Source organism: Bufo gargarizans, chromosome 3 (genome assembly GCF_014858855.1).
Source record: "Bufo gargarizans isolate SCDJY-AF-19 chromosome 3, ASM1485885v1, whole genome shotgun sequence".
NCBI classification, from domain to species: Eukaryota; Metazoa; Chordata; class Amphibia; order Anura; family Bufonidae; genus Bufo; species Bufo gargarizans.
The window spans coordinates 218,860,432-218,932,520 of NC_058082.1; the positions used below are offsets into that span (position 1 = coordinate 218,860,432).

Consider the following 72,089-nt stretch of genomic DNA (forward strand, 5'->3'; position numbering starts at 1 on the left):
AAACATGGGGGTTGGGTAAGATGGAGAGGGGGTAAAAAGAATTTCCCTGTCCTTGATCATCAGATATTTCAGTGATTAGACATGGAAATAAGAATTTAATACTTTACATATTCCACCATTGGGAATGGCATAGTTCATGAGCACATTAATCTGATGTTACACTTCTTCAATTCATTTAGAACAAGACTATATGGACCAGTTATTTACCTTTCCAGCACAACTGCTTGCAATAGTATAATACACCTATGTTTTGTATGAAACATATATGCCGGTATGTGATTGACAAATAATATTTAAAAGTAAAATAAATTCTGAGGGCACAATTATTCTGCATATGATCCCTAATGCATGTATACAGTATAGACCCCAAAAGGTATACCAGACCAACAGATATGGAGGCATATTAAAGGGGTTCTGCAGTTTTTTAAACGGATGATCTATCCTCTGGATAGATCATCAGCATCTGATTGGGCGAGGGTCCGACACCTGGGACCCCTGCCGATCAGCTGTTTGAGAAGGCAGCGGCGCTGGCAGTAGCGCCACGGCCTTCTCGCTGTTTACCACCCAGTGACGTTATGACTAGTATCACTGGCCTGGGCGCGGCTAAGCTCCATTCAAGTGAACAGAGCTCAGCCGTGCCCAGGCCATTGATACTAGTTGTGACGTCACTAGGTAAACAGTGAGAAGGCTGCGGCGCTACTGCCAGCGTCGCTGCCTTCTCAAACAGCTGATCGGCAGGGGGTCCCGGGTGTTGGACCCCCGCCGATCAGATGCTGATGATCTATCCAGAGGATAGATCATCGGTTTAAAAAAACTGCAGAATCCCTTTAACCCTACCCTCATAAATGTAATTGGGAGAAAGTGATATTATAATTGTTTGGAAAAGAGAAGGAAAATATGAGAAGGCGCTATCATTACAATATGCATACATCGGTTGAGAAATGTTCCTGAAAGCACAATCTATATTTCCTCAGCAATACAGATTAATAATAATATGGAACGTCATCATAATCAACCATGCTATTTTATTATTACATGGGCAAGTGTAATTTTGGAGGAAATAAAGACATGATCCCCATCAAGTAATTTATGCTGATTAAAATTTAGAAGACAAGAACCAATTAACAAAAGTGTAAAACACAAGACAAATGTCAAATATAAATCATGTAGTATATGGAATTTGTCTGCAAATGAATTGTCGAAGCTTTAGATATTGGTGACCTATAAATTACTGACTGGTGGGGTCCAGCACCTTGCACCATTGCTGATCAGCTGGTCTCAGCAGCCGCTGGCACTGGAGATAACACAGTGTACAGCACCAGAAGCAGACAGCTCTATCCACAGTGTAGTGACAGTGCTGGGTTTCCTCAGGTCAGTTCCCCTTCACTTGATAGGATATTACCATCTAAAGCCAGGACAACCCTTTTAATAACTTGTCTTGATTTGAATTTTATAGGCAAAAAAGGTGATATAAGACATATGTTCTACTGATGGACACACAAAGGCCTCATGGTACAGCAGACAGCCTCCTGTGGAATGTTCTGAGCAATCATGGTATCATCTGGTGGAAGATAAGCGGTACAATACAAAATGACATCCATAATGGAGCATGTCAATAAATCATCCTCCACCATTGTTGCTTATGCCTACATAGGTCATTTTCCACACATGAATGAACCTATGGTGGACTTGAAAGGGTTATATATCCCATCACAGCATATGCAAAATATCTTCAGTGCAAATACCTTTAAAAATGCAAAAAGCTTCATATAAGTTCACAATAATGATTCTGATGAGGTTCACTATTGTTCAAAGAACTGTGTTACATATGCCATACAATCTCCCTGCACCCCACATCCTTCCAGGTCAGATGATATTGACAGACTTCTGCCTTCACGATTATTCATAAATCGTTTTCATTACTTCACATGGATGCTTCACAGTTCACCTTTCAGGAGATCTTGTCATCAGAAGTTAGAGCAAGTACCTCCAACTCAATGATTTTATCTCAAGTTCGTTTACTAGGCTTGGACATATGGCCGTCAATGCTGCTGTTAACACGCTGGCTTGCAGCACAGTGGGTATGGACAATATGCCCATTGGGGCTTCTGACAAACACCGGTTCTTGGAATGGCTTCCGGCACACGTGGCAAAATTTCTTTTCTGAAAGAATTACTGGCTTATCCCTCATATTGAGCTGGAAAAAAGGTAAGAGAATGTAATTGTGTTAATCTACAAAATGTAATTGAACATCTTAAAGGGGTAATTCAGATTAGGATGGCCTATCATCAGGAAAGGCCACCATTATCATGTCGGCACCCAATGTCAAATAGCTGTTTGCACAGGAAAATGCTGCAATACCCTTCACCGCCACTACTAAACAGACTGTATCCATATAGACAGACCAATATTAAAAAGGGGACACTTGCCTACAGAGGTTTAGTATGTCACATCCTCCTTTCTGCCATTTCTATCACCTCTAAATGGAAATCTATACATTCCCCTAAGATACTTAATGTAATTCAAAGGGTTAATAAAACGTGCCTCTATGAACAAATCATGGCCTTCGCCATGGCGGGTATGGAAGGCATCACGATATATGTCCCCCTCCTAATCCCGATACCTGATTGGACAGAAGTCCTTGCAATATGTTCCCTGTCTCCCTGGTACTTTCCGAGGAACTGTTGGTTGTTCTGTAATACCTATTTAATAGCGCTAATCATTTGTGATGCCCTATGTGTTATCTCCCTTGTCTGGGAGACATGTTATACACTTATGCCTGCACATGAGCTTTCTCACCTGCGTGTGAGTATTAACCGTGCTTGTTTGAAAATATCTCAATAAAAAACTTATTGATTCTAAAAAGGGGACACCGTGCTTGCATGTCTAATGACCCAGAGTGGGCATTACCACCTCCTTTGTACTCCCACTATCTTGGTTGGTGCAGCCTGCGTCATTTCTGATATTTAATGTCATTTCCTGCAATGTGTGTATTCATATTTCCTTTTAAACTACTGTTTAAATGTAATGTGCCTGGTTTACCAGCAGGTGGCGGCAATCTGTGCAGAGCTATGTTAGATAGAATGGAACCCTTCTTCCATTCTATTCCCCTCTCCAGAGAGGGAGGAGTTAGTTAGTTAGAAGTCAGTGTCTAGCCTATCCTCCTAAGGGTGAGGTTGTGTGTCGGCCAGTAGAACTCTTCCTGCTATGCTGTACCCAGAGGCCCTGCCTCTGAAGTCTTCATGGTTGCTTGTCCCCTCCTGGGCTTGCATTGCCTAATATCCAAGCTGAAGCTAGAGCTTGAGGTACTCAAAGCCAGGACAAGAAGTTCCTAGGATTGCAGATAAAGTAAGAGACAGACTACAGCTAAACTAAGTTCCAGGAGAAATGAAGAAGTTCCTATTTACTCCAGCTAGCATAGCAGAGTTGAGATTGTTGCAGAGAAGCATTTGCCTGCCATTTAAGCCAATACCTGCTGATGACCAAGATAAAGTTTGGAAACTGGATTACCGTTTTATGCCAAGTAAAGCTGTGTTCTACGTTCATAAAAGTCTAGACTCAGTTTATTCTACTTATTCGTCATCCATGCTCAACTACCCTTTTTGCACTGCTTTGGACCACTTCACATCTGGCATCCAAGAATATCCAGGTAGGAGCACTGTGACACGTGTATACAACATCTGCAGAGACATTGTAGGCCACTCTACACCACTCTGGCAATTCTACCCTGGGTACCAACACTACCATCTACAAAGGGGACTCCATGTCCTCATTGCTTAACTACAACTGGCATCACATTTACTTGCTCTATAAGAGGGACATATTTCGTAGAAACCTCTTAAGGGTCAAGGGATACCCCGGAGGCTGGCATTGGGCTGTTGCACATGAATACTATGGTCCCTCCAATAGGTGACTGGAGGTCAAAGAGTCAGACCCACATCAATCTGATATTGATGCTCTATCCTAAGGATAGGCCATCAATATTCTGGAATATCCCAGAAACCAAAGAGAATATTTATTAATAGCATGTGAATTGCATTTAGAATAAAAAACATAAGTAATTGAAAAATACTACCTACCTTCTCTTTCTTATAAATTATATTCTCCGCTTTTGCCAGTCCTAATGCTATCTGGGACGTTCTTAATGCATGAACATGCTCCCTCATGGCCCCAGCTAGAAATGGGGAAAGAAGCTGCACTGACCAGTTTTCTGGTAATAGACGCAACACACTGGATGCATCAAACTCTGTAGGGTGGTTATTTAACAAGTCTACGGCGGCCACGGTCAGTGAATTGTCAGGCGTGGATGGTGTGAGGTAGGAGGAAAGGAGGAGCTGGAAGAGTCTTTTGCGATAAGAAGCATCCCTGTCTTGTGAGTTCCACATACAATAGCTCTCCGCTGCAGCAAAGTCTTTCAAATGATGAACTAAGATATTTAAAGCCTGGTCGTGTTCCTCCAGCTTCCCATGTAATATTGCCCGCTCCATGTGCATATCCGTGCCTTTGATTTTATCTGAAAGATAAAACAATTCAAATAAATATGTACAAGTACAGATCTAAGTTGGCCACGTACTAGTTGTTGGCTGTATACATATATCTTTTCAGTGTTAGGGAGATAGGCCACTACCATACGCCATATATTTTTGGAGGAAGAAAGTACCAAGTATGTTACAATACATCTCCATGCTCCTTTCATATAGTATACGTCAAAAGATAGTAATGCTGCCCTTATACACAGCAGACTGAAAAGTCGTATGTGTATGGCCAGCCTTTCTATAATGTCAAAATGCTACATGATTGTTTAAAGGGACAGTCTATCTTATATTATACCTTATATAGTGCTCCTAGCGAAAAAATATTTCAGGCCATGATCACTATTCTGTGTCACATATCAAGTTCTCAACACCTTCAGCAACATTAACATAAATCACTTATGCATGTAATTAGGATCTCCACAATGTCAGCTGATGACTTGAATTAAGGACCACTTGCTATAAATTTCTGGAAGGTGGTCCTGCTCCTTCAACTGACATTCTTGTATATTTATGACTCTGGCTTAAATGGGTCATCTGGCCTAGGAGCAGACAACCTGTACCCCATAAAACAAAACAACTGTCAGTGGTCCTGTCATGCCATTCCCAGTTGTTTCCTGTCCCAATATGGCAGATCATATCATTGATGTGTCGTTCAAGCAGCTGTGACCACTGAGGCCTGTTATGGGAGCTAGACACTTCACATGAGGACACGAAGGAGCTGGGAACGGGATAATGGTGTGGGCACAGTGGGACCACGCACAGGTGAGTGTATTTTTTATTTTATGGGGCACAGGTTAGGACCATTGGGGTTGTCTGCTCCTAGGCCGGATGACCCCTTTAAGCCCTCTACCAAATCAATCAGGCAGCCGAATGTCAAGTGCCTGGATTGCCAGAAACTGTCGTGCACCCAGGAAAGAAGACAGGGGCCACAGCTATAACAGTGACAAGTGGTACTATAAAATGGATTGAAGTTGTAGAAGTCAGATACAAATAAAAACAAAAGCATATAAAATAAACACCAACCACCACCAATCATTGTCTTAACACTAACCCTGTGACCCAAGTTAGATATGTCTAAAAAGCAACACATATTTGCATGAAAATAAAAGAAAAAAGCTGTTTTGTTCATAGAAACATGCTACAGAAATCAAGTCCAACAAGTTAAGAGCAAAGTTATACACACTGAACCACGACATGCTAAAAATGGCTAAATGAGCTGCCCGGATCCGGAATTGCGGACCTGCACTTCCGGGTCCGCAATTCCGTTCCCGAAAAAAAAATAGAACATTTGTAATTGCAGACAAGATTAGGCATTTTCTATTAAGTGCTGGCGATGTGCGGTCCGCACATGCCCGTGTGTGTTTTGCGGATCCGCAAAACACACACGGGCATAGGAATGGACCCTAAAGGGGTTTTCAGCTCTCAGCAGATTAATGCACTAATGCAGTGCAATCTGAAGGCAGCATGCTGTAGAGCAGGAGGAGATGAGCAGATGAATGTAAAGGTTTGAGGGAAGAGACTTAATAAGCTTGTAATTTTATACATTTAATGGGAATCTGTCATCAGAAACCTTGATATAAACCCATCTGCCATGGGAGATGTGCACTGGTCATCACACTCTACTGCTGGTCCCATCCTTACCTGTGCTTCCAATGTAGAGAAATCAGCCTTTTATTTTTATGCAAATTATCTCCTGGGTGCAATAGAGGCATTGTCTTTGCACCCAGAGGTTCTGCCCATTTTCTTTTCGGCTACACCTGCAACTCTTTGACAGGGCCAGACAGTGAAGACGTACTCACGCTTGGCCCATCCATGTACTGTGTGTGTGCCGAACGTGCTGCCGCGAGACTTCAGGGCCAAGCGTGAGTACGTCTTCACTGCCTGGCCCTGAGGATAGGTTATCAATACCATAAAACCTCCCTGCCTTCTAGGGGTGTAACTTTTACTTTTATTAACAGTTTGAGGGCTTATTTTTTGTGTGACTTGCTGTATTTCTCATTGCGGCATTTTAATTACCATATCTTATTGAAAAACAGGAAAAAAATTGTTGTGTAGTGAAACTGAAAAATAAGAAATGCGATCCCACCACTGATATTTGGGTTATGTTTTTACAACATTAGCCATCCCCTAAAATGATGACAACCTCATTCTGCATGTCAGTCCCATAACAGACACCAAATGTATATTGTTTTTATGCTTTACTACTACTACTACTACTACTTTAAAAACTAACACCCATAACTGCTACACAGCTGTGCGAAGGCCTGTTTTTTGTAGGACGAGCTGTAGTTTCTATTGGTAACATCTAGGAGTACATAAGACTTTCCCCTCACTTTTTATTCTATTTTTTTTTATTTTTGGGGGGTAGATAAATTGATCAAAAAACTGTTATTCAGGCATTTTGATCTTTTTCTCTTCTGGCATTTACTATGTGTGACAATTTTATATTTTAACAGCGGACATTTGTGTACACTGCAGTACTATTTACGTTTTTTTTTATGTGTACAATTGGATGATTTGAATGAATTCTATTTTTTTTTGATTTTTTTTTTTTTTTTTACTTTTACTTTCCTTTAAGTGACTTGACCATGGGCTCATTTGATTGTTTGTACCACTGCAGTCTATGGGGATTGTGCTGGCTTCCTATTATGCCCAGCCACAGACAGGCAGTTTACTATGCCAGGCCTGGGGACCGTCACAAGGCCCCAGGCTGCCACAGCAACCAATCGGAACCCCATGATTTCACAGCATTGGGCAGATTGGAGGACAGAGGGAGCCCTTTCCGTTTGTCTAACTACTCAGAAGCCGCAATTGCTACGGACTGGAAAATGAGTTATTATACAGCCAACAGTCACCGTGTATGTAGTGTGCTCAATCTGTGAACCTGCTCCATACATACCTGGCATGCAAATGACGTACATGTACCTCATTTTGCATTAAGGGTTAACCCCTTCCTGACACAGCAGGATGCAGCAGGAAACTGTCACTGCATGTAATAACACAGTGACAGGGTAAAGATGGCAGCAGGCCATCTTTACAAATCTATTGGCCTTACAGCAGGCCATCATTACCAGTCACCCAGCAGGGTTTTTTTTATTCCCCCCCCCCATCCCAACATTGGTGATCACTGCCACTGGACAGTTATTTAGCAGTTTATTGTAAAATCATTCTAAATTGCTTGAAAACTGGAGCTTGCTACTATACGGTAGACTTGACACAGTTAGTACACAGGGGATCTACATCCAGCTTGGTGGAAAGGGCAATGCCCACTACTCTGACATGCTGTGCAATGCCTCCTGACAATGCGTCACGCACTCACCGATCAGCAAGAGAACCCGATACAAATCTGACTGCTGTAACAGTTTCTGAAACCTTTGACGCAGATCTTCCAGCTCAGTCGGGTCTGAAGACTCCACAGACTTCAGACGCAGGATTTCTTCAAGATACAGCACAGCTAGGTGTGTGTGGTATTTTTCTTTCTGTGCAGAGAAACAGCAGCATAATGACAGACTATTAAACATATAAGCCACAGCAAACGGTATGTGACTCAGGGAACAATAGTACTGACCTTTCCAGAACTTCAGTATGGAGAAATGTGAATGGACTGGGCAGGGAACGCTGGTGACATCACACACCAGCACCTGACCGCCTGCTCCGTTTTTTGTATTTTCTAGCTCCTACAGATGGTTAATAAACCAGTATTTGTCTCCTGTGTGCAGTATACATTTTTTTTGCCTTAACTGTATGGTGACAACATGGTGTAAGCCTAGCTTTATGCTATGCTCACACTCACTGTGGAGGCCTCTATTGCAAATGTCAAATTTGAAAGAATCAGCTGTACATGCCTGCTCCCACCAGTCCCCATTATAATCCGTTGGATGGATTCAGGAACACATGGTAGCTTCCGATATAAATGACAGCCACAAGTAAAATGTGAACAGAAACTTAGAGGGGCTGTCCATCGAAAAATATTCTACATTTTTCAAACCAGCATCTTGTTCAGAATAGTGTTGTAGTCATTTAAAATCTTGTAGACCTACTGAGTTATTCAATAAAATCGATCTGCATAACGCCTCCTGCTGTTGGCCCTTCTCCTTATTTCTCTGTCCACCTCACTAATACTGCTGAAGTGGTTGTACACGCTCAGCTGCCACCAGCCAAATCTACTGTTACAGGTATAGGGCGAGAGCTGCATCGGAAAGGACATGACCCCTGAGCAGAGTAATTGGAGTAGTGAATGTGGAGGTCTCTGGATCCATGTGAGGTACATGACTGGTTCTAGCTTTTTTTAGATTGCCGTGTACTATATGATGTCTGATTTTAATTTGTTTAAATTAATCATGGTGTAACCACTTTATTAGGAAGAACGTAACACTGACTGCAAGCTGTACAATACTAGAGATTTCGGAATGGTAGTAGAGGTACACAAGGATCGTAGATAAAGCTTGTGTCACAGTATTTGCGGCTTGCGGGTATTTCATGAGGTCCTTACCTGAATGTTCTTTTCTTTGACTAAATGTTCCAGGTAGATAAGTAAAGCCTTGCGGTACTTGCAGAGATGATCGACAATCTTATCTGGACAGAAGCCATTTTGTAACTGTTCTTCTAATGACCGTTTTGTAAAGATCTGAACTCCAACCTTAAAGATGGAAAATTAAGATGTAATGAAGAGTAAGGCTACTTTCACACTAGCGTTCTGAACGGATCCGCTCATATTAATGCAGACGATGGCTCCGTTCAGAACGGATCCGTCTGCATTAATAACTTAGAAAAATTTCTAAGTGTGAAAGTAGCCTGAGTGGATCCGTTCAGACTTTACATTGAAAGTCAATGGGGGACGGATCCGCTTGAAGATTGAGCCATACGGTGTCATCTTCAAGCGGATCCGTCCCCATTGACTTCCATTATAAGTCTGGACGGATCTGCTTGCCTCCGCACGGCCAGGCGGACACCCGAACGCTGCTTGCAGCGCTCAAGTGTCCGCCTGCTGAGCGGAGGCTGAGCGCTGCCAGACTGATGCATTCTCAGTGGATCCGCCTCCACTGAGAATGCATTAGGGCCAGACGGCTGCGTTCAGGGCCGCTTGTGAGCCCCTTCAAACGGAGCTCACGAGCGGACACCTGAACGCAGGTGTGAAAGTAGGATACGGCACACAGGAAATCAAAACTGTCGAAATCATGAATAATATTTATATAAAAGGGTTTTCCAAGATTCTTTTTTATACTGATGACCTATCCTCTGTATAGGTCATCCGTATCTGATCGGTGGGATCCAACCTTGAGAAGGCAATTTTTCCCTGCTAACCAAGCACAGTGCTTTCCATTAGCGGCTGTGGTTGGTATCACAACTCAGCCTTATTGACTTCAATAGTGCTGAGCTGCACCTAAGCCGTGTGACAAATGAACATGACGTCACATGGCCGAAGATAAGCTGCGAGAAGGCTGTGGCGCTACTGTGAGTACCAGTGCTTTCTCAAACTGATGGGGGGGATGGGGGGGCTCCTCGGTGTCGGAACCCCACTGATCAGATACTGATGACCAGTAAAAATATCTCAGAAAACTGCTTTTCTATTTCTAATAAGTATAAAGATACTGTTAGGATAAGACACTGTTGGAGTCTATTTTTTTCGGTAAATAAAACATATCCATTTTGTGTACAAAACAGGAAGACATGTTACTTTATTATGGATTTCATAGTTCCTTTTCGGTCATGATTTTACCAGTCTGAAACTTTAGTGAATGCAGATTATGTGTTCAGCTCTAAGTGAGGAGATTTTTGTGGATTTTCATAATCGCAACAAAACTGCCATTTATTTTACAAAAATGTGACAGTTTTGCCTTGATTATCCAAAAAACTCAAAAAATGTCAATCAACCCATAGGTGACAAGAAGCTATGGAGCCACAGTGCTCTTATCATTACAGCTAGACCACAGATAGTATTATGTGCTAGCAATGCGAGAAGTTCATGCCCATACAGAAAAAGCTGCCTTAATCCAAGCCAAGAACCACAAACCTGCTCACTTTTCTGCAAAACCCAGTCTGCATATTGCCACACCAGTAGCTGGTCTTTGGAGAACGTCAGGAAGTCCACTATATACTCAAAGAGGTCTGGCCGAGTGTTGTCTTCAACCTCACCATCCACAATTCTTACCCAAACCTGAAAGAAGGGGAAAAACAAAGATTTCTTATCCCAAACTCTTTGTAAAGACTGTGTGTCAAATAATCGAATATGTTAAATTAGAGTCAATCACAGATACGTGGGAATGGCAGTTAAAGAGGACCTTTCACCAGAATAAAACTTCTAAACTAAATATACAGGCATGTAGAGCGGCGCCCAGGGACCCCCCTGCACTTACTGTTATACCTGGGCGCCGCTCCGTTCTCCTGTTATTGCTTCCGGTATCTTCATAGTTAGGCTCCACCCAGGGGAACCTGCCGGCGTCTCATTCTCCCATGCTGTAGCGCTGGCCAATCACAGCGCTCAGCTCATAGCCTAAGAGAGAAAAAAGCCTCTCAGGCTATGAGCTGAGCGCTGTGATTGGCCAGCGCTGCAGCATGGGAGAAGGAGGCGCCGGCAGGTTCCCCTGGGTGGAGCCTAACTATGAAGATACCGGAGGCAATAACGGGAGAACGGAGCGGCGCCCAGGTATAACAGTAAGTGCAGGGGGGTCCCTGGGCGCCGCTCTACATGCCTGTATAGTTAGTTTAGAAGTTTTATTCTGGTGAAAGGTCCTCTTTAAGGCCTAATGCACATGACAGCAAAATGCGGCTCTGCAAAATATAGATGACATCAGTGTTGCATCTATTTTTTGTGGACCCACTGATTTCAACGGGTCCATGGTCCGCATTTTGCGGTCAAGTATAGGATATCTTATTTTTGCAGAACGGAAATACAGATGCAAAAAGCACAAGGATGATTTGCTTTCCGCAGGTGTATGTCGGTTTGGAGAAGTTTAGAAGATGTCCTAATCTTGGTGGCAAAATGCTGACAAAAAAAAAAAAAAAGATACAACATGGAGGTCATACATATTTGGCTGATCCCTATTTTGCTAAATACATATGGTCATGTGCATGAGGCCTAATCCATGTCCAATTCTCCACTATGGTCAGCAAATTTTGTTGCTGTTAGGGTTGAGCGAATTGGGTTCGGATTGCTGTATTCAAACCCGATTCTTTTAAACACTTTGTTAAGAATATGGGCTCCGTCCTACTGTAAAATGTATGGCCTTCGCGGAGGTCGTTCCGAAGTTTTAGCAAATATTGCGAGGCTTTGTTTATTCCCATAAATTACTGTATCAAAATACTAAGCCGAGTTCAGCTTTGTCTCATAACTGCCAACTTCAACTAGTATATACTATATAGGAATCAAGTAAAATCAAGTCATTGAGGGTGAGCTTGAAAATGGTCAGTCATGCTTCTGAACGCATATACTGCACAATTTATACTGTAGTACACGGTGTTCTAAAAAAGGAAATTTGGGTAAATCAACCCAATTAATGATTACCTGATTGGGTTAATCCTGCTCAGTAGATACCTAATTTATGTTCCGCTGTTGTGCCTTTTCTGAGAAAGATAACCTTTTATTAATATGTAAATGAGGTCTTTAGACCTCTCCCCCATCTAATGATTGACAGGACCAGGCATCTCGCTAGGACACAGGTGCAAGATTACAGAGCCAGGCAAAATACCTGGCCCTGTCAATCAAGGGGACAGGGGGAGTGGCTCTTAGTGCAGAGCATAGGAGCTCTGGTGCTTTGAAGGGCTTGGATCCACACCAAAGACTTAATTTACATATTCATGATCAGCACAATAAAGAAACATAAATAAGGTATTGTTTCATTCAGCAGGGTCAACCCTAACAATTACTAGTGTTTAATAGGGCTGATCCTGCTGGTGGATGCTCTTTCATTCAAATGCAAAATATAAAAGGTGGCCAGCGAATTACCTGCACGGCAGCAGCATCTTGCTTGTTGTAGTGATACAGTAAACCAAGTGCAAAATATCTAAAGCAAAGAAAAACACATTCTGTTAGATGCATTTTTTTTAAAGGCATTAAACCTGCCAACAAACTTTTTCAAAGCAACCATACAATACTGATTACAGAGGACAGCGTCTAGGGCAGTGATGGTGAACCTTTTAGAGGCCGAGTGCCCACACTGCAGCCCAAAACCCACTTATTTATCACAAAGTGCCAACACAGCAATGTAACCTGAATACTGCAGTCCACCATAGTATATCTTCCTTGTACTTTATCATTTAGTTATAATAACCTGCCTAGATTCAGTGCGCTGCCTGTGCCGTTCATAGTGCATCCTGCGCTGAAGAATGGCAGGAAAAGTCTAAGGTATATTGGTACAGACTTTTTCCAGGGTGCGGGTGCCCACAGAGAGGGCTCCGAGTACCGCCTCTGGCACCATTGCCATAGGTTCGCCACCACTGGTCTAGGGCATAAAAGACAGAGCTATAAGTAGAGAAGTTCTCATCTCACATCATAATAGCTGTCAAACAAGACCTGGTTAGATGCATATCGTTGATCCTGCTGGTTCAAAGCAAAGCAAATACGTCATCTACATTATTGCTTGTGTGTACAGAGTAGGGATCGACCGATATTGATTTTTTAGAGCCAATACCGATAACATGTGAACTTTCAGGCCGATAATCGATACCGATATTCTGTGCATTTTCCTTTTTTGAAAAAACAAAAAATTCCTACACAAATCTGCTGAAAATGAATATTTTGGTGTTTGTAAAAAAACAAAAAAAAAACACACAAACTTTTAGCCCCCTTAGGGGCTAGAACCCTTGTCCTATTCACCCTGATAGATCTCTATCAGGGTGAATAGGACCTCACACTCTCCCTGCTGCCCTGTGCTTTGTGCACACAGCAGCATGCAGCTGACTATGGCAGCCAGGGCTTCAGTAGTTGCTGCCATGGTAACTGATCGGAGCCCCAGGATTACACAGCTGGGGCTCCGATTAGAAGCTGCCACTGCACCACCAATGAGGAGGGGAGAGGGGACCCTGTGGCCACTGCCACCAATGATTGATACTGGGGGGCTTGGGTGGGGGGGCGCACTGCGCCACCAATGTTTTTAATACTGGGGTGGGGGGGCGCACTACACCACCAATGTCTTTAATACTGGGGTTGGGTTGGGGGGGGGGGGGTGCACTGCGCCACCAATGAAGATAACTCATCCATTATTTCATATACAGGAGGCGGGTGCTGGCTGCAGAATCATATAGCCGCACCCGACCTCTATGAGTGGTAGCTGCGATCCGCGGCAGTTAACCCCTCAGGTGCGGCACCTGAGGGGGTTAACTAACGCAGATCACAGCTACTCGTCATAGAGGTTGGGAGCCGGCTATGTGATTATGCAGCTAGCTCCCTTCTCCTCCCTCCTCTCATTGGTGGCAGCAGCAGCACAGGGGGGAGGGAGACACTGCTTCCTGCTCCCCTGTGCAGCTGAGGGAACACGGATCGCGCTGACAGCAGTGCGATCCTTGTTCCCGATTCGTTATCAGGATATCGGCAAAATAGATGCCGATAACATTGAAAATCCTGAATAGCGGCCAATAATATCGGTAAAGCCGATAATCAGTCAATCCCTAGTACAGAGCCCCATATAAAGGTCAGTAGCTCAATCTGCTTCAATAGAGCTGTACATAGAGCTGCCGTTCAACCAAAGCATGTCTGAAACCTGTGACAACATGCATTTTTGGAAAGGTGTGATTAGTGGGTTTAAAGGGAAAGGGACACAGGGGTACTGGGGGGACAGGGGAGGGGTAAAGTCACTGTGAAGCCACCTGGAGGCTGCAGTCGGTTTGTGAAAGCTCTTTGTTAGCATCGTAGCAGTGCAATGGAAAAACGTTCCTAAATGTAATTTCTGAAGCACAAAATAGTTGAAATCACTAAAGGCCATCTACAGACCACTTACTTTTTGTGCTTCTCCAACCAGGCTGTGCCATCTGACACCTCACAGGAATTATCGGAGACCAGTAGATCCAAGAGGCTCTCATGATCTGCTTCAGCATAAAGTTTTAGCAAAGCAGTATCTACATCTTCCTGGTACCCATTTGCCACTTCTGTGCTGCGGATTTCACTTAAGTAGGACATGAGAAAACATTTGCACTTTCCAACTTTTTCCTGGTCGCCTCGTGTCAGCTGATTGAGATCAGCATATTCATGTAGCGGAGGGTGCGCACGGATAAATGAAGAGGAAGATGGAAGGAGGAGGGGGTAGAGAGAGATGAGTTCCCGGATATCGAGATGACTGCTTCTGCAATACAAGGCAAAAATATATCAAGAAGATAACATACATTTCCAATGGCTATGGGAAAGGCTGAGAATGTTTTACATTTTCAGTAACTCAAATCCATAAGTAGTGTCAAAATGCGCATGCTTGGAAGATGATCTGCTGCAAGGTTGGCAAAACGTGTCTGCTCAGCAGTGGTGGTCAGTCACTGAATGTTCACCAAACTGAAACACTGTCCTCTATCTGATGTCAGACGATGGAGATCATCGTCTGCAGAGGGTGGGACATATCAGCTGCCACTTGTTCTCTGCTCATGTAGAGGTCCTGGAGTGAGGAGATGGTGAGAATAGTTTGGTTTGCTTTTGTTTTCTTTGAAACTTTCACCCCATAGTAAATGTTACATTGACTACAATTTCTTTTTCAGATTTGCTGTAAATAACATACCATTCTGACTGGCACTATTAATGGGGGCACTCTGGCATTGCTTATGGCGAAACTCTCATTATTTTTTTTTTCTTTATTGATATACAAAACGAATACACACAAAATATTCAAGCTTAATATAATGAATGCCATTTTACCCCTAAACCTCTCTTCCCCCGACCCCCCCCCCCTGTAATGCGTCCACCCCCTCCTCCCCCCTAAAAGGGCAGAGAAGGAAGGGGAGAAGGAAGAAAGAAAGGGAAGAGAGAGGAAAAAGAAAAATATGGAGAAACTCTCTGGCAGCCATTGCTTATAGAGTGTGGCCAATTAACTATTCTCCTCAAAAATAGTTCTTGGAAACTTGTAATTATGAATTGAAGTGCTCTATAGGACCAGGGGTGGATTGGGAACTCAAAGTGGCCCTGTAAAAAAACGTAGAGGTGGCCCCATGCTATAGGTGGAGTCAAATTTGCAGAAAATGTGACCAAGCCAAGTAGGCGGGGGGGTTGCAGGCCAAATAGTATTTTTTATTGATATCATGTTGGAATATGCCTTTTTGCTAATTTTTTTATTCAGATGAAGCAACAACAAAAAACGGTAAATCTGCAGTTAGTTTTTTCCCCCAATACGCAATAAATACATTTATATTTTAATAGTACAGGCATTTTGTTGGCAACAATTATCTTTATTTTTTGTTGTTTATTTTTGTTATTAAAGGGGTTCTCTGGGAATTAACCCCTTCAGGACCCTGACATTTTTCACCTTAAAGGGAACCTGTCACCGGGATTTTGTGTATAAAGATGAGGACATGGGTTGCTAGATGACCGCTAGCACATCCGCAATACCCAGTCCCCATAGCTCTGTGTGCTTTTATTGTGTAAAAAAAACGATTTGATACATATGCAAATTAACCTGAGATGAGTCCTGTCCCTGACTCATCTCACATACAGGACTCATCTCAGGTTAATTTGCATATGCATCAAATAGTTTTATTTTACACAATAAAAGCGCACACAGAGCTTTGGGGACTGGGTATTGCGGATGTCCTAGCGGCCATCTAGCGACCCATGTCCTCAGCTCTATACACAAAATCCTGGTGACAGGTTCCCTTTAACCACTTCAGCCCCGCTAGGTGAAACCCCCTTCATGACCAGGCCACTTTTTACACTTCGGCACTACACTACTTTCACCGTTTATCGCTCGGTCATGCAACTTACCACCCAAATGAATTTTACCTCCTTTTCTTCTCACTAATGGAGCTTTCATTTGGTGGTATTTTATTGCTGCTGACATTTTTACTTTTTTTGTTATTAATCAAAATGTAACGATTTTTTTTGCAAAAAAATGACATTTTTCACTTTCAGCTGTGAAATTTTGCAAAAAAAACGACATCCATATATAAATTTTTCGCTAAATTTATAGTTCTACATGTCTTTGATAAAAAAAAAATGTTTGGGCAAAAAAAAAAATGGTTTGGGTAAAAGTTATAGCATTTACAAACTATGGTACAAAAATGTGAATTTCCGCTTTTTGAAACGGCTCTGATTTTCTGAGCACCTGTCATGTTTCCTGAGGTTCTACAATGCCCAAACAGTAGAAAAACCCCACAAATGACCCCATTTCGGAAAGTAGACACCCTAAGGTATTCGCTGATGGGCATAGTGAGTTCATAGAACTTTTTATTTTTTGTCACAAGTTAGCGGAAAATGATGATGATTTTTTTTTTTTTTTTTTTTTCTTACAAAGTCTCATATTCCACTAACTTGCGACAAAAAATAAAAAATTCTAGGAACTCACCATGCCCCTCACAGAATACCTTGGGGTGTCTTCTTTCCAAAATGGGGTCACTTGTGGCGTAGTTATACTGCCCTGGCAATTTAGGGGCCCAAATGTGTGAGAAGAACTTTGCAATCAAAATGTGTAAGAAATGACCGGTGAAATCTGAAAGGTGCACTTTGGAATATGCGCCCCTTTGCCCACCTTGGCAGCAAAAAAGTGTCACACATGTGGTATCGCCGTACTCAGGAGAAGTTGGGGAATGTGTTTTGGGGTGTCATTTTACATATACCCATGCTGGGTGAGAGAAATATCTTGGCAAAAGACAACTTTTCCCATTTTTTTATACAAAGTTGGCATTTGACCAAGATATTTTTCTCACCCAGCATGGGTATATGTAAAATGACACCCCAAAACACATTGCCCAACTTCTCCTGAGTACGGCGATAGCAGATGTGTCACACTTTTTTGCTGCCAAGGTGGGCAAAGGGGCACATATTCCAAAGTGCACCTTTCGGATTTTGCAGGGCATTTTTTACACATTTTGATTGCAAAGTTCTTCTCACACATTTGGGCCCCTAAATTGCCAGGGCAGTATAACTACGCCACAAGTGACCCCATTTTGGAAAGAAGACACCCTAAGGTATTCCGTGAGGGGCACTGCGAGTTCCTAGAATTTTTTATTTTTTGTCACAAGTTAGCGGAAAATTATGATTTTTTTTTTTTTCTCTTTTTTCCTTACAAAGTCTCATATTCCACTAACTTGCGACAAAAAATAAAAAATTCTAGGAACTCGCCATGCCCCTCACGGAATACCATGGGGTGTCTTCTTTCCAAAATGGGGTCACTTGTGGCGTAGTTATACTGCCCTGGCAATTTAGGGGCCCAAATGTGTGAGAAGTACTTTGCAATCAAAATCTGTAAAAAATGACCGGTGAAATCCGAAAGGTGCACTTTGGAATATGTGCCCCTTTGCCCACCTTGGCATCAAAAAAGTGTCACACATCTGGTATCGCCGTACTCAGGAGAAGTTGGGGAATGTGTTTTGGGCTGTCATTTTACATATACCCATGCTGGGTGAGAGAAATATCTTGGCAAAAGACAACTTTTCCAATTTTTTTATACAAAGTTGGCATTTGACCAAGATATTTTTCTCACCCAGCATGGGTATATGTAAAATGACACCCCAAAACACATTGCCCAACTTCTCCTGAGTACGGCGATACCAGATGTGTCACACTTTTTTGCTGCCAAGGTGGGCAAAGGGGCACATATTCCAAAGTGCACCTTTCGGATTTTGCAGGGCATTTTTTACACATTTTGATTGCAAAGTTCTTCTCACATATTTGGGCCCCTAAATTGCCAGGGCAGTATAACTACGCCACAAGTGACCCCATTTTGGAAAGAAGACACCCCAAGGTATTCCGTGAGGGGCACTGCGAGTTCCTAGAATTTTTTATTTTTTGTCGCAAGTTAGTGGAATATGAGACTTTGTAAGGAAAAAAGAAAAAAAAAAGAAAAATCATCATTTTCCGCTAAATTGTGACAAAAAATAAAAAATTCTAGGAACTCGCCGTGCCCCCCACGGAATACCTTGGGGTGTCTTCTTTCCAAAATGGGGTCACTTGTGGCGTAGTTATACTGCCCTGGCAATTTAGGGGCCCAAATGTGTAAGAAGTACCTTGAAATCAAAATGTGTAAAAAATGGCCTGCGAAATCTGAAAGGTGCCCCTTTGCCCACCTTGGCTGCAAAAAAGTGTCACACATCTGGTATCGCCGTACTCAGGAGAAGTTGGGGAATGTGTTTTGGGGGGTCATTTTACATATACCCATGCTGGGTGAGAGAAATATCTTGGCAAAAGACAACTTTTCCCATTTTTTTTATACAAAGTTGGCATTTGACCAAGATACTTTTCTCACCCAGCATGGGTATATGTAAAATGACACCCCAAAACACATTCCCCAACTTCTCCTGAGTACGGCGATACCAGATGTGTGACACTTTTTTGCAGCCTAGATGCGCAAAGGGGCCCAAATTCCTTTTAGGAGGGCATTTTTAGACATTTGGATCCCAGACTTCTTCTCACACTTTCGGGCCCCTAAAAAGCCAGGGCAGTATAAATACCCCACATGTGACCCCACTTTGGAAAGAAGACACCCCGAGGTATTCAATGAGGGGCCTGGCGAGTTCCTAGAATTTTTTTTTTTTTTGCATAAGTTAGCGGATATTGATTTTTTTTGTTTTTTTTCTCACAAAGTCTCACTTTCCGCTAACTTAGGACAAAAATTTCAATCTTTCATGGACTCAATATGCCCCTCACGGAATACCTTGGGGTGTCTTCTTTCCGAAATGGGGTCACATGTGGGGTATTTATACTGCCCTGGCTTTTTAGGGGCCCTAAAGCGTGAGAAGTCTGGAATATAAATGTCTAAAAATGTTTACGCATTTGGATTCCGTGAGGGGTATGGTGCGTCCATGTGAGATTTTATTTTTTGACACAAGTTAGTGGAATATGAGACTTAGTAAGAAAAAACGAAAACAAAAACAAACAAAAAATTTCCGCTAACTTGTGCCAAAAAAAATGGCTGAATGGAGCCTTACCAGGGGGGGAGTGATCAATGACAGGGGGGTGATCAATGACAGGGGGGTGATCACCCATATAGACTCCCTGATCACCCCCTGTCATTGATCACCCCCCCTGTAAGGCTCCATTCAGACATCCGCATGATTTTTTTACGGATCCATGGATACATGGATCGGATCCACAAAACGCATGCGGACGTCTGAATGGAGCCTTACAGGGGGGTTATCAATGACAGGGGGTGATCAGGGTAATCACCCCCCTGTCACTGATCACCCCCCCTGTAAGGCTCCATTCAGACGTCCGCATGATTTTTACGGATCCATGGATACATGGATCGGATCCACAGAACGCATGCGGACGTCTGAATGGAGCCTTACAGGGGGGTTATCAATGACAGGGGGTGATCAGGGTAATCAGGGTGATCACCCCCCTGTCACTGATCACCCCCCCTGTAAGGCTCCATTCAGACATCCGCATGATTTTTTACGGATCCATGGATACATGGATCGGATCCACAAAACGCATGCGGACGTCTGAATGGAGCCTTACAGGGGGGTTATCAATGACAGGGGGTGATCAGGGTAATCAGGGTGATCACCCCCCTGTCACTGATCACCCCCCTGTAAGGCTCCATTCAGACATCCGCATGATTTTTTACGGATCCATGGATACATGGATCGGATCCACAGAACGCATGCGGACGTCTGAATGGAGCCTTACAGGGGGGTTATCAATGACAGGGGGTGATCAGGGTAATCAGGGTGATCACCCCCCTGTCACTGATCACCCCCCCTGTAAGGCTCCATTCAGACATCCGCATGATTTTTTACGGATCCATGGATACATGGATCGGATCCACAGAACGCATGCAGACGTCTGAATGGAGCCTTACAGGGGGGTTATCAATGACAGGGGGTGATCAGGGTAATCAGGGTGATCACCCCCCTGTCACTGATCACCCCCCCTGTAAGGCTCCATTCAGACATCCGCATGATTTTTTACGGATCCATGGATACATGGATCGGATCCACAAAACGCATGCGGACGTCTGAATGGAGCCTTACAGGGGGGTTATCAATGACAGGGGGTGATCAGGGTAATCAGGGTGATCACCCCCCTGTCACTGATCACCCCCCTGTAAGGCTCCATTCAGACATCCGCATGATTTTTTACGGATCCATGGATACATGGATCGGATCCACAGAACGCATGCGGACGTCTGAATGGAGCCTTACAGGGGGGTTATCAATGACAGGGGGTGATCAGGGTAATCAGGGTGATCACCCCCCTGTCACTGATCACCCCCCCTGTAAGGCTCCATTCAGACATCCGCATGATTTTTTACGGATCCATGGATACATGGATCGGATCCACAGAACGCATGCGGACGTCTGAATGGAGCCTTACAGGGGGGTTATCAATGACAGGGGGTGATCAGGGTAATCAGGGTGATCACCCCCCTGTCACTGATCACCCCCCCTGTAAGGCTCCATTCAGACATCCGCATGATTTTTTACGGATCCATGGATACATGGATCGGATCCACAGAACGCATGCGGACGTCTGAATGGAGCCTTACAGGGGGGTTATCAATGACAGGGGGTGATCAGGGTAATCAGGGTGATCACCCCCCTGTCACTGATCACCCCCCCTGTAAGGCTCCATTCAGACATCCGCATGATTTTTTACGGATCCATGGATACATGGATCGGATCCACAGAACGCATGCGGACGTCTGAATGGAGCCTTACAGGGGGGTTATCAATGACAGGGGGTGATCAGGGTAATCAGGGTGATCACCCCCCTGTCACTGATCACCCCCCCTGTAAGGCTCCATTCAGACATCCGCATGATTTTTTACGGATCCATGGATACATGGATCGGATCCACAGAACGCATGCGGACGTCTGAATGGAGCCTTACAGGGGGGTTATCAATGACAGGGGGTGATCAGGGTAATCAGGGTGATCACCCCCCTGTCACTGATCACCCCCCCTGTAAGGCTCCATTCAGACGTCCGCATGATTTTTACGGATCCATGGATCCATGGATCGGATCCGTAAAAATCATGCGGACGTCTGAATGGAGCCTGACAGGGGGGTGATCAATGACAGGGGGTGATCAGGGAGTGTATATGGGTGATCACCCCCCTGTAAGGCTCCATTCAGACGTCCGCATGATTTTTACGGATCCATGGATACATGGATCGGATCCGTAAAAATCATGCGGACGTCTGAATGGAGCCTGACAGGGCGGTGATCAATGACAGGGGGTGATCAGGGAGTGTATATGGGTGATCACCCGCCTGTCATTGATCACCCCCCTGTAAGGCTCCATTCAGACGTCCGCATGATTTTTACGGATCCATGGATACATGGATCGGATCCGTAAAAATCATGCGGACGTCTGAACGGAGCCTGACAGGGGGGTGATCAATGACAGGGCGGTGATCAATGACAGGGGGGTGATCAGGGAGTTTATATGGGGTGATCAGGGGTTTATAAGGGGTTAATAAGTGACCGGGGGGGGGGGGGGGGGGGGTGTAGTGTAGTGTGGTGTTTGGTGGGACTGTACTGACCTACCTGAGTCCTCTGGTGGTCGATCCTAACAAAAGGGACCACCAGAGGACCAGGTAGGAGGTATATTAGACGCTGTTATGAAAACAGCGTCTAATATACCTGTTAGGGGTTAAAAAATTCGGATCTCCAGCCTGCCAGCGAGCGATCGCCGCTGGCAGGCTGGAGATCCACTCGCTTACCTTCCGTTCCTGTGAGCGCGCGCGCCTGTGTGCGCGCGTTCACAGGAAATCTCGCGTCTCGCGAGATGACGCGCCGATGCGTCCAGGAGGAGAAAAGCAACCACCTTCCGGACGCATCGGCGCGTTAGGCGGTCCGGAGGTGGTTAAGGACCAGGCCATTTTTTGCAAATCTGACGTGTCACTTTATGTGGTGATAACTTTAAAAAGCTTTTAGTTATCCAAACCATTCTGAGACTGTTTTCTCGTCACATATTGTACTTCATGACAGTGGTAAATTTGAGTCAAAATATTTCATTTTTATTTATAAAAAAAATACAAAATTTACCAAAAATCTTTGAACAATTCGCAATTTTCAACATTTCTATTTCTTTGCTTTTAAAACAGATAGTGATACCTCCTAAAATAGTTATTACTTTACATTTCCCATATGTCTACTTCATGTTTGGATCATTTTGTAAATGAGATTTTCTTTTTTTGGGACGTTAGAAGACTTAGAAGTTTAGAAGCAAATTTAAACATTTTTAAGAACATTTCTAAAACCCAATTCAAGGACCAGTTCAAGTCTGAAGTCACTTTGGGCTTACATAATAGAAACCACCACCCATAAATGGCCCAAATTTAGAAACTACACCCCTCATTGTTTTCAAAACAGATTTTACAAACTTTGTTAACTCCTTAGGTGTTCTACAAAAATTAAAGGAAAATGTAGATTACATTTTGGAATTTCACTTTTTGGGCAGATTTTCCATTTTAATGCATTTTTTCCGCTAACAAAGCAAGAGTTAATAGCCAAACAAAACTCAATATTTATTACCCTGATTCTGTAGTTTACAGAAACACCCCATTTATGATCGTAAACTGCTGTACGGGCACATGGCAGGGTGTAGAAGGAAAGGAGCGCCATGTGGTTATTGGAGGGCAGATTTCACTGGGATAATTTTAAGTTGCCATGTCATTTGAAGACCCCCTGATGCACCCCTAGAGTAGAAACTCCAAAAAGTGACCCCATTTTGGAAACTACACCCCTCAAGGTATTCCAAACTGATTTTACAAACTTTGTTAACCCTTTAGGTGTTCTACAAGAATTAAAGAAAAATGCAGATTAAATTTCAGAATTTAACTTTTTGGGCAGATTTTCCATTTGAAGACCCCCTGATGCACCTCTAGAGTAGAAACTCAAAAAAAGTGACCACATTTTGGAAACTACGGGATAAGGTGGCAGTTTTGTTGGTACTATTTACGATAGATATGATTTTTGGTTGCTCTATATGACATTAGAAAAATATGACTGGCTCTCAACTATTTACTTACGTTTTATTCAACAATAAACAGTTAATATAAATATAAAAAAATAATAAATATATCCCTATTTGGTATAAAACCTAACTTCCTTTCTAATTCCTATACCAAAAGCGCTTAACGTTAATAATCATTACATATAGAATGACCCAGATCCCTTATGTGGAGCTCTCGCATGAAAAATTAAATTCAATGGAAAAATTAAATTAAAAATTTAAAAACAATAGGCTGAAAATTGTTCGGACATATGATTGGACGGCGTTTCAGTTGTAAACAATAGTAGATTTATGATGGACACTTTCTCCGCAATTGGTCCCACAGGACTTATGTGTCATTTACTTCCTGTTTGTCTGTATTTAGGAGATTCTTGTGGCGACAAAGATCATGTTTGTCCCACGCTTCAAATACTGTGTCTGTATTTTATATTTAACACTGCTTATGGCGTTAAATTCACATGAACTGTATTGGTAGCAACTAGAGTGTGCACACGTTATGTTGTTGCACTGCAATGTTCACATTTCAACTGGACAGATTTGTATTACTCACGGTCGTGAGTTATCTTTTGAGGTTGCGGCTTATGTAAATCAGCTGCCGACTGCGCCTTAGCCGGCTAAACTCGCGCTGCTCCCAGCTTTGTTCACAATGTATTCACCGCTACTCCAGGTCAGGTATCAATCAATCGTTGTCTTTATAACTTCCTTGTAAGTCGCCGTCCACACTGTCCTCGTATCAGCCTTCACCAAACACGTTTCGGAACGGTATGTTTCTTTCTCAGTGGTGTAAAATCAAATGGATATTGGATGGATATTATATCCATTTGATTTTACACCACTGAGGAAGGAACATAGCCGTTCCGAAACTGCGTTTGGTAAAGGCTGATACGAGGACAGTGTGGACAGCGACTTACAAGGAAGTTATAAGACAACGATTGATTGATACCTGACCTGCAGTAGCGGCGAATACATTGTGAACAAAGCTGGGAGCAGTGCAAGTTTAGCCAATGCAGCCGGCAGCTGATTACATGAGCCGCAACCTCAGAAGTTACCTTAAGACCGTGAGTAATACAAATCTGTCCTTAAGTGACGTCCACCAGCGCCATACATGTACGGCGGGGGTCCTTAAGGGGTTAAGAAAATAAAATTACTGAAAATACTTAAATATTACTTTATTATTATTATTATTTAATATATTACCTTTCATTAGTTATAATGGCTATTTTGTCTAGGGAGCAATTACCAGTAGAAGTAAAATGGCCGCCATCCTATTAGTACACACAAAACCAAAATTATACAGCAGGACAAGTTACTTTACAACACTGAGCTAAAGAGCTGCCTCATCCTCCTCTCTGCTCTACCTGTCAAGGTTATGATCCTGAACACAGTTTTATATGATCAGCTGAATCTCTGTAGGAATGGAGTTCATGAGGAGACATGAAGTACAGAGGAGGTGGGGGTGTGACTACTGAACTCCATTTACACAGAGATTCAGACCAGGGACTTTCTGTATCAAAGGCAAAATCCTTGATAGCTGAGCCACAGGCTTGACAGCTGTAAATAAGTGGAATTTCTCTAAAAACCTTTACTAGTATTCCTGTACAATCTGTGTATATATATATAAGATTCTACCAATACAGATATCAGGTGCTGCCTGAACATATATATATATATATATAGATATATACACAGAACAGACCAAAAGTTTGGACACACCTTCTCATTCAAAGAGTTTTCTTTATTTTCATGACTATGAAAATTGTAGATTCACACTGAAGGCATCAAAACTATGAATTAACACATGTGGAATTATATACATAACAAAAAAGTGTGAAACAACTGAAAATATGTCATATTCTAGGTTCTTCAAAGTAGCCACCTTTTGCTTTGATTACTGCTTTGCACACTCTTGGCATTCTCTTGATGAGCTTCAAGAGGTAGTCACCTGAAATGGTTTTCACTTCACAGGTGTGCCCTGTCAGGTTTAATAAGTGGGATTTCTTGCCTTATAAATGGGGTTGGGACCATCAGTTGCGTTGTGGAGAAGTCAGGTGGATACACAGCTGATAGTCCTACTGAATAGACTGTTAGAATTTGTATTATGGCAAGAAAAAAGCAGCTAAGTAAAGAAAAACGAGTGGCCATCATTACTTTAAGAAATGAAGGTCAGTCAGTCCGAAAAATTGGGAAAACTTTGAAAGTGTCCCCAAGTGCAGTCACAAAAACCATCAAGCGCTACAAAGAAACTGGCTCACATGCGGACGCCCCAGGAAAGGAAGACCAAGAGTCACCTCTGCTGCGGAGGATAAGTTCATCCGAGTCACCAGCCTCAGAAATCGCAGGTTAACAGCAGCTCAGATTAGAGACCAGGTCAATGCCACACAGAGTTCTAGCAGCAGACACATCTCTAGAACAACTGTTAAGAGGAGACTGTGTGAATCAGGTCTTCATGGTAGAATATCTGCTAGGAAACCACTGCTAAGGACAGGCAACAAGCAGAAGAGACTTGTTTGGGCTAAAGAACACAAGGAATGAACATTAGACCAGTGGAAATCTGTGCTTTGGTCTGATGAGTCCAGATTTGAGATCTTTGGTTCCAACCACCGTGTCTTTGTGCGACGCAAAAAAGGTGAATGGATGGACTCTACATGCCTGGTTCCCACCGTGAAGCATGGAGGAGGAGGTGTGATGGTGTGGGGGTGCTTTGCTGGTGACACTGTTGGGGATTTGTTCAAAATTGAAGGCATACTGAACCAGCATGGCTACCATAGCATCTTGCAGCGGCATGCTAGTCCATCCGGTTTGCCTTTAGTTGGACCATCATTTATTTTTCAACAGGACAATGACCTCAAACACACCTCCAGGCTGTGTAAGGGCTATTTGACCATGAAGGAGAGTGATGGGGTGCTGCGCCAGATGACCTGGCCTCCACAGTCACCGGACCTGAACCCAATCAAGATGGTTTGGGGTGAGGTGGACCGCAGAGTGAAGGCAAAAGGGCCAACAAGTGCTAAGCATCTCTGGGAACTCCTTCAAGACTGTTGGAAGACCATTTCAGGTGACTACCTCTTGAAGCTCATCAAGAGAATGCCAAGAGTGTGCAAAGCAGTAATCAAAGCAAAAGGTGGCTACTTTGAAGAACCTAGAATATGACATATTTTCAGTTGTTTCACACTGTTTTGTTATGTATATAATTCCACGTGTTAATTCATAGTTTTGATGCCTTCAGTGTGAATCTACAATTTTCATAGTCATCCATATTATATATATATATATATATATATATATATATAAAATTTATTTTCCTGCATTAGATTTCTGTGATTACTAAATAAATTAGTCTTTTGCTGCTACCACAGGACTTGAACTTATGAGTTTTGTGTGGAAGACAGATGCCTTACCAGTGTGCTACAGTGCACACTATGACCAGCTAATGGAACTATTCTAAATAAAATGTCCTTTTTCCTTTTCCCATAGACAACAGTGTGCTTCCTTCTCTGAAGCAAAAGGTTGCAAGTTTGAACCCCTCTAGTAACAGCTTAAAAGCAGAGACAGAAAATATATAAAAGGGGTATCCTCATACTAAATAGCTAGTTGACGAGGGCTCTGGACGGTCCGAAACGTGTCCTATTTAACATCTGATGTTGTGATAATAAAAGCATATTGAAGACATCGAGTGCCAGGATCATCTGCTTTCTAATGCTGACAGACAGACAGGTCAGAAATATGGTAGGTCACATGTAGAAGGGAGATAACAGGCAGGCTGAGGAGCCTGCCTCTGTAGGTTACACATAGCTGTCTTCAGCATTCAGTAGTGTTGCTAAGAATACACTTTACAGGGTGTTTTCTAATAAAATTAATTCAAATTCAATAAAAGTTTGAAATAACAGCTACACTTTAATTATCTTTGGTACAGACATAAGATTCAGACCAATTAAGGGTATTCTTTACCTGAATAATTCTTTTGCTTCTAAAAACTGAAGCTGAGCAAACTGTATAAACCCAGCCTGTTGCAGGATTCTTCTATACATAACCTATGGAAAAACAAACACTGCTTATTGAGCTTGTAAGACCAAGAAGATTGACGGTATGCTACGTGGGCTGACACGTAACACTTTCAGAATATCACAATATGAAGCTGTGCACTCACTTATTTTTTTGCTGGCCTTTTAGTAATGACCATAACTGAATGGAATAATTAAAGGAGAAACGCATTCAAATGACGCGATTCAGGCTGCCGGCTGAACAGCACACAGGTCCACCAATGCAGATATCAGGTGCTGCCTGAACATAAAGAATCTTTAACCTTAGGATGTATTCAGATGTTGTCGAGGAATGGAATCTGCATCTGAAAACTGCAGATTTGCCACAGTTCTTTGATGTGGTAATTGACTGTCTGTGCAGTTCTTACAGGGGAAACACATGTATTTTACCTTTCACCTGTAAAAAATGTGCAGTCAAGTACTGCACTGTAAAACCACAGCAAAACAGACCCGGTTTTTAACCTCAACTTCTATATATATTCCCTTATTCAAGAAACCTTGGTTTTACCTTGGTCTTGGCAACAATATCAGACATGATGTCACAATGTACAGAAATATGGCCAGTAGGTTATAATGGACTTCTCTATAAAGCTCTCTCTCTATAGCTGCTTTCAACTTTACTTTCTTTGGGCAGGTTAAGCTGGCGGTGGTTCCCCTGATTGGCACCTCTTTCTATTGACTGAAGCTGTGAGCCATATCAAGTGTGGCTCTTAGTTCCTAAAGACTTCCGACATCCATTGAAATGAATTGACTCCATACAGTGCTTCATTTTATCTTCACATATGATGAGAGTGTTCCTCAAGACAAAAATACTTTACTAGTGAGACAACCAGTGACTGCACCCACCAGCAATCTCAACACTCATCTGTTCTTTGTGTATTCAGCACTTTTTTCCATCATTGCATCTCCACCTGATTGTCTGTAGAGCTCTGGGCTTCTTGTATGTGTATTGTATTCACCTCCTTGGATTTCAGCCTCCTATCTACTTCTGATCGGACATCATCTTGAATCTTTGATGTCACCCTACTTCCTCTTCCTTCATGCTATGCTATCACCATGATGCCTCAGTACTGCATCACATTGTTAGCTACAGCCAGTACCATCTCAGGGAAGTCATCTTCCTCCTAGACACAGGTATAGAGCCAGGGACGCTGAGCTGTCATCATAACGGTGTGACAGGAGCCTGTCTGATCGTCAGCCATCCCCGTGATGAGCCCATGTGGAACACTTCATTTCACTGTAGATGAAGTCCAGTTTGCCAGTATGAGTGACACAGTGTCATCGAAGCCTGATTCTTACAGCTGACATGCAACGTGCCCGGTCTGGTGAACCTGACAGTAGTGACAGCAGCACGGAGACACCAAACTCAGTAAAGGAACACACAGAAAACATTAGTATTGGGAGATGATATGGAAACCTGTATAATCTTAGCCTTCCCAAGAAGTGGTAAAGCTACTTGATAAACCATGGCCAAACGACATGTAACAGAATGTAGGCTGGGAGGCCGGACTAGTCCGCTGGACTCTTAATTTCACATGGAGTTCTGCACACTACCATAAAAAGCTGAATTTACAAGAATGAGGAAATCTACTGAGTGGACTTCTTCATTGAGAACCCAGCAGCGATTACTAAATGTTTTAATGGGAATGAAAACACTACTCAGACCATGAGTAAGGATACAGTGGGTGCTATCCGAAACTCGTAGGTTTTATTGAACCAATTATGCAGTTGTGAAACATGTTTTTAACTTTAAATTAATAAAGCATCACTGTTTATGGAGAAGAGTGTCATGTGTAAGTGGTTTACCCGAAGCTGGGACGGAGAAGCCGAGCACCGCTCCAATGTGACATCAAGGCACAGGGTTGTGGTGAGCTATAACATTTTTATATTTTTTCGTATTTAACAACATATTGGTAATACCCAGATTACTAGAGGGGTTTTCTGGGCTCAGAACATGGACGGCCTATCCTTAAAGGGGTTTCTGGGCTTTTTCTATTGATGACCTATCCTCAGGATAGGTAATCAATATCAGATCGGCAGGGGTATGACACCCTGCACCCCTGCCGATCAGTTGTATGAGGAGATGGCACGTGCAGTGGGCACGTACCGCCACCTTTATCTCTTCCTGTCCACTTAAGCTTTGCCATAGACATACAGCAGGAAGCAGGAAGAGAGAAGGAAAACAGCACAAGTCTCCTCATACAGCTGATCAGATCGGCGGGGGTCCGACACCAGGCACCCCCGCCAATCTGATATTGATGACCTATCCTGACAATAGGTCATCAATAGAAAAAGCCCGGAAAACCCCTTTTAAATAGGCCATCAATATCTTATCGGTGGTGGTCTGATTCTCCATCCATTGGAAGTGGGGCGCGGTGCTCGTGTGACTCTTCATTGTTTACTTTCTTTTATCTACCCGTTTACTTTGGAGCAACAGTGCAAGATGAAGCTACAATACCCCGCCCTGTGCCCCCTTCAGATCGTGGGCTGCCGAATGTTAGACCCCCACCAATCTGATATTGATGGTCTATGGAGAAATGCCTAAAATATTGTCAATTTGTGATTCCTTTTATGCAATAAAACCAATGTAACTATATTCAGCATACCTGAAATTTCTCCTTTGGAATATTATGCCGTGCACCTTTGGCAAGTACAAGAGCTTCTTCGACTCTCTGGTTTGATAAAAGGTCTTGTATCTGCTTTTCCAAAGGCAAGGGTATTAAAACATACACCCCGTTACTGGTTGCTACTATTACCCTACCTGGAAAACAAAGAAAGAGAGAAGTTCAAATCAGTCAATAATTCAAATACTCCATATTATCGAAGAAGTCTGAATCAGGGGGCATTAACACAACTTTATGTTTTTTGGGGTCCGCAAAACACGGATGACATCAGTGTAACGTCCGTGTTGCATCCAAGGGGAAGTCTCATCAGGACTATAAGGGGGATTTTGTCAAAACTGGTGTAAAGGAAAACTGATTCAAAATTTCATTTTTCAAAGTTTCTTAAGAGATCGAAAGGTGGAATCTGATTAGTTGCTATGGGCAACTACACCAGTTTTCCTTTACACTAATTTTTATAAATGTCCCCCTATATGTACTTGAGCACAACACAGCTATGACATAATACCAATATTTTCAAGGGTTCCTATATGCTGTATTTGTTTAAAATATGACATTAAAAACTTAGGCCATTTGAATGCAGGCAAAATTTTTAAGTGAAGCGGTCACGTTTACCATGCTGCTTCGCTGCGGCAGCATAGCATAGCCATAGACCCGCTGAATTCAGAGGGCTGTCACTTCTGGGCTAGAATTCAGTACTTTTACAGTACTAACAGGGAGAACCTGAGATGAGGGAAGAGTCCATTGAGACTCGTGATCTCCCCCTTCCTCGTCTCCTGCCCATAACTGTCAGTTTTCTTCCCTATGTGTAACATGGGCAGGAAGCGGGGAGGGTGAGGTCTCGAGTCTCATCAGACTCATCTCTGTCACCGTGCTGGTGGGCGCTGCGAGGTTCGCCTTGTCAATACTATAAGAGTACTTAATACTAGCTCAGAAGTGACAGTCCACTGAATTCAGTGGGTTTCTCACTATAATATGATGCCCTCAGTAAGGCAACATAATAGAGGTGACAGGTTCCCTTTAATATTTATGTCCACACAGGATCTGTGCATCATGTCTCAGATTTTGATTCAACTATGGATTTCATCCTTTGTAATGGCAGCGGTGAAATTCCGGCTGAAATCCAACTTTCCTCAGCAGAATACAGCACGGTGCAGATTTCAAAATGTTGCTATAGTACTTGGGCAGAAAACTGTGTGAGGAGAAAGAGTGCACCACAAATACCAGTCCTACAGCTTACTGCGCTCACAAAAAGAGAGGGGATGTCCCGGACCCCCAGCAGCCCACTATTGTTTATGGGGTTACTCTAATGGCGCTCTAAATGGGTGAAATTGGACGGTTGGAAGGTAATCTGTATCTGCATTCATGGTTCACATTCTTCCTGTCGGAAAGTGAGACGATTGCCTGATTTTCTTTCAATATGATATGTAATCCAACAATGTAAGTTAAAAGGGTTTCTTACTGATGACCAATCCTCTGGATAGGTCATCAGTATCTGATTGGTGGTGGTCCAACACCCGGGACCAACTCCGATCAGCTGCTTGAGAAGGCACCAGCACTCCTGTGAGCGCCACGGCCCTCTCTCAGCTCACCAAGCACAGCGCCGTACACTGTATAGCAGCTGTGCTTGATATCACAGCCCAGTCCCATTCACTTCTATGGGGCTGAGCTGCACTTAGGCCATATGATCGATGAACGCAACGTCACATAGCATAGGAAAAGATGGAGAAGGCCATGGCGCTACTACAGCTGATTGGCAGGCGTCACAGGTGTCAGACTCTCACTGGTCAGATACTGATGACCTATCCAGAGTATAGGTCATCAGTAAAAAAAAAAAAACACTTGGAAAACCCCTGTAATTTGTGAGGGAAGTGTCATATCGGCCTAGGAAGAATCATTGCAGTCCACGCTGCAATGCATGTAAAGTAGCACCAGGTACAGCAGTGGCTGAAGTCTTATATCTCATGTCCACATTGGAGGTCAGAAAGCTACATACAAACCACTGACATTGGGACAGGTGACAGTGACTTGTGCTGCAAGGACAGAAGGCACTACGGACAGCTTTGTTCCTGGCGTTCTGCAGTAAAGAGCAAGCACCAGTATGTCAAATGCATAGAGGGCAGGTAACAGGGAAGACTTTATAGTCAATATACCCACTGTCTAATTCATATTGTTGTACAGAAAGAAAGATTACAAGAGATTTCAAATAATCAACTAAAGCTATTACATGCAAAATATGTATATTCCCCATTAAACTGCAGCAGGTGAAATAGTGGAAAAAGACACAAAATAAAGAGTGGGCTTCTTTAGTACATAAGGATCTTTTACATTTGTTGGTTCATCTCAACAAACCCTGCAGCTCTCATACGCTTTATGTGATGAACTAGTAGAATTATACAAGGTTGCCGTTGTCCAGGACAGACAAATTCTAGCCTGTTACACAAGAGGAAGGAAGCAACAGCACATACTACTGACAGTGAAACAAGATGACGGAAGAAGACTATTCCTGTTTTAGTAGGGAAAATAAGAAATATCAAGAGCCCTGTCCTCCCACGCTCCAAAGACATACTGATAGGAAACCTAGATTGTGAGCTCCACTGGGGAGCAGTGATAATGCCTGTACAGCACTGCAGAATATGTCACCGCTATAGAAGTGAGTAAAATAATAATAAAAAAGCACAAATTAAAAGAAACTCCTCAGGTTTTTTTTTATGCATTCAGGTTTTTTTATGCAGTTTTTGAAGTTAAAAACCAGGAGTGGATTTAAAAAAGGTGAAGTTGTGAAGAAGACATCTAGCCCAGCCCGGTCAATCTTCTGCCTTGTCTCTGCTCAGTGTAGAGGCGTAAGCAAGCAAGCACTGATTCGGCTGCGGTTACAGAGACTGCTCATGTGCCACTACCCAAAAGTGCTTGCAAGACTGAATGAGTGCTTCTAAGATGGCACCGCTACACTAAGCAGCGACAGGGCAGAAGATTGTCAAGCCCGTGGGGACAGGTGAAGAACTGCTGCTAATAAGATGAATTGATTCGCTCATCTCTAATCTACAGCTGATTGTGGCTTCAAAAAACCTGAACATGTGGCCATACAATTAGGGCTCAGGCACATGACCGTTGCCTGGCCATGGCGTTATTGCGGGCCGCATACAGGGGATGCGCAATACACAGACATCAGCCGTGTGCACCACGGATCGCGGACTCAATCCACTTCAATGGGTCCGCAATCACAGAGATGCGGAATGGAGGCACGGATCGGAAACCCACGGAAGCACTACAGAGTGCTTCCGTGGCATTTCTGGCTGTGCCTCCGCACTGCAAAAAAGTAGTGCATGCACTACTTTTTTGTGGTGCGGACTGTCTGATGCGGATCACGGACCCCATTTAAGTGAATGGGTCTGATTTCCGCATGCGGCGGACCCACGGTCGTGCCCGTGCATTGCAGACCACAAGTGTAATGGAGATGTTAGATGAATAGGCAACTCCCATGTCTCACTGCCTGTAAAGTCACACAGCTCCCTCCGTGTGACTTTACAGGCGGTGAGACGTGGGTTTCTGTGGGGACACTTCCCCAACCTGTCCAGATACAGACCACTGCTTTTCTCTGGAGACCGCCATAGGAGTTGCCTATTCATCTGACATCTCCATTACACTTCTGAACTTTGACTCTCTACTTACATATCCCCTGATGAGTCCCCAAATGGGATGAAACATGTCATGTCGGGACACTTTTAGGGAATAGGCCCCTTAAAGGGACAGGTTCCTGACGGGGTTGCCCCTACCGGGCGGGTGCTCTGTATTACTGCTAGGTAGGGACTATCAGCCCTCATCCCAACCAATTTCAGGGTTTAGATGGTAGGGTTATTTAGGATTATGTCCCCAGAAGATATACCTCAGTGATACAGACCCTGCTGTTTTCTATGTGTCTCGTCTTGACAGTAAAGGACGAACACTGGGCAGACAAAAATCAGTATATGTACTTCAGGATCTGGTAAGACCATTCCATTATAAACCAGTAAATGTCTTGACCAAGTACTCAAAATAGTTTTGACATTTTATCGTTTTCCACCGCATGATTTGACCACCATTTTTGTTTATTTGAATTTTAAGGACTTCAAGTAAAAGTTATGTTTTAGTATGTAATGTCTAGGTCTTTCTTGAGGATTTAAAGGGCTTCTGTCACCCCACTAAACTCTTTTTTTTTGTTTTTGGGTACTGGTACTTATAATCCCTATACTGCGATATATCTATACATTATGTTATTAACCATTTTCGTTCTGTAGATAAGGCAAAAAACATACTTTTATAATATGCTAATTACCTGTCTACCAGCAAGTAGGGCGTCTACTTGCTGGTAGCAGCCGCAAAAAACCGCCCTCTCCTCCTGTTGATTGACAGGGCCAGCCGCGATCTCCTCCTGGCTGGCCCTGTCTGCATTTCAAAAATCGCGCGCCTGTCCTGATTCGGCGCAGGCGCTCTGAGAGAAGGAGGCTCGCCTCCTCAGCACTCCCTCAGTGCGCCTGCGCCGATGACGTCACCGAAAGAGAAGACGGCGTAGATAAGGGGGGGGATAGGGCGGTTCAAACCCCCCCCAGAGTGTCTGTCCTCAGCATCAGTGGCGGATTACAATAGGGATGTTCGGGTCGGCAGCCCCGGGCACAGAACCGCTGGGGGGCCCAACGCTGACCCGAACGCCCACATACTGCGGCGGGGCACGGGAGCACATTGCTCCCTGTCCCGTCGCCGATCACCGCCATAGGCTTCAGGCCTTGTAGGCCTGAGGCCTATGCGGTAGTGAAATCCCAGCGGAGGCGTGCGTGATGACGTAATCGCGCACCTGTGCCGGGACGCAGCACTGTGACGCGCCTGACTCATCCTGCCTTCCTCTGCGAGCAAGCGCCTGGCCCTGGACATAGGCGAGTATTTAGCTTTTCATTTTTTGTTCATTTTTTATTTTATGTGCCTACTTTGGGGGACATGTGGGGGGACACACACAGGAGGACATATTAGGGAAGATAAATCGAGTACATGTGGAGGGGAATGTAGGGGCTGTATGGGGCCAAATTATTATGGGAGGGAATACTATGTGGGGACAAATTATTATGAGAGGGACTACCATGTGGGGGCAAATTACTAGATGGGGCAGTGTGGGGGAAACTATTGTGTGGGGGTAATTGCTATGTGGGGACAGTGTAGGGTAATTTCTATGTGGGGACAGTGTGGGGAAATTGCTATGTGGGGGCAGTGTGGGGGAAAATTACTATGTGGGGCAGTGTGGTGGAAATTACTATGTGGGGGCAGTGTGGTGGAAATTACTATGTGGGAACAGTGTGGGGAAATTGCTATGTGGGGGCAAATTACTATGTGAGGGCAGTGTGGGGGCAAATTACTATGTGGGGCAGTGTGGTGGAAATTACTATGTTGGGGCAGTTTGGTGGAAATTACTATGTGGGGGCAGTTTGGTGGAAATTACTATGTGGGGGCAGTGTGGGGCAAATTACTGTGTGGGGGCAAACTACTATATGGGGGCAGTTTGAGGGAAATTACTGTGTGGGGGCAAATTACTATGGGGGATTACTATGTGGGGGCAGTGTGGTGGAAATTACTATATGGGGGTGTTTCTATTGGGGAGGCACTGTAGGGGCAATTCTATTATTTCTGGGGACACTATACAGGGATTATTGCCTGGAGCACAATAGAGGGTGTTATTATTACTGGGGGCACTCTAGGGAACATTATAGCTGTTGTGGACACTATAGGAACATTTGGGGTAATTTATCAAACTGGTGTAACGCAGAACTGGCTTAGTTGCCCATAGCAGCCAATCAGATTCCACCTTTAATATTTAACAGCTCTTTTGGAAATCCAGTTCTACTTTACACCAGTTTGATAAATTACCCCAATTATGTCTATTAGGGTCACTATTTTTTCAGCAGTATAGTTCCTGGGGCATTGGGGAGCACAACGGGCACAGTATTGGGGGTGGCAGGATGACACTGTGGGGACACCAGGGTGAGGAGGTTGATGGAAAAATTTAGAAATCTAACGTGTCTGTGTTACAAACTGTAGAGACAAGATGTGGCTGAAAGAATTTGCCATGGTGGTCTGGGTCAAATGGAGGAGAAGAGGAAAGAGAAAGTCTACATGACAGGAGATGTCACTGGATGTAAGAGGTATGTGGTGCTGTATTCTCCTCCATGTCTTTTTTTATTACAATTATATGTATTTTAAATTTGGCAACCAAATTTTTCAGTTTAGGACCCAATTTGGGGTATTTAAAGTTAGTGATAGATTATTAGATAGTAGTAGTACATATACTTTGCACAAGTAGCTCACTTAGTCACTTACATAAGGAACGGCGAGTCCGTCTTACAATAGGGACACTGTCAGGGACACTGTTATGGGGGAAAGGGGGGAGATATCTGTGGACGTGGATGATGACTCTTATAATTTGAGAAAGCTGAACCCCCCCCCCCCCAGGAAAAAAAATTATCTACGGCCCTGTGGTAGACAGGTAATTAGCATATTATAAAAGTACGTTTTTTGCCTTATCTACAGAACGAAAATGATTAATAACATAATGTATAGATATATCGCAGTATAGGGATTATAAGTACCCAAAAAAAAAAAAAAGGTTTAGTGGGGTGACAGAAGCCCTTTAAAAGGAGTCTGTCACCTCCCTATGGCCATATACAGTGCTTACATGGCTCTGTAGCAAACCTATACACGATTGTAACGGTACCTTTGTTCTTTTCTTCAGACTTGCACCAGCAGGAAAAACGAAGTTTAATTCATATGCAAATGAGCACTCGCAAGTGCCCAGGGGCGGTGTTCAGTGTGTAGGTGCCCAGGCTGATCTGCCTTCTTTCAGCGTTACTCCTCCCCAGCCTCTTCCTTTGCCCGCCCTCCAAGTCTCTTGCCTCATCGATAGGTCCGGACTTGGAGGGCGGGCAAAGGAAGAGGCTGGGGAGGAGTAAAGTGAAAAGAAGGCAGATCAGCGAAAAGTAGGCAGATCAGCCTGGGCACCTACACACTGAACACCGCCCCTGGGCACTTGCGAGTGCTCATTTGCATATTAATTAAACTTTGTTTTTCCTGCTGGTGCAAGTCTAAAGACAAAGACAAAGGTACCGTTACAATCCTGTATAGGTGAGCTACAGAGCCATGTAAGCACTGCATATGGCCATATGGAGGTGGCAGACTCCCTTTAAACCTGTACCAGCAATCTGTACTCATAACAAGACTTCCTGCTCTGGGTTCTGCTGCTCTAAGCGGCATTATTTGGACCCCAATTGCCATCCTCATATTGAATAGTGTCAGTCATGTTTGTGAACTGAGGCAAATGGTGATTTGGATCCAAACAATGTGGCTGGGACAACACTGAACAGGCAAAACAGAAATTGCAGGCATAGAGGGCAAGGCTGCCAATGTGTTGGTTTACTGGATATTAGAAAGTATAGTACACCTATGTATGCATAGTCAGGGACTTCATCATGATTTCAGGAGTCATCTTTGAAGACGCACAGGTCCCGTAGGACCGGTAAAGTAGATTCCTTTTACTTCAGCGTGGGACTTTTTTGGGTTGTGTGTCATGATTGGACATACTGTAATACAATATCAGAATGTAAAACACGTCCATTACCTTCGAAGTCCTGCAGAATGATACCTTCCTTGAGCGGCAGGCTTTGCTTCTGCTGCTGATCCAGCATGCTGTGCACTGTGACAAACTCCTCATCCAAAGCCAACACATAGGGAAAAGATACTGCTGCGCCAATCACATTTTCTGACCAACGAACTGGTGCGCGCTGAGAGATTCCTGCTACTGTGGCAAACATCCCTAAAAGAGCAGAAACAAAATATCAGAAAGTGTTTCCCCTGCAAAGATTGTGCATTTAATGACAAAAATAGACTCAGGGGTGCAGATCTCATCTTTATGTTTATAGCCATAGTACAATCCCCCTAATCCAGTATCACTTGGACCTGATGCTATATGCGATATACTTTATTATTGCAAGTTTAAGGCTCATGCATCTTTTTGGGGGTCGGATGCACACACATTCACTTCAATGGGGCTGCCAATAGCCTCCCTAGCATCTTAGGTGGTATTTCAGTTCGTATTAACTATCTACTTTTTTTCCTTTTTTTTTTTTTGCACTGGCACTTGCACTTTATCTCTGTATATGGGATGTCATGTCATGTAGTTTCAATTATTTCTTTATGGTATGTATGGAATATTTATTATGTACTCTCATTGCAGATTTACTTACGTGTAAATAGTATTTTGGTAGCCCTATTTCAGGAGCTTTACTGTTGATTTTTTTTTTGTGGGGGGTTCACGCTTTCCTATATTATCAAGTATTGCACTATGGGCGGAAGTACTCTCATATGTACTTTTAAAACTTTCAGGTTGTTTTGCCTTTTTAAAAAAAAAAATATATATATATTTTTTTGTCCAATATAAATTTTATCATATGGTGTGCATCGTCTTTGGCATATGCCCTTATTATCGTGTTGGTGATCATGGTTACTGGTATATGCTGATAGCACCCAGTGGTTTTAAATTGGCAGTGCCCATCCTATACCCTTATGGAACCTTATTGCATCTGCAATGACCCAATTTAATAAAATATCCCAGTATTTAATCTGCACTGTGAATGCCACACAAAAAAATCCTTAATCCTTATGCCATAATTGTCTTTTTTTAGGCTTTCCAAAAGAAAATTGAACAAAAAATGATCAAAAGGTCCCATGTAAAAACTAAAAACTATAGCCTGTGTTGTGCAAAAAGACAGAGCTTTTGGGTTTTTGATTTTTTTTTATATACCCCTATATTTTTTTTAAATGTAAAGGGGTTATACATGACCTTTAATGCCCCCCCATATGCCCGGGCTCCTCACACAGATTGTACTTACCTCTCTCCCCAGCATCCAAGTCACTTCTGCTGCGTGCACGCCCGCCGCTGCATCTCCCAGTCATGCAAATGAAAATATTCGGCGTCTGGGGGGGTTACTCAATAGCAGGCCGTGACGGGGACGAACCTCCCTAGCGCCACCAAGAAAGCTAGGGAGGCTTGTTGCCTAACTCCCCCAGTCGTTTGATGTTTTTATCTGCGCAATGGGAAGATGCAGCCGTGCCAGCATCAGAAGCAACACGGGTGGTGGGGAGCGAGACAAGTAAAATCTGTTTGAGGGGCCCGGGCATATGGGGGGGCATTATAGGTCTTTGATAACCCCTTTAAATCTGCTATCTTTTAATCGCTTCTACTATGCACTGTAATACTCCTGTAATATAGTGCATAGTCATTCAGGCAGGATGTATTAGTAGCTGGGACACAGCAGGCCATCGCCATGACCTACTATTTCACCACAAAACGGGACAACCCTGCTACCATGACCTAATAGTATGTCACTGAGCTGAGGACATGGGTTGCTAGATGGCCACTAGCACATCCGCAATACCCAGTCCCCATAGCTCTGTGTGCTTTTATTGTGGAAAAAAACGATTTGATACATATGCAAATTAACCTGAGATGTGTCCCTGTCCCTGACTCGTCTCACATACAGGACTCATCTCAGGTTAATTTGCATATGTATTAAATCGGTTTTATTAGACAATAAAAGCACACAGAGCTATGGGGACTGGATATTGCCGATGTGCTAGCGGCCATTTAGCAACCCATGTCCTCAGCTCTATACACAAAATCCCGGTGACAGGTTCCCTTTAAGAAGTTGTCCATCCTATAAGCTGACCAACTCAATCCTTGTAACCTGTGCCCAATCAAAAAACAAACAAACAAAAAACACTCAACTGTTGCAGTTCTGCCATGCCTGTGCTATGGTCCTGTTCCCTGCCCTCAGGTGAACAGGAAAATGTTTGGTCTTGTGACTGCTGAGGCCTATCATTGGCCTCAGCTGTTTTACATGTCCTTGAAAGGCACATCACTAGCGTATCCCCAGAAGTGACGTACCATTCTAGCACATGTGAAATGGGAAATTAAAAAGAAAAAAAAAATCACCAAAAATTCAAAAAAAAAAAAATATTTAACAAAAACTTGATTTAAACAGTAGAGCCTTTTAAGATAATGCAAAACTTCGGGCAAGAATACCTTGCTTGCCCCAACACCAAACTGCTTTGAGATAGCAGTGGGAGTATTTGCCCTGTGAAGACTAACCACTGATCTACAGGTGAAGGCCTAATCGTATATTACATCAGGTAGTGCATTATATTAAAAACATTTCAAAAAACTGACTAGCGAAAACCTAAACCTCACCTCAGAAACTGCAGATAGGGAAACAAAAGGAATGTAACGCTCTTACCTGGAAAGTAGGGCATTCCCACTAATACTTCTACTCATTATAACAATTATCACAAATGTAAGATATAAATGAGAGATGTCTGCATTATACACAATAAGGGTACATTCACACGAGCGTATAATTTTATCCGCATCCGTTCCGCATTTTGCGGGAATAGATGCGGATCCATTCATTTCTATGGGTGAATAAAATGTGCAGACAACGTTCAGTATGTTGTCCGCATCAGTGTTTCCGCATTTCTACTCCGCAAAAATATGAAGCTTGTCCTACTATTGTCCGCATAGATCGGTCCGCAGCCCCATTCAAGGTAATGGATCCGCAAAATGCGGATGACATATGGAATGGTTTCCGTATGTCATCCGTTTTTTGCGGATTCGTTTCCGTATTTTTGAAGGCCTTAAATAAAATTCTCTCTATCTTTTTTTTTCCTTCCATTTCTTGCGGACCGTAAAAAACGGAAGACATACGGAACACAAACGAAAGTCATTTGTCCGCAAAATGTGGACACATGGTTCCGTTATTTGCGGACCGCAAAACGGAAAGGATTGCACACGGTCGTGTGAATGTACCCTAATAATGCTGGTTCTGATAACATGATGAATGGCTAAAAGAAGACATTCTGGTTTTCTTCATTACCTAAACCTCCGGGTCCAGCCAGAAGAAACTCCTGTCTGCTGATCCTCTTTATGATCGGCCTCTTCTGCTCACTAGGATAGGGGAAAAGGTCCTGGCAATGTCCAGTATTATAGTTCAGGGTAACATAGCGGCTGCTGAGGGCCAGGCACAGAAAATGTCCATCTGCTGCTAGTGCACAGGGCTGCTCTGGTGTGGTGACTTCCCGCACTAGCTGTACCCGCTCCTGACCCACACTGAAGATCTGTACAGTGCGTTTCTTAGAAGAGATCAGACAAACCTCCACACTGAAGGGGTCTCCACTCACCGGATTCTCATTGAGGGTGAAGCTGAGCACCCCCCGAATCTTAGTTCCTGCAACTGGCTCCAGAGAGTCACTGCTCAGCAAAGTGATGGTGTTATCACACAGCACTAGTAACCGCCCCAGGGCCGAGGCCGCTCTCAGTTCACATACTGGCTTCTTTAAACCCAACTGTCTAGAATGTTGTCGGGTGGTTGTGAAGCTAGTGTGATCAGACGGCTGAACCAAGGTGAGGCCAGTCACCTGTGTGTTGTTTTCTTCTACTAGCAGGAGATGGTGAATGCAGCCGTCATTAGTGCCAACGTACAGGTCATGTCCACAGCACTCCAAACACTCAATCTGTATCCCTGGGGGAAGATGCTCCTTCTCGGAAGCGCACACCAGTCTGAACGCCTGAACACTCATGGCAAAATAGAGAGGGAGCCCCAGGGCGTCCTGGAAAGTTAAAGAAACAATGAGAAAAGTCTCGGCAGACAGAAACATATCCACAGCAACGCACCCCATAATGTCATATACTACTTCTGAAGACAGCAAAATCTTTAACATCTTTAAATAGAAATGTGACACGAAAATCACGAATCATTATAAAAAATCTATTTTACTATCCTGACAGATGTATACAGTAAATACACTTATTGACAAAAAAATTACTCGCCACAAAGGAGTTGATGGACTCGAATAAAACTTTCTATGTGCGACTGTAATGATGATATAGGTAGGTGATTACAATATTAGAGAGAAAGGGTAAGTTTATCGGGGAAAACTGTACAATTGATAGAAGGGTCTACTGCCCTGCTGGACCACCTTTAGTCTGGATACAAGAAGAGAAATGGTTGGGCATCGAGGCATACAGGTTCAGTACGTTGGCAGCTGGGTCTGTAGATCCTGTACACTCATAGGCTGCAGGAGCTGGTCTCCCAGTTGGTCCCAAAAATACTCGATTGGTGATAAATCTGGTGACCGAGCAGGCCAAGTGTTGCAATTGGGTGGAGACGTTCCTGGCAAACCCTTGTTGTGTGTGGACAAGCCTTACCCTGCTGAAAAATGCCAGCTGGAAGCTCATGAGACACAATACATGTGGCTGCAGGATGCCCAACACATATTGCTGAGCTGATAATGACCCTCATATCAATATTTGGGGTGACTTTCAGATGCAATGGCTCCCCAGATCATCACACCAGTTTCAATCTAAGAGTGAGGCTTCATCCACACTTGCAGATTCTGGTTAGTATTTTGCATCAGTTTTTGTAAGCCAAAGCCAGGAATGGATCCTAAGCACGGAATAGGTGCAACTTTTTCCATTAATGAGACCCTGTCACCATGAAAATGAATTTACAGCAGGTTATAGAGCGGGTGATGCTGAGCAGACATATAGTTTTATGGGAGAGGACTCAGTAAAACACATACTCTGCTCTCTCAGCACAGATGACATGTAGACAGTCTTATCAGTGATTGACAGTCTTCCCCGTGTAAGTGGGTATACGGACCCCCCATTGTACTTCAAAGCTCAGAATAAGTAGAGGTTTAAATTTAAGGGGTTATCCCATGATTAATGAAAAAACATGAAAATCAGACATCATATAGGACATGACAATCTCTAACAAAGCTAGGACAGCCCTGTACCTCACATGGATCTATAGAACTCCACATTCATTGCTCTGCTAGATTTATATGAAGCTGACAGCTCTAGGGGAGTGTCTGTTCTGCTGCAGCTAAGGGGGCGTGTCCATGCTCTCCCTATCACAGCTAAGGGGGCGTGTCCATGATCTCCCCATCACAGCTCAGGAGGCAGTTGAAGGATGACACTGAGCATGTGCGGCCTTCTCAGTGAGCAGGTCAAAGAAATAAGCAAAAATTAAAACAGCAGGTGGCGCTATACAGATACGTTTTATTGAATAGATCACTGGCTATACTAAATGTTTAATTACATGTAATTACAAAAGTATTCAGATCCAGGTGCTGGTTTGAAAACTGTAGAACATTTTTCATGGGACAACCCTTTTAATAAAATGCGATTTATACTAATTATTTTCCCATAAGACTATATACACTGAACAAAAATATAAACGCAACGCTTTCGGTTTTGCTCCCATTTTACGTGAGCTGAACTAAAAGATCTGAAACATTTTCTACATACACAAAATATCCATTACTCTCAAATATTGTTCACAAATCTGTCTAAATCTGTTAGTGAGCACTTCTCCTTGGCCGAGATAATCCATCCCACCTCCCAGGTGTGGCATATCAAGGTGCTGATTGAGCATCGCTGTTTTAGACGGAAGAAATAGTCCTGAATGCATAACGATGTGAACTACCTCTTATTCACACAGTTATGCCTCATTCACACGTCAGTGTTCGGTCAGTCATTTCCATCAGTGATTCTGAGCCCAAACCAGGTGCGGCTCTAAACACAGAACTGGTGCAGACCTTTCCCTTCTACCTTATGTCTGTGTAGGGTTCACTCCTGGTTTTGTCTCACAATCACTGATGGAAATCACTGACCACAACACTGATGTGTGAATAAAGCCTTAGGTTTGTAATAACAGAGAAAACACAATCATTAAAGTCTATGGGTCTGTGAAAACCACTGACACAACATGGATGGTACCCGTGTTTAGTCCATGGTTTTCAAAGTTCGTTGCTAGAAGATGCTCTGGAAACCAATTTTTAGCATAGTAGGGTCTGTGAAACACAGATGACTCACGGACTGAAAATCACAGAACCACAGATCAAACACGGATGGTTTGTGGACAGTGTCATGCTGTTACGGACATACCACGGACATGTGAAAAAGGGATAACACTTTTCATTTGTTGGTAGCACCTGCCCTGTTTACATGGGTTGATGTGCTGCCAATAAAAGATCTGATCTCCCAGCGATTGGTGGCAATGATCGGGTGAATGAATGTTCAAGCTGGGCCACTGATCCCTGTTCAGGTACAGCAACCACCTATCAAGTCTATTAGTGGCTTCATATAAAAAAAAATACTAACTAAGGGTACTTTCAAACTTGCGTTAAAGTTTTCCGGTGTTGAGTTCCGTCCTAGGGGCTCAATACCAAGAAAGAACTGATCAGTTGTATCCTAATTCTGAATGGAGAGCAATACGTTCAGGATGCATCAGTTCAGTCCCTCTTACGTTTTTTGGCCAGAGAAAATACCGCAGCATGCTGCAGTTTTCTCTCCGGCCAAAAATCCTGAACACTTGTCGGAATGCCGGATCCAGCATTAATTTCCATTGAAAATGCATTAATGCCGGATCCGGCCCCAAGTGTTCTGGCAAAAACGGATCCGGCTTTGCGGTCTGCGAACGCGCATAACTTTAAAAATGATAAATTAAAAAAATACCAGATCCGTTTTTTCCGGATGACAACTGGAAAGACAGACCCAGTATTGCAATGCATTTGTGAGACGGATCCGCATCCTGATCCATCTCACAAATGCATCCGTCTGCGTCCGTATTGCCGGATCCAGAACTGCCTGCCGGTATCCTCTGCCGCAAGTGTGAAAGTACCCTAAGAACACAGAATACTTTGTGCAAAAGTTTTTTTTCTGGCTTTGTGTGTTCTACTATTCTTACAATTTTAATAAAAACAACCTTATTTAAAAAAAAAAAAAAAAAAACTGAAAGTATTTGAGACAAAGTGTCATCCCGGGGAGGGGAGACTTTCCTGCTCATCCTAGTCTTCCTGTTTAGCATTCTTCCCCTGAAGGACTCTGTAGTCAGCATCATTCCAGCAGGACATATCTGACAATCTGGGACAAAGGCCAAGAACTAAAGCATTGCTGTAAAACTGTTATATTTAGGTTTTTAATTTGGATATTGGAATTACACCTTTTGCAAACGTAAACTATAAGAACATTGCAGGTCTGCAGGGTTCCCAAATGCCGCACCATCACCATGATGTAAGGCGACATCTGCCATGCTATGGAGCAGCTTGCTGGAAGACATCTGCCACAAGGGTCATAGACACACAACCAGCGTCAGTGTGATCCACAAACAGCACACGTAGCCATTGATTTTTAATATGTTTGTTTAGATATAAGTGATTTTTCAATGGCCATGGGTCAGTGGGAAAACCACGGAGACATTCACTACTTCATCCATGATGCAGACCAAACATTCCCATTGAAGTCTATAGGTCCATTAAAACCACTGCCACAACACAGGATGGCCTCCATGTTCTATCAGTGATCTTCTAGGGTCATTGGTAGGCGATGCTCTGGAAATTAATGTTCAGCCTAGCAATGTACATGGAATATGGAAGACAGATGGAGGGCAGAAAACAGACACAGATTCTTCACTTACATCATCTTGTCGTGTATGTCATCATGAACGTGTGAAAGAGCCCTTAAAGGGGTTGTCCTGCCATTTCTATTGATGATCTATCGTCAGGATAGGTAATCAATATGAGATCGGCGGGGGTCCGACACCCCCACAGACCAGGAAGCGGCGCTCAGATATACAGACATCAATAGAAATGGCAGGACAACCCCTTTAAGCTGGTATACACTTGAACTGACATCTGAATAATCATTTGCCCATTCCTTTCAACTCCACCAAATACACAGCACTTGGCCGAGTGTGGATGTGTTTTCCGGTGGAAGAGGGCACTGAGCCACTGCCAGGCAACTCGGATCAGCATGAGGAAATCCCATATGGTCGATCTTTCCTGACATCTGTTTGTAGGCATGGTCTGTCCCTCTCTATAAAGGTCTATGTGATGCATAGATGCAAGGCATATAAGAGAAACAATCACCATGACAGCATTATGCCAGTGTCATCTAATACATTCCAGAACTGTATAAATCAATATAATGCTATATGACCCGGGCAGTGCTGGGAGGTCAGGACGGGCGCTGCGCTGCGGACTCGCAGTGTGACAAACACTCGTCTGCAAGGGGCCTAAAGGATGCAAAGACCAGATGTCAGCAGTAACCACAATAACATATGTGCTGAGACACATCAGCCCCATGCCATTGCCATATCATCCATGTCCCCCAGCCAGGGCCATCAGCCCAATGCCATTGCCATATCATCCATGTCCCCCAGCCAGGGCCATCAGCCCCCTATGCCATTGCCATATCATCCATGTCCCCCAGCCAGGGCCATCAGCCCAATGCCATTGCCATATCATCCATGTCCCCCAGCCAGGGCCATCAGCCCCCTATGCCATTGCCATATCATCCATGTCCCCCAGCCAGGGCCATCAGCCCAATGCCATTGCCATATCATCCATGTCCCCCAGCCAGGGCCATCAGCCCCCTATGCCATTGCCATATCATCCATGTCCCCCAGCCAGGGCCATCAGCCCAATGCCATTGCCACCATCATGTCCCACAGCCAGCGACATCAGCCCCATGCCATTGCCATATCATCCATGTCCCCCAGCCAGCGCCATCAGCCCAATGCCATTGCCACCATCATGTCCCCCAGCTAGCGCCATCAGCCCCATGCCATTGCCACCATCATCATGTCCCACAGCCAGCGCCATCAGCCCTTTGCCATAGCCCCCTGGCAGATTAGGACCCCTGCTAATATACTTACCTTTCCTGCAGGGTGCACAGCTAGCTGATGAAGTCCGCAGGAGACGGACCTCGTCTTCTTCCCAGCATGCACTGGGAGGGGACCTGACGTCACACACAGCGTCAGTCAGCGCGCTGACAATGTGTGCACACAAGGCCCCGGCCAGTGCAGCGCGATGCAGTGAGAAGCTTCTCCAAATTACTACTGCTCTGTGGTCATCTATCACGATATGGCAATATAGCTAAAAATCTATATCTTTGCCCGAATTTATGTCGAATTTATATTGGTTATATCACCCACCCCTAATATGTACCATTCATACATACATATCTTCATACATTAACCTAATCTATAACATTTTCTACATATCACAGTATACACTGCTATATATGTGTGTGTGCACTGTACATATACATATCTTTATACATTGACCTAGGCAGTGATGGCAAACATTTTAGAGCTCGAGTGCCTTCTCCTAAGGCATATTGGTACACCATTCACTTTTTCCAGGGTGCGGGTGTCCACAGAGAGGGCACTGAGTGCCGCCTATGAAACCCATTATAGGTTCGCCACCACTGACCTAGGCTATATCATTTTCTATATACATTTGTGTGTGTACTGTACATATATACCTATGTTTATACATTGACCTAGGCTATACCATAGTATACACTACTATATATAGGTGTGTGTACTGTACATATCTTTGTATATTGACCTAGCCTATATCATGTATTATATACGATAGTATACACTGCATTATATGTGTGTGTGCAGTATATATATACATATCTTTATACATTGACCTAGGCTATATCATGTATTATATACGATAGTATACACTGCATTATATATGTGTGTGCTGTACATACACACATCTTTACACTGACCTAGGCTCTATCATGTATTATATACTATGGTATACACTGCATTATATATATGTGTGTGCTGTACATATACACTGACCTAGGCTATATCGACATGTATTATATACTATAGTATACACTGTATTATATATGTGTGTGCTGTACATATACACATCTTTACACTGACCTAGGCTCTATCATGTATTATATACTATAGTATACACTGCATTATATATGTGTGTGCTGTACATATACACATCTTTACACTGACCTAGGCTCTATCATGTATTATATACTATAGTATACACTGCATTATATATGTGTGTGCTGTACATATACACATCTTTACACTGACCTAGGCTCTATCATGTATTATATACTATAGTATACACTGTATTATATATGTGTCTGCTGTACATATACATATCTTTATATACTGACCTAGGCTCTATCATGTATTATATACTATAGTATACACTGTATTATATATGTGTGTGCTGTACATATACACATCTTTATACACTGACCTAGGCTCTATCATGTATTATATACTATAGTATACACTTTATTATATATGTGTGTGCTGTACATATACACATCTTTACACTGACCTAGGCTGTATCATGTATTATATACTACAGTATACACTGCATTATATATGTGTGTGCTGTACATATACATATCTTTATATACTGACCTAGGCTCTATCATGTATTATATACTATAGTATACACTGCATTATATATGTGTGTGCTGTACATATACACATCTTTACCCTGACCTAGGCTCTATCATGTACTATATACTATAGTATGCACTGTATTATATATGTGTGTACTGTACATATACACATCTTTATACACTGACCTAGGCTCTATCATGTATTATATACTATAGTATACACTGCATTATATATGTGTGTGCTGTACATATACACATCTTTACACTGACCTAGGCTCTATCATGTATTATATACTATAGTATACACTGCATTATATGTGTGCTGTACATATACATATCTTTACACTGACCTAGGCTATATCATGTATTATATACTATAGTATACACTGCATTATATATGTGTGTGCTGTACATATACACATCTTTACACTGACCTAGGCTCTATCATGTATTATATACTACAGTATACACTGCATTATATATGTGTGTGCTGTACATATACATATCTTTATATACTGACCTAGGCTCTATCATGTATTATATACTATAGTATACACTGCATTATATATGTGTGTGCTGTACATATACATATCTTTATATACTGACCTAGGCTCTATCATGTATTATATACTATAGTATACACTTTATTATATATGTGTGTGCTGTACATATACACATCTTTACACTGACCTAGGCTGTATCATGTATTATATACTATAGTATACACTGTATTATATATGTGTGTGCTGTACATATACATATCTTTATATACTGACCTAGGCTCTATCATGTATTATATACTATAGTATACACTGCATTATATATGTGTGTGCTGTACATATACACATCTTTATATACTGACCTAGGCTCTATCATGTATTATATACTATAGTATACACTGCATTATATATGTGTCTGCTGTACATATACATATCTTTATACACTGACCTAGGCTCTATCATGTATTATATACTATAGTATACACTGTATTATATATGTGTGTGCTGTACATATACATATCTTTATATACTGACCTAGGCTCTATCATGTATTATATACTATAGTATACACTGTATTATATATGTGTGTGCTGTACATATACACATCTTTACACTGACCTAGGCTGTATCATGTATTATATACTACAGTATACACTGCATTATATATGTGTGTGCTGTACATATACATATCTTTATACACTGACCTAGGCTCTATCATGTATTATATACTATAGTATACACTGTATTATATATGTGTGCTGTACATATACATATCTTTACACTGACCTAGGCTCTATCATGTATTATATACTATAGTATACACTGCATTATATATGTGTGTGCTGTACATATACATATCTTTATATACTGACCTAGGCTCTATCATGTATTATATACTATAGTATACACTGCATTATATATGTGTGTGCTGTACATATACACATCTTTACATTGACCTAGGCTCTATCATGTATTATATACTACAGTATACACTGCATTATATATGTGTGTGCTGTACATATACATATCTTTATACACTGACCTAGGCTGTATTATGTATTATATACTATAGTATACACTGTATTATATATGTGTCTGCTGTACATATACATATCTTTATACACTGACCTAGGCTCTATCATGTATTATATACTATAGTATACACTGCATTATATATGTGTGTGCTGTACATATACACATCTTTATACACTGACCTAGGCTCTATCATGTATTATATACTATAGTATACACTGCATTATATATGTGTGTGCTGTACATATACACATCTTTACATTGACCTAGGCTGTATCATGTATTATATACTACAGTATACACTGCATTATATATGTGTGTGCTGTACATATACACATCTTTACACTGACCTAGGCTGTATCATGTATTATATACTACAGTATACACTGCATTATATATGTGTGTGCTGTACATATACATATCTTTATACACTGACCTAGGCTCTATCATGTATTATATACTATAGTATACACTGTATTATATATGTGTCTGCTGTACATATACATATCTTTATACACTGACCTAGGCTCTATCATGTATTATATACTATAGTATACACTGCATTATATATGTGTGTGCTGTACATATACACATCTTTACACTGACCTAGGCTGTATCATGTATTATATACTACAGTATACACTGCATTATATATGTGTGTGCTGTACATATACATATCTTTATACACTGACCTAGGCTCTATCATGTATTATATACTATAGTATACACTGCATTATATATGTGTCTGCTGTACATATACACATCTTTATACACTGACCTAGGCTCTATCATGTATTATATACTATAGTATACACTGCATTATATATGTGTGTGCTGTACATATACACATCTTTACATTGACCTAGGCTCTATCATTGTCTCTATACCATTCGCCATACGAGCCCCATAAGCACAGATGTATATGAGTAGAAGGGAGGCAGGCTGGCACCATGACAGGTATGAAGCTGTGGTGGGGGTACTACAATATGGCACACAGTCACGGGGGGCAGCGCCGCGGCTCCGCACATGACACGCCTATATCGGGGTACACAGGAACTGGTGAGACAGGGATGTACGGGGTAGTAGTACCTGGCTGTGCTGTGGCTGCCCCGGGCCTCCTCTCTGTCTGTGTCACGTGTTACATAAAAGGGGCGTCACTTCGGTGACATGTGACCTTCCCTGCCATTGGAAGCACTCACGTGATAACCTATGTGGACCTGCTGCCTCCATCTTTAGTATGGGCATTCACTTCTTTCTAACATAAGCGCCGGGTCTATTCGTACGGTATCCGCACAAGGAGCCGGTGATGTGGCCAGCAGCTGCACACGTGGGACATGAAGCCTTTCAAGTTTACATAGCACACCCATATCACCTAAGCTACTGGAAGGCACAGCGTACGGCGAGCCCCCTGATGTCACTTCCGGTGGGCCGCAAGGGTCTGTGGGAAGTTTTAATGATGGCTGTTGTAGCTGGTAGATCAGGGGCAGTGGGGCAGGAGTGTGATTTTCTCTTGCACCCGGAGCTGCTGTCCAGGGATTTCCTGCTGCTGTCACTAGAGCAGGTGAGGCCTATGCTGTGTTATATGTGCTGGGGCCAGGGAGGAGACCACCATTCTCTGCTCAGTCCTGATGGGGAGCACATGCACCTAGTGGGTCAAATATGTCCCCCATAGCACCCCTAGGATGTCAGATTTATTGAAGAGACGGTAGTCTATGTCTGCCATGTAGCCGCATTCACACTACTTTTGCAGAAAAGCTTCAAATATATCCATGGGCTGCCATTTTACCTACCGAGGCCAAAAGACCCTCCTGTTGGGCACGTATATGTTGGCATATGTTTTTTTGAGGAATAGTTCTAGCCAATGGGCCTGCCTTACTTTGTATGCTGCTATCTGGTGCGCAGAGGATTTAGCAGTATGTACTGAGCTGGGCGCTGCGGGTCACACGTTCATTCGTTCTCCCAGTTCTTCCCATCATCCCTTCACTGCAGGGCAGCCAGTAGAAGTAACCTTCTTCCCCGATTGGCAGATAGGCATTATAGTCCCCTTCTGTAGGAAAGTAAGAAGGGACCATAATGTCAGGGTAGTGTCTAAAGCCCATGTGTGGTCACAGGATCAGGTGGCATTCGAAGCCTTAATCCCAAAGTGACCATGTGCCTCACCGTTAACACCATCATTAGGGTTACTTATTCGTATATCATGTTACTAATCTTTATTACCAGACCACATAAGATGTACACTGTAACGCATCTCATAATGCTTGCCATCGCAAAGGTCCTTACGGCGCATGGGATTTAAACACTACCCTAATGCCAGAGGGGGGAGGAGACTGCTTTTTCCATAGCCTGACTGTCCGATACTTATCATCTACCCTCGGGACAGGTCATCAATATCGGATTGGGATTTGACTCCTGGTTACCCCCCCCCCCCCAGGCTTCTGTCCTTTCATGAAACAGTACACTTTTTATCACATAAGTAAAAAGATGAAATGGTTAACAAACCTTCACTGTTCTGAAATTCGGACATTGCTGTAGGTATTACACTGTACTGTGTAATTTTAGCAAATGCATTCTTGTATTTTTATTTCAGAAAAACATTGCAGTCAAAGATGCTGTAAATGACAAAGAGAAGCTGACAGAGATTTTTGTCCAGCATGCTATGCCCCTTCCCCAGAGGACGTTACCCAAGAGCCGATGGGGTCAACTGATGGAAAATAAGAAGGGAGTAAAGAAACTGGAAGAACCACACAAGAAGAGGTAACATTCCTGTATATTCTAAGTATTGTGGGGATATGTATGAAAGCGTGGTGGCTTAGCGATCAGTCAAAATCCATTCTTTATTTTTCCAATGTTAGAAGAGTTAGGCAGATTCTTATTAAAAAATAAAAATAAATATATGCATAGTCAGCCATTGACTAATTGTCAGACCCTGTGGCACGGCTATGTTATGCTAGCAGTTGGTGACAGTAACCTTGTCTGGACACTGATGGCATATCCTGGTGGTATGCGCTGATTGTCTATTCCAAGGCGAACTCTATAATGGTGCATGGTTTATAAATATGATGCTACTCTTGACCGTATACTGCAGCAGTGGTGTGTAGGAGTAATGTAGCAATATCTGTAGGACCTGCCCTTACTGATGGCCACACGTGTCGCTCCAATAGGCCCAGGCTCACTCCCATTCATTCTGTGTGTGTATGTGTGAATTGTTAACATGTCCACATAATGCAGCATAGACTGACTGTACATACAATTTCTGTTACAGCGCTGAAAATATCAGAAAACGGCCCCTTATCGTGTTTGATGGGGCCTCTACCAGCACAAGTATAAAGGTGAAAAAGACGGAAAACGGAGACACGGCGCTGCGGCTACATCAACCAAGCCCAGAAAAAAGCAGCACACCAGTAAGATCAGGAGCCGTACCCACCAGTCCAGTGTCCCACAGTAATAGCTCAACTACCAGCAAAGAAACCAAGGTGCCTACAGGAAACCATGAACATTCACCTACTGGACCTGGATCCAATACAGTAGCAGTGAAAGTAAAAGCCCTGTCACCAGTCAGTGGAAGTGTTGTCAAACTAAAAAGGGCTGCCCCAAAGGAGGACTCGGACGCTATGGTATGTATCATGCAGTGGTCCCGTAGCCGCCATTGCAGTAGAGTTGTCACAATACCAACATTTTGATTCAAATTTTTTTTTTGCAAAGTATTGATTGCCCTCCTCACATATTGGACTCACTCTTAATGTGAGGCACATGGTTTTATCAATTTAGACCTCTATGTGCCTCACATCAATAGTAAGTAACTCCATCAAGTACCTCACATTAACCCCAAGTTGTCCATTATGTGAGTTGTTGTTGACGGGTTGCTATTAATGTGAGGCACGTGGCGTTATTAATTAAGACCTCCATGTGCCTCACATTAGGTGACACCATCATTAACCCCATGTTGCCCATTATGAGAGCTACATGATGGGGTCACCATTACTGTTTATGTAAGACACATGGTGTTATTAATGGGAACCTTTTGCCATGAAAATGCAGTGTAGTCTGCAGGCAGCATGTTATAGAACGCAAGTCCAGGAGGCGGTCCTATCAGTGATTGACAGCTATCTCTGTATACACAGTCATAGTGTATACAGAGTTCCTGTAGGCACCTTGGTCACTGGTAGGACCGCCTCCTGGACTTCAAAGCCCAGAATGAGCAGGAATTTAAATAAATGAATTACAAGTTTTACAGAATTTTTTTTTTTCTCCATAAAACTACATGTCAATCTGCTCAGCTCCTCCTGATCTATAACATGCTGCCTGCAGCTGAGACTCCATGTTCAATGTGACAGAGTCCCCTTAATTTGGATCTTCATGTGCTTGATAATAGGAAGTGCCACCATACTTGACCCCATGTTGCCCATTATATAATGGGGTTATGGTGTTTCTATTAATGTGAGGCACATGGAGGTACTAAAGTAATAAGACCATGCGCCTCACATTAACATACTGCAGGGAACTTCTCCTGCAGCAAGATCCTTCTGGATGTTGAAGGATAAAGGATGTATGATGATGTCATTGCCATGTGACCAGTAACAAGTGAATGTAATTGGTGAGATCATTAAAGGAGTTGTCCCGGTTAAGAGCTGAACCCGGACATACCCATATTTTCACCCAGGCAGCCCCACTAATATGAGCATTGGAGCATTTTATGCTCCGATCCTCTCTTTTGCCCTGCGCTGAAACGCGCAAGGCAAAGGCATTTTATGGAGATCCAGTGATGTACAGGGTTCTCCATAGGGCTGCCAGGCGGAGGCTTCTGCCCAGCAGTGTATTCAGTGACGTCACTGATAGGCAGGCTTTAATGCTGCCCTAGCCTGTAAAACGGCTATGGCAGCGCTAAAGCCGGCCCATCAGAGCCGGTGACGTCACCGAATACACTGCTGGGCAGAAGCCTCCTCCTAGCAGTGTGTGAAGGTAAACAAAGAAGCCCTTGCCCTGCGCAATCCAGCTCCGATGCTCATGTTGGTGAGGCTGCCTGGGTGAAAATATGGGTATCTCTGGGTTCAGCTCTGAACCTAGACAGCCCCTTTAAAGGTCCATTAACTTATCACTGTGCAGCCGCTTATGAGAACAGGATGTGCACACTATGCTTTGTGTGCGCCATGTTCTGCAACCCTATTCTTCCGTTACAGACAACATCTCTGGATTCCTCCTGGCTGTTTAATCACTTTGGGGCATACTTAGCGTCAATGTTATTAAAGGACATCTGTCAGCAGATTTGTACCTATGACACTGTCTGACCTGTTACATTTGCACTTGGCAGCTGAAGGCATCCGTGTTTGTCCCATGTTCATATGTGCCCTCATTGATGAGAAAAATGAGGTGTTATATATATTATATGCAAGTGAGTCTCTAGGAGCAACGGGGGCGTTGTTGTTACCCCTAGAGGCTCTGCTCTCTCTGCACTTTTATTGATAGAACCAGGCAGTGTAAACGTCATCTCGCCTGCCTGGTCCTGTCAATTAAAACATAATTTCTCTCAGCAATTTGGGCACATATGACCATGGGACCAACACAGATGCCTTCAGCTGCCAAGTGCACATGTAACAGCTCAGCCAGTGTCATAGGCACAAATCCGCTGACATGTCCTTTAAAGTGTACCCCTACTTTAAAAAAACACTTTTGATGTGACATATGAAAAGTTTTGAACAATGGGGATCTAAATGCTGAGACCCCCACCGATCGCTAAAATTAGCATAAAGAAGCATATATAGAGGACTGCCTCCTTGCTGCTGGAGACGGATTTGAGATGGGTTCATAGATTTTCTATTGAGCTCATCTTTAGCATAAAGAGACCCCATTCTGTGTGTGTTTCTTCATCCTCCTTAAGTGATAGTGGGGGGTCTCAGCACTCAGACCCTCACAGACAACCATTGATATGTTGCTATTACATAGCAAAGGTTTTTCTAAAAGACGCGTTAGGGCTCTTTCACACAAGCGATACGGATTGTGTCGGTATCTGTTAAGGAAAAAACGAATGGTATTGCATGCCAGTTCCATCAGTTTTGTCTGCGTTTGCGTTCAGAGTTTTTTTTTTCTGCGCGGATACAGTCAGTGTTGATGCGTTTTTTATGCACGTGAAAAAAAACTAAAAACTGAAGAATAGCAATCTACATCTCCTAGCAACCATCAGTGAAAAACACATTGCATCCGGATGCCTTCAGTTTTTCACTGAAGCCCCATTCACTTCTATGGAGCCAGGGCTGTGTGGAAATGCAGAATACTTGCCAGAAGAGGCACCATACAGATTAATTTAAGTTCCCTTTAACGGATGGAGACCAAGAGTGATGTGATGGTCATTCAGCAATGTACCGTGCAGGGAGGTCTGACCTTTAAAGGGGTTCTGCAGATATTTTAAACTGACAGTTTAAACGACTAGTATCACTGGCCTGGGTGCGGCTGAGCTCCATTTAAGTGGACAGAGCTTAGCCGTGCCCAGGCCAGCTGATACTCGTCGTGATGTCACTGGGCCTGCGGTAAACAGCGAGAAGGCCATGGTGATCCTGGAGCGCTGCTGCCTTCTCAAACAGCTGATCGGTGGGGGTCCCGGGTGTCGGACCCTTGCCGATTTAGATGCTGTTGATCTATCCAGAGGATAGATCATCAGTTTAAAAAAACTGCAGAACCCCTTTAAAAAAATATATTGTGTGGTCAAATAATTGACTGTGATACACAATAAGGATTTCACTTCCTCTCTTCCAGACTGATGGGAAGCCTACAGAAGCAAAGAAGAAGATCCAGCACGTTACATGGCCATGAGTTTACATGAAGAAGAATATCTGACTGACTTTGGGGTATCACACCCTAAATAACTGATATGGGAATTTAGGTGCAAATATGTTTGAGGACATTGCCAATACTTTTCTACCAGTCAAGGACGTGTTAATGGTGCATGACCCTGTTTAGTGTTACTCACCCAAGACATTTCCACAAGAACAGAAGCCTCGCCGTCACGTCAGTTACTAATTTATTGCTGAGGACTGTTATGCTGATGGTTCAAAGGGAGAGGAAGGCTAACACTGTCCTACAAGTGATAGTAGCGTTCTTAGATCTGGTACTAGACATGACTGTATTATTTTTATAATATTAAAATGTTTGGATTGCAATGGCATTTGTATTCCTTGTGATGCCTCTGTGAGGACACCTCTCTGGATTCGGCAAGCAGTTTTCCAGTCCATTTTAAAAGGGCACCTATCTTTGTAACAAACTTCTCGAAATGTCATAAATTTTGAGCGCAGTGCTCCTCCAGTGATCAGCGAGGAGCCACAATAATCAAAAGTTATGTCTAAAACTTTTTTTTAATGATAATTACCTTTTAAAATGGATTGGAAATCTGTTCATGGAAATGCTAAGATTTCCGATCAGAAGGCTGGAATTGTACATGCAGTGATTCTGTATCCATATACAGGAAAGCATACAAAAGAGAGGAGACGTATCCGTCTGTGCTTTTGTATTTTATCTTCTTTTTTTAGTCTACTGTTGTGTTTGCTCTAAAAACTGCACGTGTGATTCCAACCTAAAGAGTGTTCATAAATTAAGTGTTTTTCTAGTATTATTGAATTCAGCAGAACAGATCATGAAATGAATTGCAGATCGGATAGCACGGATGGTGTCTTTGGTGGATCAATGCACCATTGACTGTACTGGTGGGGAAAAAAAGCAGGAAGTAAAATAATATTTGTATTCAATGGATAATGAAACTAGCTTTATGTTGTCATGTACTTGTGAAATCTAATGAAAAAAATCTTCAACTACTGAATTAATAAAGAAGAGCACAATTTCATTTTGCAGTACATCACTGAGAGAACACATACCTGGAGTCAATTCTTGTGTCCTCAACCAGCCACCATCTAAAGCAGGCCTGCAGCCCTCCAGATGTTGAAAAACCATAACTCCCAGCATGACTGCATAGTTTACAACTATTAGAGCATGCTGGGAGTTGTAGTTTTGGAACAGCTGGAGGCCTGCAGGTTGAGCACCCCTGATCTAAAGTGTTTAAATAATCCTTCTGCTTGGTACCCAACGTGTAGAGGTGTGCAGTGTCTATACGTCAGACAACAACATAGTATGGTTTTATAAAAAGACACACTAAAGTTTTTCTCATTCTGTCAGGAATCCTGGTATTTTTGATAGCAAGAACAGACTAGTCTACAGCACTGTCAAAAATCCTGGAACCCCGAAAAAATCTGAGTGGGCTCAGTCGATATTCGTTGGGCTCCTTTGGGAAACGGACTCGCCATCTTTGTCATGACTGTTGCAAACAAAAACAAGGCCGCTAGTCTGAACAGAGCCAAGGGGCTATAATTAGTATCTTGCAATCTGTGCTTAATCTGGGTTGACTTTATATATGACAGTTAAGGTCCCTCTACACTGGTCGAGAATCGGGCAGATATTTGCTGACAAGCGTTTGTAGGAATGCTCATTATCAATTGTAGGTGCATTCCCACTCTGAGAGACAGAATAAAAGAATCAGGAAATTACATTGTATGATTTTTTTTTAAAGAATGTATTTGTCTTGCACTGCTGAACATAAGTATTTGAACACCTGAGAAAATCTGTTAATATTTGGTACAGAAGCCTTTGTTTACAATTACAGAGGTCAAACGTTTCCTGTAGTTCTTGACCAGTTTTTCACACACTGCAAAGGGATTTTGGCCCACTCCTCCACACAGATCTCCTCTAGATCTGTCAGGTTTCGGGGCTGTTGCTGAGCAACATGAAGTTTTAGCTCCCTCCAAAGATGTTCTATTGGATTTAGGTCTGGAGACTGGCTAGGCCACTCCAGACCCTTGATATGCTTCTTACAGAGCCACTGCTTGGTCATCCTGGCTGTGTGCTTCGGGTCGTTGTCATGTTGGAAGACCCAGCCACGAACCTTCTGACTGAGGGAAATAATTTTTTTCTCAAAATCTCACAATAAATGGCCCCATTCATCCTCTCCTTAATACAGTGCAGTCGTCCTGTCCCCTTTCGCAGAAAAGCCCCCCCCCCCAAAGCATGATGTTACCACCCCCATGCTTCACAGTAGGGATGGTGTTCTCACATACAGGACTCATCTCAGGTAATTTACATATGTATCAAATCCTTTTTTTCAACCATGAAAGCACACAGAACTATGGGGACTGGGCATTGCGGATGTGCCAGCGGCCATCTAGCAACCCATGTCCTCAGCTCTATGCACAAAATCCCGGTGACAGGTTCCCTTTAAAGAATTCATTTGTCTTGCACTTCTGAACATAAGTATTTGAACACCTGAGAAACAGCAAGAATTCTGGCTCTTAAAGACCTGTTACTGTGCCTTTAAAAAGTCCACCTCTACTCCACTCACTAATCTAACTTAGTAGCACCTGTCTGATCTCTTTAAAGACCCCTCCATGATTTCTAAGTGGGAGAACTTGCAAAATCGCAGGGTGTTCAAATACTTCTGTTCCTCACTGTAAATGCAGCAGCCTCCTTCACTGACGAGCAGGCGATTGTCGGGGAGGAAGGCTTCCTTCCTGACAATCATCTGATAACTTAAGTTGACCAGTGTAAAGGGGCCTTTAAACATCGTCTAGGTGCAGCTTGTATGTTCACCACTGTATCCCCTGATATAAGTTTGTACTTGCGTTAATGACTTCTTTTTAACGTTTATTTAAAGAAGTTGTTTGGAAGATACATTTTTTTAAGAAAAGGGATGGCTAAAAAAAACAAGCAATGCTCACCTAATCGTTCTGGCACCACCCAGGTCCCCTGAAGGTCTATACCGCCTAATCCCTCTCAACGTTTCCTGTGCATTAAGGAAGGATCAGAATGGCAACAGCGGAGGTGAGCGCTGCTTGCTTTTTTGTATTGTTTTTTTTTTCCTGATGCATCCATTTTCCAGGTCTTTAAAGACCTGATATCTGCTATAAATGTACGGTGGATGTCTGGATGGAGTTCATTGTAAGAACATGGAGGATCAATGCTCAAAAATAATGTTTAAAAAAAAAAAGAAGGTAGAGGAACTGAAAGATCTTTTACTGGCATCTGACACAACAGAATTAGCTGGGGACCCTGGCACCACTGTCCTGGTGTTCAGACCACCAGCAATCTAACATTTGGATTCTGCAGTAGGGTATAGACTATGAGTCTCATATTAATACTGGGTGGCCTCTCTGCATGCTGTGATACAGGCTCTCTGGCGTGGTAACGGTCATACAGATGCTAAATATCAATGTTCCCTCCATGAATACCAAATGGGAGCAGCCATGGTAGCTAATGGCATCCCACACCATGTCACCTGGTGTTGGTCCTGTGTGTCTCCCCATGGAACTTGAAGCTGAAATGTGTGCAGCTACTGCAGAAAAATGCTGGACAAGTCTGCAGTAGAATCACATTTTTTTAACCAGGAAATCGCACTAAAAGCAGGAACTTTGGCTGAAACCACTGTAGTCGTACCTTAATAAAGTACCGTTCATCTTCTCTCTGGTTTACACACAACATGATCTAACATGGCTCCAGTAATATTCGGTATACCCAGTGCCCAAAAAAGTAAAAAAAAAAAAAAAAATTGGGAAGGATAGGTCTTGGGCTCGTGTCTTGTTTTGCTTCTTTTTCCCTCCTTTTTTTGTGTAGACTGTATAAAGTGTGCATTTTCTATATTGTGTAATACACTTACTGTATTTGTAAATTGTAATAAAATATCTATCAAATCGGTAGGGGTCCGACTCATGGTAATCCTGACAATCAGCTGTTTGAAGAGAACGCAGAGCTCGTGCAAGCACTGCATTCTCTTCAAACAGGTGATCCATGGGGGAGCAGAGTGTCAGACCCCTACAAATCTGATATTGATAACTTATCCTGAGGATAGGTAATCAATATGAGAAAACCGTAAAATCCCTTTATTAATTTCTGTGCATTGCCTTTTAATTATCATGCTTTTTTATATATTCAGTGCATTTAACCTGTAGAGGACATGTATGGTGCAGCTGGACGGAACAGTGCCGTACATGTACGGCGCAAGGTCCGCCAGGTTCTGGGGCAGGATCGCGGTGGAACCGGAGCGCAATGGCTGCTCTTACCGGCAGGGATCCATGCTTGGTAAGAGCAGCATTCCGTATTTCTGCCCTCCTGCAGCTTCTAGCGCTGTGATTGGCCAGTCAATGAAGACCGGCACATTGCAGCACCGGAAGCAGCATGGCGCTGCAGGGGGGGGGTTTCATGTGGAGGTGACCGATGCTGAACTAGTCAGCACCTGTCTCTTCTGAGGTCAGGAAGGGGACTCCAGTGTTTGAAGTCCCCTTACAGCGCTGCGATTGGCTGGAACAACGGAAGAATCCCTCTGCATGCAGCCATTCTAGCTGGAGACTGCATACAGACTGGACCTGTGCCCCTCTGTGCTGTATCTGCTGGGACTTTTGGTTCACCACTACTACTTTTACTAGTACCTATAAAGAAGAAGAAAGAAAAACATCTGCTGCAGTGATTTTTTTTTTTTGCAGCAGAAGTTCCAGATCCCTAATCTACCCCCTTCCCAAGCCCTAATCTCTGTCCCTATGACGGCCCGCCATCCGATTTTGCCTACGGCAAACAAATGATGACTTTTTTTGTCACTTTTATCTGTCTTTTTTTTTTCCTGCTCTGCACCACTTTTTCTGTGTGCGAGCTGTAATTTTTAGCTAGTGTTCTTTTTTTGTATCTGCAGTCAATTTTTCTACTGCAGTGTTTGCACGGACGCACCAAACGTCAGCTTGAGTGTGAAAAAAATATATTTAGTGTTACATAGAAATCAATTTTCGGTAGTGTTAGTGTCGATTTTTGCACGCACATAATATCTGTGTGTGTGCGTGCATCCTGCACCTGCTGAGCGCTGATCAGAAACATCCATTTTTTCTGACCGGTCTGCTCACTTTACTGTGCAGATTTTTTTATTTTTTTCGTGTAGTTAGTTATATCTATATTTATATATATAAATCTCCATATACATATACAGGTCCTTCTCAAAGAATTAGCATATTGTGATAAAGTTCATTATTTTCTGTAATGTACTGATAAACATTAGACTTTCATATATTTTAGATTCATTACACACCAACTGAAGTAGTTCAAGCCTTTTAATGTTTTAATATTGATGATTTTGGCATACAGCTCATGAAAACCCAAATTTCCTATCTCAAAAAATTTGCATATTTCATCCGACCAATAAAAGAAAAGTGTTTTTAATACAAAAAAAGTCAACCTTCAAATAATTATGTTCAGTTATGCACTCTATACTTGGTCGGGAATCCTTTTGCAGAAATGACTGCTTCAATGCGGCGTGGCATGGAGGCAATCAGCCTGTGGCACTGCTGAGGTGTTATGGAGGCCCAGGATGCTTTGATAGCGGCCTTAAGCTCATCCAGAGTGTTGGGTCTTGCGTCTATCAACTTTCTCTTCCCAATATCCCACAGATTCTCTATGGGGTTCAGGTCAGGAGAGTTGGCAGGCCAATTGAGCACAGTTATACCATGGTCAGTAAACCATTTACCAGTGGTTTTGGCACTGTGAGCAGGTGCCAGGTCGTGCTGAAAAATGACATCTTCATCTCCATAAAGCTTTTCATCAGATGGAAGCATGAAGTGCTCCAAAATCTCCTGATAGCTAGCTGTATTGACCCTGCCCTTGATAAAACACAGTGGACCAACACCAGCAGCTGACATGGCACCCCAGACCATCACTGACTGTGGGTACTTGACACTGGACTTCAGGCATTTTGGCATTTCCCTCTCCCCAGTCTTCCTCCAGATTCTGGCACCTTGATTTCCGAATGACATGCAACAGTCCAGTGCTGCTTCTCTGTAGCCCAGGTCAGGCGCTTCTGCCGCTGTTTCTGGTTCAAAAGTGGCTTGACCTGGGGAATGCGGCACCTGTAGCCCATTTCCTGCACACGCCTGTACACGGTGGCTCTAGATGTTTCTACTCCAGACTCAGTCCACTGCTTCCGCAGGTCCCCCAAGGTCTGGAATCGGTCCTTCTCCACAATCTTCCTCAGGGTCCGGTCACCTCTTCTCGTTGTGCAGCGTTTTCTGCCACACTTTTTCCTTCCCACAGACTTCCCACTGAGATGCCTTGATACAGCACTCTGGGAACAGCCTATTCGTTCAGAAATTTCTTTCTGTGTCTTACCCTCCTGCTTGAGGGTGTCAATGATGGCCTTCTGGACAGCAGTCAGGTCGGCAGTCTTACCCATGATTGCGGTTTTGAGTAATGAACCAGGCTGGGAGTTTTTAAAAGCCTCAGGAATCTTTTGCAGGTGTTTAGAGTTAATTAGTTGATTCAGATGATTAGGTTAATAGCTAGTTTAGAGAACCTTTTCATGATATGCTAATTTTTTGAGATAGGAATTTTGGGTTTTCATGAGCTGTATGCCAAAATCATCAATATTAAAACAATAAAAGGCTTGAACTACTTCAGTTGGTGTGTAATGAATCTAAAATATATGAAAGTCTAATGTTTATCAGTACATTACAGAAAATAATGAACTTTATCACAATATGCTAATTTTTTGAGAAGGACCTGTATATGGAAATCACTTTTAGGTAGGTAGTGTTAGTGTAGATTTGAGCATGCACGCAACATCTTTGTGTGTGCATACTGCAAATATTTTTTTTCTACTACTTTTCTCTATATTTCAAATTCATTACAAGCCCCTTCACGTGTAAAAACACAACACACCCCTCACAATAAAAAAAGGTTTACACATTTCACACGTCACACCCCAATAAAATAAAAATGGCCCGTCCATACCAACGAGTATACTCAGCTGAAGAGGTATACGCGTATCTTACCTCCAATACTGGGTCTGCCAGTGAGGATGAAGAGGATGCCACGTTCCTCTACTCCTCTACCCCCTCATCATCTGCTGAAGAGGGACCCTCTAGAAGGCAACCCAGGGTAGCCTTCGGAGGCAGCCGCCCCAGAGTGAACCCTTATGGACCCCACCCTGACGATTATCAGACCCAAATTCCAGATGTTGTGGGCAGCTCCGGAATACAGATAGATTGTGCGGGCTTCACTGAACTCATTTTTTTTTTTTTTATCTTCTTCTCTGAAGATTTTTTAAATGTAATGGTGGTCCTAACCAATTTATACGCCCAACAATTCATTGATCAGAACCCTACATTGCCATGCGCTAGACCCCTAAGTTGGACCCCAGTAAGTGCAGCAGAGATGATGAAGTTTTTGGGACTCGTGCTGTATATGGGCGTTGTAAAAAAAAAACTAACGTTAGACAATATTGGAGTTCAGACATTTTCTACCAGACTCCAATTTACAGTAACACTATAACACGGAAGCGATTTTAGTCAGTTCGGGAATTCCTACACTACAACGACAATTCACAGTGCCCACCCCAAAACGACCTGACATTTGACCGTCTGTTCAAGGTTAGGCCTGTCATTGACCACTTTAACTCCAGGTTTGCTGAGGTGTACAACCCAGATAAAAATGTCTGTGTAGATGAGTCTCTATTACTTTTCAAAGGGAGGATTAGATTAGTACCCGCCTAGCAAACGGGCAAGGTATGGCAAAAAGATTTACAAACTTTGTGAGAGCAGTTCCCAGTACACCCACAAGTTCCGCATTTACGAAGGGAAAGATTCCCGGATAGAACCCCCAGAATGCCCCCCCGTCCTAGGATTTAGTGGGAAGATCGTGTGGGACTTACTGCACCCACTGCTGGATAAGGGTTACCACCTCTATGTGGATAAGACCTTATGCACAAGGCCGTTGTGTGTTTTGCGGTCTGTAAACCGCGGAACAGCACGGACACCCATTAATATAACTGCCTATTCTTGTCCGCAAAACACGGACAAGAATAGGACAGGTTCCGGACCACGGAACGGAGTAACGGATGCGGACAGCACACGGAGTGTTGTCCGCATCTTTTGCGGCCCCATTGAAGTGAATGGGTCCGCATCCCAGGCGCCAAAACTGCGGCTCTGATGCAGACCAAAGCAACGGCTGTGTGCATGAGGCCTAACTATTATATCAGCATACCCCTATTCATGTCCCTAACTGCCAGAGGTACTGTGGCTTGCGGCACAGTTCGCAAAAATCAGAGAGGCCTCTCTAGATCCCTGGTAGGGCAACCACTGAGAATGTGTGAAAGTAGGGCTCTCCTCCACGAGAACATGCTGGTGGTTAAGTACAAGGACAAGAGGGATGTCCTTTTACTGACCACCATTCACACTAACACCAGCTCCCGTGCTCCTGTACGAGGTATCAATTCACAACCACTACCCCCAAACCAGTTTGTATCCTGGACTACAACAGGCACATGGGAGGGGTGGATCTTTCAGATCAAGTTCTGAAGCCCTAGAGCAGGGTGGACAACCTGTGGCTCTTGAGCCACATGCGGCTCTTTGCTTCTTCACGTGAGGCTCTAGCTGTGAAGCCAGGAAGCACTCTACACCCCATGCTCGGATCTCTTTTCCTGATGAGGCACTGTTACTACTTTGCAGCTCCAGCTCACTCTCCACTACGTCCTGATGCACACAGTGTAAGAACGTAGTACGTGGAGACACGCACTATGACCTGACATTGCGCTCATCTGGTAACAGTGGAGAACATGTCAGACCTGCAGAGTTGCAGGTGCCCGACCGAGCAGGAGCCCAGTGCCTGATCAGGAGAGGGAAGAGATTTTTTTTAAATTATAGAACTGAGAATGTGGGTCTGATCTGAGCATAGGGGGGGGTCCTGATCTGGAAAATGGGGGGTCTGATCTGAGCATGGGGGGTCCAGATCTGAGCATGAGGTTTCAGATTTGAGCATGGGGGGCAGATCTGAGCATGGCGGTCTTGTTTGAGCATGGGTTGGTAAGGTCTGAGCATGGGGGGGTCAGATCTGAGCATGGAGGGGGTCTGAGCATGTGGGGGAGATCTGAGCACTGAGGGTCTGACACTGGGAGTCTGATTTGTGTTGTCTGATCCAAGCATTGGGGGTCTTATTTTGGGGGTTTGATTTGGAAGTCTGATGAGGTTTGGTGATCTTATTGTAGGTCAGATAAGGATTGGGGATCTGATTTAGGAGTCTGATGTGAGGTCTGATGAAAAATATATTTTTTATTTTTTCTCTGCTAATGAACAATAAAAAAAAATATTTTTAGCAGACCTCAGATCAGATGAAAAATATATTTTTTAATCTTATTTTTCTTTGTTAAAACCTAGGTGCATCTTGTAGAGCAAAAAATACGGTAACTGTGTGTAAATGTATAGCCTGTGGCTCCTGGTAGTCACACATTTTTTTTAGGCTCTTTGTGTATGTAAGGTTGGCCACCCCTGTCCTAGAGTGTCACACGAAAAACAAAAGTGTGGTACAAAAAGCTGGCCGTACACATTGTACAGATGGCAATGTGCAATGCGTACATGCTATTTAATTCTGCAGGGCACACAGGAACTTTCCTTCATTTCCAAGAGGTGGTTATCCAGACCCTAATTTGTCTGCCAGGCCGGGGAGGGTCCCAGTACTTCAGGTCATGGTGCCCGTGTTGTACCAGGGCAACATTTTCCAGGTCAAGTCCCCCAGACAGCAAGGAAGGGAAGGACCTAAAAAAGATGCAGGGTGTGTTCCAAAAGGGGGATAAGGAAAGACACCATTTACCACTGCGAAACCTGCCCTGAAAAACCTGGTCTGTGCATGCAGGAGTGTTTTAAAATCTACAACTCATCCATGTAGTATTAATTTAATTGCATCCATGATGTACCCTGTAGTTTTACCACCTTATATCTCTGATTTAGTCCATATAAGCTTACAGATCCACTTTTCACCAACCACTACATATTCATTTCCATGAAACACCTGTTAGGTCAAAAGTTCCCTTTCCACCCCTTAAAATGTTTGTACGGGGGTGTACCTTCCAAAATGGGTTCACTTCTTGGTGTTTTTAATCTCTGGGGACCTCAGGAATGTTTTTAATGCGACATGGCACCTAAAACCCATGTCTGCCTATTCAGGTCAGCCGGTGGCGACTCTAGGAACAATATATAGGGTAAGGGAGGGGGGGATATAAGATAACACAGTCAAAAATGGGGTGGGGCACTAATAATTTTCACCACTTACGGTAATCATATTACTGAAATAAATAAATAAATAAAAAGTATATATACTGTAAATAAGATTACAAAATACGAGAGTATTGCGGTATGCAGGGATACCTTTTTAGTCTACTAACCTAATACTTAAAGACAAGCTTTCGAGAGTTTTCCTTTCTTCCTCGTTATTGCCTCGAAAACTTGCCTGCAGCCTATCAGAGGAATAGGGAAGGGACACGCCTCTCTCTCCCCTGCCGTGCCGCAGCACTTCCATCTGTATCGCTGTCCTGAGGACGGCGATACAGATGACCGTGGAGATGAGCACTTCCACAATGGAAGCTCTCATCTCCCTGTGTACTGCCGCCACCCCCCACGTCACCATTGGCCAGAGGGGCTCAAGAGGCAGCTGCCTTGGGCCCCCCAGGAGAAAATGGGCCCGGGGCAGCTGCCCCTTTTGCCCCGCGTTAAAGATGGCCCTGGCTGTACTAGCGGCGGTGGCGGCAGCCAGAGTTTTTAAGGGGAATAAGCAGGGGGCATGTGGGGGGGCAAGGAATAACCTAGAGGGGGAAATTGCCCCCCTGTAGCAACGCCTATGAGGTCAGCAAAATCCATATTTTCCTGTTTGACTCTAGAGCCCTGCTGTATTCCCATACATCATTTTTTTAGCACATATGTGGTGTTGCCATATTCGGGGGGAAATGGGGAACAAAATGTGGGATGCATTTTGTCCTTTTACCCTTTGGGAAAGTGATAAATGTGGGTGTAAAGCAACTTTTTCTTGAAAAAAATAAAAATAAATATTTTCGCTGCCAAGTGTTTCCTAAGTCTAGGAAGCAACTTTGAGGTCAAAGTGCTCACTACACACCTTGAAAGATTCCTTGAGGGGTGTAGTTTCCAAGATGGGGTCACTTTTGGGGGTTTCCACTGTAGGGCCAACTCAGGGTGTCTTTATCTGCGACATAGCTCTCAATTACCATTCCAGTTAAATCCACTCTCCAAAAGCCATATGGTGCTCCTTCGACTCTGAAGCCTGCTGTGCGCCCATACATCAGTTTTTGAGCACACATGGGATGTTTCTGTAAACTCCAGAATCAGGGGAATAGATTTTGAGTTTTGTTTGGCTGTTAACCCCTGATGTGTTGCAGGAAAAAAAAAAAATCTGCTAAAAAAAGTGAAATTTCATTTCCATTTTCTTTTAATTCTCGTGGGACCCCTACAGGGTAAACAAAGTTTGTAAAATCAGTTTTGAATAGCTTGAGGGATGTAGTTTCTAAAATGGGGTGATTTATGGCTGGTTTCTAATATGTAAGCCCCACAAAGTGACTTCATAACTGTACTGCTCCTTAAAAAATTGGGTTTTGGAAATTTTATTAAAAATTTTAAGATTTGCTTCTAAAATTCTAAGCCTTCTAATGTCCCTAAAAAATAAAATGTCATTTTCAAAATGATCCAAATATCTACAACATGTCTACAACAACAATTAGACATACAGTATGGGTAATGTAAAGTAATAACTATTTTTGGAGGTATTACTATCTATTTTGAAAGTAGAGAATTAGAAATTTGTAAATTTGCTAATTTTTCCAAATTGTTTGTAAATTTGGTATTTTTTAAAATAAAATAAAAAATGTTTGATTCAAATTCACCACTGTCATAAAGTACAATATCTGACGAGAAAACAATATCAGAATGGCTAAGTAAAAGCATTTTAAAGTTATCACCACATAAAGTGACACATGTCAGATTTGCTAAAAATGGCCTGGTCCTTATGGTGAAAAATGTCAGAGTCCTGAAGAGGTTAATGGAATTTGGCTATTGTTTCCATATGGATCTGCCAAAAAAACATTCCTCTGTCCTGCATAGTTTTTCATCTCATTTGGTTAGCTTTAGTATGTCCCACACACTTCCTCAATAATTCCACTAGAGGGAGTATTGCGAAAATACATTCTATCTGCCATCTACAGTAATTATTAGTGTTGATCGAGCATTCATGGCCAAACACCAGTTCGGCTTGAGCATCTCGATGCTCAGCACATGGCGGTATTCGGGCAAATACCGCATGTGCTCGATCGCAATGCTCAAGTCTCCTTCTGGCACGTTTCTTGGCTGCTACGCAGCCAATAAACATGCAGGTAAGTACTGACCTCACTGTAATGCCGTAGCCATGTTGGTTACTAGCATTACAGTGATTGGCTGTCCTGATCGCGTCATTGGGTGCTATATAGAACCCGATGACGCGTGTTCGGCTCAGTCTTAGCCAGGTAGAGCTGTGCTGTAGAAGGGACAGACAGTGTAGGGAGTGATATAGGAATAATTTTAGTAGAATTTTTTTTCAGAGACCCAAAAGTACTTTGAAGGACTATTGTTGTGCTGCAGCAGCAATATCTATTTTTAGCGCAAACTGCGCTAAATAGCTAAAACTTTACAAACCCAAAAGTCCTTTTAAGGACTGTTCTGTGTGGCAGCAATATCTATTTTTAGCGCATCCTGCGCTAAATAGCGTGCAGTAGTTAGGCCGATGCAGACAGCGACATTAGCTGCGCCACATCTCCTGTGTAAAGTGTGCGCATCCAAAAAATATCTGTGACATCCAGTGTACTTTTTCCGTAGACGGTGTCTGCTGCGGACAGTGACATTAGCTGCGCCACATCTCCTGTGTAAAGTGTGTGCATCCCCAAAATATCTGCGACATCCAGTGTCCTTTTTCCGTAGATGGTGTTCGCTGCGGACAGTGACATTAAATGCACCACATCTCCAGTGTAAAGTGTACGCATCCCAAAAATATCTGCGACATCCAGTGTCCTTTTACCGTAGACGGTGTTCGCTGTGGACAGCGAGATTAGCTGCGCCACATCTCCTGTGTAAAGTGTGCGCATCCCAAAAATATCTGTAACATACAGTGTACTTTTTCAATTGGCGGTGTCAGCTTCTGACAGTGACATTACCAGTGTAACTTGTGAGCTGAAAAAATGTATCTGTGGCATACAGTGTACTTTTTCGGGAGATAGTGTCCGCTGCGGACAGTGACATTAGCTGTGCCACATCTACAGTGTAAAGTGTGCGCTGAAAAAATGTGAAGTGTGCGCATCCCAAAAATATCTGTGACATCCAGTGTACTTTTTCCGTAGACAGTGTCCGCTGCGGACAGTGACATTAAATGCGCCACATCTCCAGTGTAAAGTGTACGCATCCCAAAAATATCTGCGACATCCAGTGTACTTTTTCCGTAGACAGTGTCCGCTGCGGACAGTGTCCTTTTTCGGTAGACGGTGTCTGCTGCGGACAGTGACATTAGCTGCGCCACATCTGCAGTGTAACGTGTGCGCTGAAAACATTTATCTGTGACATACAGTGTACTTTTTCAATAGACGGTGTCCGCTTCTGACAGTGACATTACCTGCGCCACATCTCCTGTGTAAAAAGTGCGCATCCAAAAAATATCAGTGACATACAGTGTACTTTTTCAATAGACGGTGTCCGCTGCGGACAGTGAGATTACCAGTGCCACATTTGCAGTGTAACGTGTGCGTTGAAAAAATGTATCTGTGACATACAGTGTACTTTTTCCGTAGACAGTGTCCGCTTCTGACAGTGACATTAGCTGCGCCACATCTGCAGTGTAACGTGTGCGCTGAAAACATTTATCTGTGACATTCAGTGTACTTTTTCAATAGACGGTGTCCGCTTCTGACAGTGACATTAGCTGTGCCACATCTCCTGTGTAATGTGTGTGCATCCCAAAAATATCTGCGACATCCAGTGTACTTTTTCCGTAGACGGTGTTCGCTGTGGACAGCGAGATTAGCTGCGCCACATCTCCTGTGTAAAGTGTGCGCATCCCAAAAATATCTGTGACATACAGTGTACTTTTTCAATTGACGGTGTCAGCTTCTGACAGTGACATTGCCAGTGTAACTTGTGCGCTGAAAAATTTATCTGTGGCATACAGTGTACAATTTCGGGAGACAGTGTCCGCTGCGGACAGTGACATTAGCTGCGCCACATCTCCAGTGTAAAGTGTGCGCATCCCAAAAATATCTGTGACATCCAGTGTACTTTTACGGTAGACAGTGTCTGCTGTGGACATTGATATTAGCTGTGCCACATCTACAGTGTAAAGTGTGCGCTGAAAAAATGTGAAGTGTACGCATCCCAAAAATATCTGTGACATCCAGTGTCCTTTTTCGGTAGACGGTGTCTGCTGCGGACAGTGACATTAGCTGCGCCACATCTGCAGTGTAATGTGTGCGCTGAAAAAATGTATCTGTGACATACAGTGTACTTTTTTAATAGACGGTGTCTTCTGCAGACAGTGACATTACCAGTGCCACATCTGCAGTGTAACGTGTGCGCTGAAAACATTTATCTGTGACATCCAGTGTACTTTTTCAATAGACGGTGTCCGCTTCTGACAGTGACATTAGCTGCGCCACATCTCCTGTGTAAAAAGTGCGCATCCAAAAAATATCAGTGACATACAGTGTACTTTTTCAATAGACGGTGTCCGCTGCGGACAGTGAGATTACCAGTGCCACATCCAGTGGCGTAACTAGAAATTACTGGGCCCCACAGCATATTTTTGAATGGGGCCCCCCTCCCCCAGTAATTTTTTCACAACCCCTTCCTTTTATGCCGCCCCATTCCTGTGGCTAGTAAAGATCGCTCTCTCAGACCAGGCCTGGCAGCTGTTCCATCTATTTTGTACACTGTCTATTCTGTCACTGTATATCATTTCATTGTGTAATACTGTTGAGGGGGCCCTGACAAAATCTTTTAGTCCTCCTCATCCTGGATGGGCCCCTTGGGGGTCAGGGCCCCAAAGCAGCCGCTTCCCCTGCTTCCCCTATAGTTACGCCCCTGCGCCCTGCCCATTCATATAA

At 43.2% G+C, this 72,089-nt stretch overlaps 2 protein-coding genes across 2 annotated transcripts; one reads left to right on the forward strand and one right to left on the reverse strand.

Moving 5' to 3' along the window:
- Positions 1-1,005: 1,005 nt before the first annotated feature.
- TGFBRAP1 (transforming growth factor beta receptor associated protein 1) lies at positions 1,006-51,283 on the reverse strand. The gene is made up of 12 exons (XM_044286730.1): positions 51,224-51,283; positions 41,233-41,965; positions 37,923-38,117; positions 30,272-30,426; positions 27,574-27,656; positions 14,471-14,812; positions 12,481-12,538; positions 10,549-10,692; positions 9,028-9,174; positions 7,855-8,014; positions 4,080-4,513; positions 1,006-2,197 (listed from the first exon to the last, which is right to left on the reverse strand). Exons 2-12 carry the CDS (start codon positions 41,933-41,935, stop codon positions 2,009-2,011), a joined length of 2,610 nt encoding a protein of 869 aa, XP_044142665.1. The 5' UTR covers positions 41,936-41,965; positions 51,224-51,283; the 3' UTR covers positions 1,006-2,008.
- A 152-nt stretch (positions 51,284-51,435) lies between these two features.
- Positions 51,436-57,990, forward strand: C3H2orf49 (chromosome 3 C2orf49 homolog). Its single transcript, XM_044286519.1, has 4 exons — positions 51,436-51,695; positions 52,722-52,888; positions 53,397-53,748; positions 56,882-57,990. The coding sequence occupies exons 1-4, from the start codon at positions 51,441-51,443 to the stop codon at positions 56,936-56,938; spliced, it is 831 nt and encodes a 276-aa protein (XP_044142454.1). The 5' UTR covers positions 51,436-51,440; the 3' UTR covers positions 56,939-57,990.
- The last annotated feature ends 14,099 nt before the right edge of the window (positions 57,991-72,089 follow it).

Excerpts from the sequence above, each read along its gene's own strand:
- C3H2orf49 (XM_044286519.1), top strand. The coding sequence starts at position 51,441 with ATGTGGCCAGCAGCTGCACACGTGGGACATGAAGCCTTTCAAGTTTAC. Across the intron at positions 51,696-52,721 it reads TGCTGCTGTCACTAGAGCAG|AAAAACATTGCAGTCAAAGA; the intron begins GTGAGGCCTATG and ends TTTTTATTTCAG. Across the intron at positions 53,749-56,881 it reads AGGAGGACTCGGACGCTATG|ACTGATGGGAAGCCTACAGA; the intron begins GTATGTATCATG and ends CCTCTCTTCCAG.
- TGFBRAP1 (XM_044286730.1), bottom strand. The coding sequence starts at position 41,935 with ATGAGTGTTCAGGCGTTCAGACTGGTGTGCGCTTCCGAGAAGGAGCAT. Across the intron at positions 38,118-41,232 it reads GGCTGGACCCGGAGGTTTAG|GGATGTTTGCCACAGTAGCA; the intron begins GTAATGAAGAAA and ends CTGCTCTTTTAG. Across the intron at positions 9,175-10,548 it reads TTTTGCAGAAAAGTGAGCAG|GTTGGAGTTCAGATCTTTAC; the intron begins GTTTGTGGTTCT and ends TCCATCTTTAAG.